This window comes from Perca flavescens, chromosome 14 (genome assembly GCF_004354835.1).
Source record: "Perca flavescens isolate YP-PL-M2 chromosome 14, PFLA_1.0, whole genome shotgun sequence".
Lineage (NCBI taxonomy): Eukaryota > Metazoa > Chordata > Actinopteri > Perciformes > Percidae > Perca > Perca flavescens.
In genome coordinates, this window is record NC_041344.1 from 6898424 (window position 1) to 6962731 (window position 64308).

Sequence of the window (64308 nt, forward strand, 5' to 3'; positions counted from 1 at the left end):
AATGTAAAAATGCCAGACGACTCCTGGATAACAAAAGAGGCCCGGGACTAAGCAATGCATAGACCACCAACAGGTCTTGGTCTGGTTTGTTTAGAATTCATGCTCAAAAGAAACGCTTTAAGAGTATTGTGATTTTGAGTAATGAACACTAGTTGTTTTTAACAAAAATATTTAGATTCTACAACATCTCCTTAGTCTGAATACTGCCATCTGCCAATTCATCTGCAAAGATGACTTTCTTCACAATAGAAAGCGCGGTGGACTCATAACGTAGGCTGATGCGGTATCCGAGGAATCCTTAAATTACAGCAGTAATGAAAAGGAAAGAAAAACAAGAAAAACACACCTGCTGTTACTTAAAGTGATGGTTCGGAGTAATTTCACCCTAGGGTCCTTTGCACCATGACCTTGAGCCAAACACCCCCCCAAGAAGCTTTTTTCAGCTGGGTCTAGCATTGGGAGAGTTAGCGTAGCTGCGTTATCAGCTGAATAGCTTAGCGCAGGGGCTAATGGACCCACGTTTGTATCTGGTAAATGACCCCACTAATAATGCCCAAAACGATACCAAACGTCTACAGTAGTACATATAGGTTATGTACTCATAAAACGATGGATCGGAAAGTTTGTAAGTACACCAGAAGTTTATGAACCCTTGCCTGCTGGCTTCTGCTCTCTGTTGTTGTTGCTGCTGCTGCTGCTGCCGGCAGTAAGACGAGTGCTTAGGGACGTCTACAAATTACTACACCGAAAAGAGATACAACAAAAATATTTTTTAATTTAACTTTTTTTTTTAAACTAAGTGATGTAGTATAACTAGCAGGGGACAAGTAATAACTGAGGTAAGTTTGGAGACATTACCTTATTTAATCATTAAATTAATAAATATTTTTGTTGTATCTCTTTTCGGTGTAGTAATTTGTAGACAGTCCTAAGCACTCGTCTAACTGCAGGTAGCAGGAGCAGGAGCTGCAGCAACAGAGAGCAGAAGAGAGCAGGCAAGTGTTCATAAACTTCTGGTGTACTTACAAACTTTCCAATCCATTGTTTTATGAGTGCATAACCTATTTGTACTAGTGAAGAAGTTTGGTATCATTTCGGGCATTATTAGTGGGGTCATTTACGAGATACAAACGTGGGTCCATTAGCCCCTGCGCTAAGCTATTCAGCTGATAACGCCAGCAGTGTTCAAAAATGAATGGCATCCAACAAAGTTAAAGATCCGTTAAAAATATTTGTGTGGCATTGTAACTGAATTAAGACAGACATACATTCACAACAATAACAATCTAATGAACTGCAAAACAACGATAAAAATGTCAGCTTTGTAGCTTTGGGAAAGATCTATTCATTTTTCAGAAAGCAGCGCGAGGCAGCGTTCTGTCAAACCGGCCTCAAACGCTGCAGAGTTTCATTCCAGTTACACCAGTAGGCCTTTAACAATGACATTTTTTTTACGTAATCGCCGTTTCTTTGTTTGTCTCTACGTCTCCCCCCCCCCCCGATTGCCTGCGAGCTTCTCCAGTACTATATGGTAATTCCTCTACTATGTGACAGTAAGTCTCGTGGTTATGACACAATCGTTAGCCCATTTTTACAAAAACGTCTGCTACGGAGCCATAACGTGAGTTACAAGGTAATGGAGCCTTTTATACATTGTCATGTTTTTTTAGAAATAAACAATGGACAAATAGAGTCTTTAAACACTTCAGATGTAAAGTTATTCGCTCTCAACGTGACACCAAAATGAATGGCAGTCAATGGAAAGCTAACGGCAGGTGATGGCTTGTTAGCCTCAGAATCTCCCCATAGGAGGTACGCTTTCCTGATGCTCGCTTACCCCCTTGGTTGTTCCATTATCTGGGTCACATGACAGTGATATTACCAAAGGTGTATCTGGGATTCATTCAAAACTTCATTTGCTTGAAAAAATAATCCATCAATAAATATTTAGAAATTTGACTTAAAGAGACAATGACATTGTTAATCGCAATCATTTCCCGAGACGATTAATTGTATGGTATAATTAGGAAAAAAGGTAATAAATTGCAATACATTGCAGAATATTGCAATATGTTCAAAATCACAATAATATCGTATCGTGACATAAGTCCCGTGATGATATCGTATCGCGAGGCCGCTGGTGATTCCCACCCCTGCTAACGGTATGCAATTCTAAAGGAACCACCTTTGAAGTCCGTTTGCTACAGTTTTGTTGGTGTGTCAGTGGGAAAAACAAATGTCCAAAAAATAAATAATGTACTCGACTGAGAACCCCCCCCCCAAAAAAAAAACCACAGTAGTGTTCAAAACAGACTGAACGCACTATGTAAGACTGTTTGGACCTTTATATACAAACATTTGTGTTAAATGGTCTCAGAAAACCACAAGAAACTATGACCAACATTTGCACCAGGACGTTCAGTGCATAATCCTTTCCACATTTTATATACAGTAAATATGTGGAAAGGATTATGCACTGAACACTTGGCAGTCCTGGATGTGACCCTGGGCTCAAATCCCCCAAACAGCGAACACCCTCCCTGCTGAAGTGTCCCGTTACATGACTTTATACCTGAAGGACCCCACAAAACATCAAAGCAAATGAATGTTAGATAGTGAGTAGAAATAAAGAGCCTAAATGACAGTTGCATCAGTTTTTAATTGATGTGTGTTAGGTAACTGCTGACGTGAGGGAAGTTATACCTGTAACTATAACCTACATTTTATTTCTTAACGGGACATAAAACAGAGGGAAGTCCTTTTCATTACTTCTCATTGAGCTTGTTCTATGATAAACAAATAAAAAGAAATGGGGGACCTAAACAATTACACAAGTAGTGTATCACTAGGGAAACATTATCTATACAATTAAGAGGCCAGGACTCTATGACTGATTGAGCTTCCCTGTGTGTATTAGGATAGTTGTGGCAGCGCTTTGTGGCCCTACACCTCATTAAGAAACTTCAAAAAATGTTTTGCATGCATTTAAAAAACATTATGGAGAATTTCTTTTAAAGAAAAACTACCTTAAACCAACGCTATCTGTAGCATTCGTATCAGCGATCACAGTAAAGTAGGGCTGCAACTAACGATTATTTTCATAATTAAGCTGTTGATTTATTTCTCGATTAGTTGTTTGGTCCCTAAAATGTCAGAAAATGGTGCAAATGCAAATGTGGATCAGTATTTCCCAAAGCCCAGGATGACGTCCTCAAATGTCTTGTTTTGTCCACAACTCAAAGATATTCAGTTTCCTGTCCCAGAGGAGAGTAGAAACTAGAACACTTTCACATTTAAGAAGCTGGAATAATTTTTTTACTTTTGTCTTAAAAAATTACTCAAACCGACTAATAAATTATCAAAATAGTTGGAGATTAATTTGAGAGTTGACAACTAATCGATTAATCTTTGCAGCTCTACAGTAAAGCTTGTTAAGAGTCTAAATCAACCGATCAGGTTCAGAGGTTATTAAACAACTTTCTCTGTGAGGGAAGAGGAAACGTGTTGCTGACTCTTATCCAACATGAGAGAAAGAAACGCACAACTTGTCACATCACAGCTCCATGGTGCACAGCAGGTATCTCAACCTATTAAGTCCATTTTCAAGTTCCAAAAATCTCATGATGAAAACAATTACAGAGCTGTCAAGTTGTCAGGTGAAATGAATTATGGACATACTGCAGAGGAGCTCCAAATGGAATTCTAGTGCCAGAATAATATATATATACTGTATAGTAGTGTATTTACTTTTTTAAATTTCATGTGTTCTTAGAAAATGTCCTGTGACCCTGACTGCATTTATATAAGGACACTCTACTGTTTAACTAATGCACAGATTTACATTGTATTTCATAATACTGACAATTACTTACAAGATGAGTACATGATTGATATCGGAATATCCTGTTTTTTTAGTCTTTTCTTCTTCTTAAATTCAGTGCTTACTTGCGTTCAATTTGTTGTGGTTTGTTTAGGACTGTTGTAATTGTTCATTATATAAATTGCTGTATTTTATGTTTTTTTTTTAATCCTATTTACTTGTTTCATACTGACACTAGCTGGGGGAACAATATTTCATTTTGTGTATGTACCGAAGTACACATGATAATGACAATAAAGTAAATCGTGAATCTTGAATCTCTTGTTCCTTAGGTGGGATTCCTTCTATAAACAAAGGGGTTTTCTTAATCTCACCTGCACAATCTTTATTCTATTACTTTATTTTCTTGTGTTACGGTTGTCTTGATTTTATTGCGCAAAATAAACAAATTAAAGTTAAATTGTGTTTAAAGACAAAGTTACATGTTTCTTATTCATTAAAAAAATCTTATTTGGAAATAACTCATTTTCCACACACACACACACACACACACACACACACGTCATTAGTTAGTCTGAACTGATTCTGCATCAGTGTTTGCAAAAAGCATGCTCAGATTTGTGCATAGTTCAAAATGACATCTCAGCTGAATATCCTTCAACCCGCACGGTTAATGTAGGTAAGTTAGTATCAAGCAGCTTGGGAGGAGAGATAATTAAGCTAACCGTTAGTTTGACAATTTGGAGGAGCGTGTTTGCATGTTGTTTCCATCTTACCGACTGATCCCCAGGTCTGGAGCTCCCTGCTGGACCGCAGCTGTTTAGGGGAGGGGGGCGGCGGAAATGTCTGCTCTCTCCGCCGACTTCAGGTCGACAGCCTGAAACAGACGTACCGATGACAGAGCAGGTTAGACGGATATAAATTACTGTTATCCCTCACTCACCAGCGTCTGCTAGCATCCATCAATCACTCAGCTAGCTTAACGTTACGTTAACCAACTGCCGAAATGCTGCACTAACGAAATCACATGATGTCTGCCTCATGTAAAACAGTGGCACATTACAGTGTGTTTTAAATGAAGTTATAATGTGTGTAACAGCGGTAAAAAAACCTGATACATATAACTGAACTGACATAAAGGATGTAGCTAGCTAACGTTAGCGTTATCCCGGTTGCATAGCATAGCGCTAGCATTGCTAGCAGCTTGGCTGCGTTTAGCTTGGTAGCTAGCAAATTAGCCAACATACCACTGCTGGAAACGGCTTTTGTTTGTCTTTGTTGTTGTTGTTTTACCTTGTAGCCCAATGTGGATAGGTGCAAAGAGAAGCTCAGAAACATGGGAGCAAAAGTGTGAAAACATCGAGCGGGGAGTGCGCCGTGAGAGCGGGGTCCCTACTGCCCGTCAGCGGGGCCTTTTTCTTCATCCATGGAAAAACACTGTGAAAGGCCTGGCTCTCCATCGGCCCGGGAGGGCTGCTTTTCACTCGCTAAAAAAAAAGTATTTCCGTTGGCCCGGCCCGATATGTCCATTGTCTGCCGCCAAATTCCTACCGGCTCCACCGGCTTTACTGCTCGACTTCACCCAAACGGCGCCTTTGTTTTGTTTCCGTCGTGTTTTTCCTTCTTTTCTCCTCGGTTTGCTGTTTTCCGCCCCGTGTCAGATTTAGGTGCCCCCCCTCTGTATACGACGGCTCCTCCGATGCTGCTAGCGTTAAAATGGTAGTTTCCTGTCTGCATAATGGTTCCGGGTAGAGCCGAGCACAGGTTGGTCTGTCCGGCGGCGACCACTCACCGCTGCTGCTCCACGCACATCCACCTCTTCCCCTCCGTTTGCCAAATATGGATTCAAAATATGGAGTCAATCCAGCAGCATGATGCTCATGAATAAATAAACCGTGTGTGTGTGTTTGTTTGTGTGTACGTGCGCGTACATGCATGCATGTTTTCACGCCATTAAAAATATATCACCGTGCATTCTGACATTGTGTCATTAAGCCCCTGTGTGTGAAGTGTGTGTTTACGTAGGCCTATGTGTGTGTGTGAAATTTTAATGAGTCAATTAAGGATCATTACGGCGCATGCTGCATAACATTACAAGGGGTGTGTGTGTGTGTGTGTGTGTGTGTGTGTGTGTGTGTGTGTGTGTGTGTGTGTGTGTGTGTGTGTGTGCGTGTGCTGCTGTGTACCTACTGCCTAATTTGCATTCAATTAAAGTTATCATTAGTAGGCCTACAGTATTTCTGCCTGTGGCTGATGTGTGGGTGTTTGAATGTGTGCAACTGGCTTTGTGTGTGTGTGTGTGTGTGTGTGTGGTAGAGCCATCAAATAGTCGGCAAAAAAAAACTGACAAAATTCCCAGGTTTTCTGGCTGCACTTCTGCATGTGTGTGCCCCATGCATGCTGCTATTTTGCACTTGCACCTGTTCCAAGTAATACACCTGTGAAAATATTAAACACTGGATCCTATATTCTGTATCAAAACACAGAATGGTCAAAGTCCTAATAAAAGCTTGAGATGACTATTAAAAGGATCCAACGGCAACAAACTACCGAAAAAGCGGTTGGAGTGTGGTTGTGTGTGGATGCCTTTCACTCCCATTCTCACACTAATACAGAAAGGCAGCTTAAAGGGCAGTGAGGTGGTAAGTAGACAGCAGTGAATCTGAGCCCGCCTTAATAATGTGGGTCCTGTCATTTTTCTCATTAATGAATTTAATCATTTGTGCTAAATTGGGGGGTGGGGGGAGGAGTGGTTGGGTGGAGAGGTGTTATTTCCCTGTGCGGGGCCTCAAATTGCTCCCTCGGGTGTAGAAACACAGGGGCTGATTTTTAGACTAAATAGCTATGAAATAATAGCTAACTGCAGCCCTGAAAGCAATGCTGTTACATTGTGAATAGGGCTGCTTTCCTTATCAATTCACCTAGCTGAACAATACATTGTTCTTCTAAAACACGTGTCAAAACTCAAGGCCCGCAGGCCAAATCTGGCCCCTTGCAGATTTTGATCGGCCCGCATATCAAGTTAGGTTCACAATAAATGTTGGCCCGCCTAGTTTTTGTAGCTTTTTCAATGTTTTGTCGCTTTTTCTCAAGTTTTTCCCACTTTTTCCGACGTTTTTGGGGCTTTATCTGGCGGGTTTTTTTTTTTGGACATTTTTTGTTGCTTTTTTCTTTGATGGCTAAGTTACTTCTTTGGGGCTTTATGTGGACAAAGCTGTAAGTGAGAAGGCTATACGAAACGCGCAATAATCCAGTAAAAGATCCTTGACTTTTTTCGATGAAATAAAAGCATGTGAATAAACTAACATGACCGGCCCTTGATGCGATTATTAGTTTACAGTGTGGCCCTTAGTGAAATTGAGTTTGACACCTCTGTTCTAAAATGTAAAAAAAAAAAAGTCTTAAAAATACTTGTTTGTCCGATCAACAGTCCAAATCCCAAAGCTATTCAGTTTACTATTATATAAAATGGAAAAAGCATCACATCCTCACATCTGTCGACTAACGATAAATCAACTCCTTTGTTTTAGTTCCAACTAATAAACGGTGACACTGTAAAATAAAAACACAAATCTCAGTCAAATCTCATCACAAAAGACAGAAACAAGGCTAAGTGGGATTTTTTTTTATTGTTATTATCAATTAAACAGTATGGTTTCTACAAACGCAAGAACTGATCACCGATAACAAAAGGTGTGCACATTCTGTGAGACCTTTGTTTGGATATTCTTGGAAATAGACATATAAGGGGATGTAATAAATAAATGTATCATACAATTTGAGGTATGCAGAGTAGCTTTGAGAATACAAATATGCCCATGCCTCCCCCCTCCCAGTGGTTAACACACACACGCACACACACGCGCGCACACACACGCACACACACGCACACAGTTTTATCAGGGAAGCAATTAAACTGAACATGGATTACAACATATCTGTATCAGACCTTAGGAGGTATGAGAGATGAGACATTAAAAATGCAACTGAATTTCCACGCGTCATTTACATTTCCCTCCTTTTTTTTTTTAGTTGTTGCCTCGTTCCCTTTTAAAAGTTAATGAGATGTTTTCATGGTAAAAACCCACGGCGCCTTTATCAGTTCCAAGTGACAATACATTCTCCTCCACGACACACGTCAGCCACAAACTGCTGGCGCTGAAAGAAACACAGCAGTGCGACTCTTAAAAGGTCCCATGGCATGAAAATTATGAAAAATTAAATATGAGGTTTTTTTAACATTAATATGAGTTCCCCCAGCCTGCCTATGGTCCCCCAGTGGCTAGAAATGGTGATAGGTGTAAACCGAGCCCTGGGTATCCTGCTCTGCCTTTGAGAAAATGAAAGCTCAGATGGACCAATCTGGAATCTTCTCCTTATGAGGTCATAGAGGATTTGGCCCACCAATGAGGAGAGAGAGAGACATCATGGCTTTCAAAGTGGCAGTAACTGGTCAAGGCCACACCCCCACCCTCCACCTTGCCCCCCCCCTCTCCTCCTCAGTAGCTACAGACACAGAAATGGCACATACTAAGGAAAGCTCATTGTGGGACTGGCTCTAGTGGCTGTAATTCTGCACCAAGGCTGAATTTCGGGAAAGAGACTTCAGATACAGTATTAGGGGACAACTAAGGTCTATATAAAAGAGACTTCAGATACAGTATTAGGGGACCACTAAGGTCTATATAAAAGAGACTTCAGATACAGTATTAGGGGACCACTAAGGGGGACCACTATGGTCTATATAAAAGAGACTTCAGATACAGTATTAGAGGACCACTAAGGTCTATATAAAAGAGACTTCAGATACAGTATTAGGGGACCACTAAGGTCTATATAAAAGAGACTTCAGATACAGTATTAGGGTCCACTAAGGTCTATATAAAAGAGACTTCAGATACAGTATTAGGGGACCACTGAGGTCTATATAAAAGCATCCAAAGAGCACCATGTCATGGGACCTTTAAGACGCCGTTGATACTGTATATACTTTTTGTGCCCTCAAAGTTCTGGTAAAATGAGCACAAATGAGCAAGGTTGTTCATGGGAAAAAAACAAAACGAATCGCCTTTTTGAAGATGAACATATTTAGCAGCGACACAAACTCGTCAGCCGAGCGATTTGTGACGTCGCGAACGACGCACTCCGCTGTTTCACTTCTATTCAAATACCAAAAAACTTGACACAATATAAGCCTTCAATAATCTAAATTTTCACGTTTGAAAAGTCCTCGCTTTGGTGAAAGTAGCTCGACAAGAGAAGCTGCGATTGGTCAAAGTCCCCCCCCCCTTTTTAAAAAAAATTTATATATTTTTTTAAATGAAACGACGACAGGCCTTTTCAATTTCATCACAAGTTGATATGAACGCGTAACGACCGCGTCTCGGGTCTTTAAATCGTCTCCATGAGCTGAAGACACGGCCCGAAGTTTGGTCAAAAAAATGAGGTTCAGCATTCCTAAGAAGAAGAAGAAGAAGAAGAAGAAGAAAAAGACACTGAGAGAGGTACACACACGGGCACACTAAAATTAAAACAGACGCATGTACATTTACACACACACACACGCCGTGACATCATAAGTCAGCACTATGACATCATCAACACTGGCTCGTGACATCGTCATGCGGTTTCGTCTTTTCTCTTTGATTGCATCAGCTCGTTTCGTTCGAGAATACAAATGTTAGTTTTCTTTTCTTTTCATTTTTTTTTTTTTTTTTTTAATTCCACTAGAAAGTTTGAATATTGAAAAATCAGGGGGGGGGGGGGGTGGGGAAGTATACATTAAAATTCACAGAGATTAAAAAAATAAATACATGTTTAAAGAAAATAAAGAAAAGAAATAAGAGCGTCCATCGTCTGATGATCGAGGAGGAGGAGGTGGGGGGGATGATCATGAACCGTTATGATGAGCACATGTATCGTAGGAAACAGATTAGAAATGGCCGGCAGGAAGCTTGGCTCAGCAATCAATCGTTTCGTCTGTCTTTAGGCTGAAAACCCTGTGAGTCCATCAAACCCCATAAAAAGGGGAAGGTCCAGCCCCAGCCACCGGAAAGGTCCATCTCACAGCCCAAAAAGAAAAGTAAACACGGTCGTGTTGCGCAAGAGTTCCTTTTGCTTTGCAGAATCTCCGTCCACGTTCATATCGTCTCTCTACACGAGAACAAAAGAATACAAACGTATGCACAAGCATGCCTCCCGACACTGAGGAAATGAAGAAAATGAGAAGCAGACGCTGTACAGAGCACGGACACACAAAGATAATTCGGTATAGCCCTTGGTGTGAAGTGTCCATTGTCCCCCCCCTCCCCCAAACCCTTTATACGAGGTGAGCAGCTCAACTTGCAGGTAGCGTGTGGAAGTCGTAGAAGCACGGGAGGCTTTGTTGAATGCCGGTCAGAGGCACAAAGAAACCCTCGACTCGTCTACAAACTCACAATGGAAACAGTGTTTGAGGGACGTTTTGGTCAAAACCTTTTCTTTTTTTCTTTTACTAATTATTACGCCAAGGGTCACAGCACAATGTTTCATCGATGATATACACCCACTAGAGTTCACTGTACAAAAGTTATAGCTGGAAAAAAAAAAAAATATCACACCGCTTGAGTGGATTTGACTTTTGAAAGGCCTGGTCACTCCAGAAACGTGGCACGTCGGACGTTAAGTCACCGCTGTCGCTGGGCTAGCTGGTGGACTGCTGTCGCTAACGGGCTAACTGCTAGCAAGCGAGCTAGCGCTAGCTGGACGCAGCAGCTCCCTGGCGCTGCTTTCTGTTTCCGTTGTCTCCGCGCTGGCCTTCGGCTCACAGGATTTTTTTTTTTTTACATCCTTTCAGTCACTGAAGTGGGTTTTTATTGAAGAGGAATTTCTGAACCAGCGAGCTTTGTTTTTTGTGGCTGACTGACAGGGGCGTTAGCTCGCTTGCAAACGGGACAATACGTTGAATCCATTAGTAGCAGCAATTTCAATTTGGATGGATTTTGGCAGACAAATTGTTTGCCGTTAAAATTGCTGGTGTGACTGGGCCTTTATGACAGCAGCTTGTGTCCATGTAGGTCTTAATTGTTTTTCAAGAGTAAATCAAGCCATGAAGGCAATCAAGTGACAGCTAATTGTACTTGTTTCGATTCTTTTTTGCAGACAATGTTTTGACTTGGATGATAGTCCAATCACAACTAGAGAGAGGTCACGTTTCCCCAGCCTTTTAAAGTTACAAACTGGCTGGCTAAAGGATAAATACGTTACACAAAGTCTTACAGGGCTCAGTAATGGTAAGACTATTGTTATTAATATCAGGTTAATTCCATACAAAAGCAACTCGCAACACTTCATCAGAAATACAAAGACAAGCGAACCCCGTCTGCCTCGGCGCGCTCTCTCTTCCACAGCGGATTCGAAGACAGACGAAGGTCTGTCGGCGCTCTCGAGGACTCGGAGGACAGTGCAATACAACTCAAGGACAATTCAACAAATTTGACTCGGTGGGTATCCTTCAATAAAAGTCACGGCGAATACCCCGCAGCCTTTGAGCTGCATTCATGATATTTTTTGCTCTTTTTAAGTGGACATTTCTGTCTTCCCTTTTTCGAAGAATGGCTGAATATTCTCTTTTTAAAAACGCACAAATGTGACGAGGAGGAAATCAACTGGCTATACTCGCTTTTTTTTGTTTTATGGAGGGGGGAGGGAGGGTGGAGGGGGGGGGGTCTGTTTGTGCAGCCCTGTGAGGCAGCCAGCTGAGATCAAACCTCTTTTTTCTTTTTCGCGGCCCAATCTCTCCACTTCATCTTCCCACTAAATGCCTCTTGAGCTTCTTCACAGCTTCAGCCTTCACTTCTCTGCTCCGCGCTCTTCATCTTCCTCTCGCTTTCCCCTCCCCCGCCCTCTCACACTGTCACCTCGTTCTTACTCCCAGTCCGCAGTCCCTGCACTCCTCCGCCCCCGGGGATGAAGTGCAGCTGTTCGATGGTGTTCTGCCTCTTGCTGGCGAAAGCCATCCGCCGGGCGTTGGGGTGGCCCACTCCGCCGCCGCCTCCGCCGTGGCCCCCGTGGGGGTCCCAGCCGCCGTGCATGCCCATCCCAGGCATGCCGGCGGAGCTGCGGTCGCGGTCGTGGCCTGGCGTCGGGTGGGAGTTCATCTTGATCATGTGGTGGCGCTCCAGCGACGGCGTGGCGCAGATGTTCTGCTGCGACTGGGTCTTCTGTTGGTGGCTGAGCCGGCCCATAGTGGGCACCATCCCGCTTCCTCCCGCTCGGTCGCCTCCCCCCCTCCTCCTCCTCCTCCTCCTCCTCCTCCCATCAGGCCCATCATCAGCCGGTCCTCCAGACGGTCGGGGGAGACCAGGAGCCTCTCGTGGGACCTGGAACCAAAGACTTGTTTATTCTATTTGCTATTAAATAATCAACGCAATACAATATTCATAACATATAATAATCATGAAAAGCCCCCGAATAACCGCTTCATATTTTGCCTTTATGGCTCTTGTAATAATTCAATATTATCATTTAACCCTTGTTGTGTTGACTTCGGGTCCGTTTTCAATTTTTGTTTTATATCAGAAAATATGGGACGCAGAAATAAGCGCTGAAAATGTGTAGAAGAAAAATTTAACAATTTATAACGTTGGAAAAAGCAAAAAATCTAACTGTGAAAAAAAGGCATGTAATATGAAGGGATGGCATTATTATATTTAGAGATGGTCCGATACCATTTTTTTGCTTCCCGATACCGATACCTGAACTTGCGTATCGGCCAATACCGAGTACTGATCCGATACCAGTGGGTCATATATTGTTTAATGTTTTAACAGCTGTATACTACTGTCCCTGTATGGATGAGATATGATCGATATCGTGGTTGTACGGCCGGGCTCAGGTTAAACTTTTGGTGATACGTGAACGCCACAGAACTTCCTTTTATCAGTCTGTTTGCTATTCAGTCGAACGGTGGCGATTGACTTTGAATAGCCCCCACCCTCACACGGAACAAAGTCAACCACCACTGTTCTGCTAATCTACCTCATGTCTATTTCAATCCTACAATTACAATATGGTTATTAATATACCACCATTGCACTGATCTGCCTTGCACTGTAGCCTACTCATATTTAAATCCTAAAATCTCAGACTGTTGACCGATATTGCACTATTCCTTCCCTCTCTTTTTGTATATTTTTTTTGTAAAATTGTAAATTCCATTGTATTGTTATACTGTACACTAACTAACTAACTAACTAACTAACTATATTTTTTATATTCTTATCGTCCTCTCGGTTTTCATTCTTAATATGTTAATATTGGAACATCTCTGATTATATTAGAAACTCACTTATCACTTCACAAAATACCGTTTTTAAATTTGGAATTTCAAACAAATTGTATCTTGTAGTTGTTCAAGTTGTACACATTAAAAAGACCTCTGTCTGATGTCATGTAAAGTATAACAGGAGCGCACAGTTTTCATATTGTGATAGATAACAATATGGCGAAAAATATTTTTTGGCTATATATTCATTCTTATTAATCTCATATTGTTTTTAACCCTCGTCTTGCCCTCGGGTCAAATCTGACCCATTTTCTAAAGTTTTTAATAACAGAAATATGGGTTTCTTTCAACCAAATTGCCCAAAAAAGGATGCGTGGATGTAAGTCCATACAAAATTTTAACAAATGAATGATTATTTCCATTGAATTGTGGGTATTTTTATTACATTTTTATAGCATTTGAAAATATCATTTAAATGGGTTTCAAAACCTGAGACTAAACTTTGACTTTGTGTGATCCACTAAACCTCCTCTGATCTTTACTATTCGTCCAAGTAGCCTAATCCAGAAGTTCTGCTTCTTTTAACTGAAGAAACTTGGTATAATGTCATATAAAATAGGTTTATTGACCATGAATTTTTTCAATTTTGACCCTGAAAGACAACGGGAAGACAACACAAGGGTTCAATTATTGTTTAAAATACAGCACACTATTAACACTTTAATCAAAGTAATCAAGTGATTGTCTCTTTTGCAGTGAGTGTGTTTTCGGTGTAGTGCTTATGTTGATCTGATGTGTAACAACAACTTTATATCTTTTAATGTTTGTGTTTTTTTGTTGTTGTTGTTCATTCTCATAGTAGCAGGTTAGCCACTGACCAACCTGGGACTTGTAGTTTCTATTTATTTTAAAATGTATATGTAACACTGAATGGAACCTGATGATTTTAAACGCACCAAAGAAGGCTTTGTGCCGATGTGGGCCTCATTAAAAAAAAGTGCAATGTCCTCCTTAACTTGGGAACCTGAGATGTGCTACCTTTTTCTTCCCTTTTTGGAACACGCCCATCGCATTTTGGTTTTAGCACTCCGCCGACAATCTTTATTGTTGAAGCTCAGCTTCCCTTTTTCGACTAAGTGAGCAGACCTTGAGTTGAGAATCAGCTTTCGTCTTTTCTCTCGTTCCCTTTCTCTTTCTCGTCCATCTCGTCTCTTACCTGCGGAGCGTCTGCGAGTTGGAGCCCCTGCTGGTGCTCATCATGGCTTTGTAGTACTGGTGCTGCTGGTTCTTGGACAGGCGGGACAGCGTGTTGCCCTCCCCGAGCGCCAGCAGCTGGTCCTGGGAGCGGACGCGGCGCGGCGGCCGGTCGAAGGAGTACTGCGACTGGGCGGGCAGCGGGTACGGGTTCGGCGTGGAGGCGGGGATGTGGAGGCGGGGCCGCGAGCCGTGGAGGGGCAGCGTGCCCCGGGACCCCAGCGTGTAGTCTCCTCCCCAGGGCAAGTAGTGCTGCGAGGAGTGGAAGGAGGGCGGAGCGTTGTTGGAGCGACGCTTGGAGTTGTAGTAGCTGGAGTACTCGTCGAGCTCTTTCTCTGGTTCAGCAAAAGAGAGGAAGACACGTGCGACATGTAAACAGGGCTGCAACTGAAGAGGATTTCCCGAAATGTTATAAACTAAGTACACGCTGCCGGTCTACCGGGTATGCATTAGAGCAGTGTTACAGTTACTTTGTTACTTTGTTATTCAAACTCAGACACCATCATTTATTCCTGATGGCACAACTTACACTTCAGATATCCATACCTGTTTAACAAGAGGAGCCAGTAAGGGGCAGATGACTTTGCCAAAATCTAATAACTTGAAAAAAACTTTCATTTATACAGCAAGTTCTACGTGGAATAAAATTCCAAGTAACATTCGTTTTATTACAGAAAAGGTATATATTAAAAAGAAAGTCAAATCTTTCCTTCATTTAAATTATTTATCATGACGATTTTTTTGATTTTCGTCTATTTTAATGTGATCTACCTTAATGTTAGCCATGTAATATATTGTAATGTATAACTTTGTTTTCAAGATATTTCTTTATTGTGTTTGTTATTGTTTTCATTTTATTTTAATTGTCATTTTTCTTCTTGTTATTTAGTTTTGTAAGCAGATATTGTTGTGTTTATTTTCTTATTTTTTGCTTTCTTTTCAGTATATGTTATGAAATGTTTTAATATTGTCTGATTAAATATTGTTTTGGACCCCAGGAAGACTAGCTGGTCTAATGGGGATCCTTAGAATAAATACAAATACAGTGTTTCTCAAATGGGGGTACGTGTACCCCTAGGGGTACTTTGGAGGACTGCAGGGGGTACGTGAGATATTTAACAAAATGTAGTTACAATAGTTACGAGGCTGTTGTCCAGAACATTTTTCCTCTTTATGTAGAATTCTTTTTTTTCCTACCAGAAATGTGACATTTGTGTCGTCTTCTTTGGACCTATTCTTGCCTTCCTTCCTATACTGTCTTTCTACTTTTTACAAGTTTCTCGTTTCTTTCTTCTTATGTCACCGTTTTGAAGTTTTTGATACTATTTTGACCTATTCTTTACTTCCTTCCTTCCTTCCTTCTTTCTACTGTCTTTTTCCAAGTTTTTGTCTTTTTACAGTTTTTGTCTCTTTTTCTCATTAGCATTTAAATGTTTGTTTTTTTTCAGTTCCAAGGCTGTTGTTTAGTAAATCTATTGCTGACAGCGCTGTACTGTTCCTCTTTATATACACTTTTTATTTCTACCGAAAATTATTAGTGCTGGTCAGGGGGTACTTGGCATAAAGAAACAATTCAAAAGGGGTACGTTACTGAAAAAAGTTTGAGAACCACTGCATTAGAGAACACTCGGTTTGACGTCTATAAAATGTAAAAAAGTGAAATGTGCCCATGACAATTTCCCAGAGTGCAAACCGGTGTCTTTAAAGGCTTTTTTTCTTTTTCTTTCTTTTTTCCAACTTAGAGTCCAAATCCTAAATATATTTAATTTACAACGATACTAAACATAAACTGTAAAGGTAAACAGCTACAGTTCTATGACAACTGGGTTAAGCTCTGCTGATGAAGATCATGCAATGTGATGGAAAGCTATGAATGGACCTTGTAGTTAGATTCAGATGTCCAACATCAAGACTGAACGACAGAAAGAACAGAAACACACAGAAATGAAAAAAAAAAAAAAAAAAAAAGAAACTGGCAGATAGAGACAAAAGACAGGTGAAAAGAGAAATCAGATGATGTCAAGGAGGTCGAATGAAAATATGCCACTTGTTTGGCAGGAAAGGGAGGTGAAATACTCGGGACAGAGAAGAGGAGCAAGAGGTGAAAGAGGCAGAGAACGAAAGGTGAAACGGAGGTGATCGTGTCAGAGAGGGACAGGAAGTAAAGACGGAAATAAGAGGAATATATAATGGAAAAATAGAGGTACACTGTGTATCGCACGAGGCATAAAAGAGAAGCCCGAGAGCAAAAGACAAACGATAGACCGTATACAGGTTAAGACGTTTAAAACCGAGTGATGAGATTTTAAATGACATGAAAATAGAGGCATACACAAAGTAAAAAGACAAGAAAAAAGAGGTGGAGGGAACAGCTAGCGAGGTGCTTTCTGCTCCATAGCCTGAGAACGCTTTAATCTTCAAAACGTATTTCCACGGAAGCAGCTCCCCAAGAGCCAATTTAAACCTGACCTTTTAACCAGCCACCTCTCTACCTCTTCCTCCCCTCTCGCCTTGTCTTTTCTTTTTCTTCCACTCCTTTCTCCTCTCCTTCTGTTTGTTCCTTTGTCTCTTCCGCTCCCTTTTCTTTCCTCTTTCCTTTCCCCTCTCTCCCTCTCACTCTCAAGGTTCCCTCTGGTTGGTTTTTTTTTAACAACTATCTTTTCTCGCTGTTTGTCTCATGTTCTCTCTCTCTCTCTCTCTCTCTCTCTCTCTCTCTCTCTCTCTCTCTCTCTCTCTCTCTCTCTCTCTCTCTCTCTCTCTCTCTCTCTCTCTCTCTCTCTCTCTCTCTCTCTCTCTCTCCCTCTGTGTTTACTCCACTCCTGTAGGGCCACATTATCTGGAGGTTTCTCCCCCGGCTGCAGTTGGCAGACAAAGAAGCCTTTATCAGAGTCCTTTCTGCAGCGCCGTACGGGGAGCCACATCAAAAGGTCCAGCTTTCATACAATGGCTGGGCTGAGAGGCTGCCGTCCCCGTCTTTGTGTCACAATCACAACATTTTAGTTTGAAGAGGCGTTTCAGCTAAACGCACATTCAGGGTGGTTTTTTTTTCTGAAAACGCACACCTTTAATAATTTAGACAAAAAAGAAAAGAAATGCTTTGCTCTTAGTGCAACTGTGATTCAGCCTGGGTCTGAATTACAGTTTTCTGTTGAAGCCGTTTTTTCGTTGGTTTGGAACCAAGGTTATAATAGTTTAGAATTTTCAATTAGTTTTTTTTAAAATTTCATTTTAGTTTTGACTTTTCTATTTCATTTGTGTTAGTTTTCAGAGTGTGTTTTGCTAGTTTGAGTTTAGTTTCAGCATGTTGTTTTTTTCAGGAAGGTTTAGTTTTACTTTGTTAGTTTGTTAGTGCCAGGTATAATGCCTCAGACGTATATAGCTACGTATACATGCTAAATACATTGTTGGAGAATTAGCCATGAAAGTAAATATTGAATTTTTGCGCTACCTTAATCTCCTGGAATGTGAAGTCTCTTCAATTTCTGTGGTTTGCTGTCAGGAGAGTTGACAGAAATTCATGCGGTCTCCTTTTTTCAGCAGTGATATATTATAGCTAAAAAAAAATAAATAAAAAATAGAACCGAAATGATTTACGTTCATTTTTATTTTATTTGTTATTTTTAAACTGGACATATAGTTTACTGTGAGTCACACCTGTGCTGCTGGGCAACCAAAATTATTATTAATAGCCAATCAAAAAACAAGACTACGAAGCCAAATATTTAAACAATTCATATTTGAAAATGTGAAGTATAGTCGCCAATTTCAGCTATAAAAAATGAGAATAAAGGGAATGCAGCCTTTTTGACGGTGGTGCATTTCACCTGATTAAGTGCTGTCTTAGCTTTTTCTTTTGTTACTTCATGAAAGGAGGAGCAATCAAAACGATTAAAAATAAAATACAAAATAATAGTCGTTTTATGTGGGCTATTCCGAAATGTGTTATTTTAGAAAAATGGGAAATTAGAAAAGAAAACTAGCTTGAAAAGTTTAACTTAGTTTTAGTTTACCTACCTGCTTATTTTTCATTTAGTATAATAACCCTGTTTGGAACAAACAGAAAAAAAGGAAGAACTATAGGAGTAAATAGTGACTATTTAGGCTCCTTGTGGACTTGTTGAACTGGGGATTTGAGCAACTGGACTTTCTAGCCCCAATGACAGAGCAGAAGGAGAGAACTGGGCCACCTGCAGAAACACTCAATCAGGAGATTCAAGACCAATATCCAGTAACAGTCCAGTCAGCACTCTCCGAATCGTAGATTAACTCTGCGAAACCCAGAAAAGAAGCAAATTCTAATTTGCAGAGAAAAATCCAGTGTGCAATCAGAAATTACTATGCTGTACATATGAAGATATTTTAGAAACTGGTCGCCTATTACACACATGCGGCAACAAAGCTGCCTATGAATTAATTAGTTTAATCCCGGGAGGTGGTGGATTAAACAATGTGAAGGAGAGACATGGCAGAAACGAGGAGGTGAATGAAGGGATGAGCATCTGTTTCCATCTCCTGCGAGGCGAAAAAGCGTAAACCATGACGTAGTCCGAGATGATCTAAACCATAAAAAGCTGCAGGAAGGCTGTGATTAATGCGACAGAGCGGCTCTTTCTTAACGAGACGACGGAGGGAAGTGGGATGACCTCTGAAGGGCTGATGATGTGTGTTGAGAAGAAGCCCTTTTTTTTTTTTTTTTTTTTTTTTTCGATCTCTGCACAAGCGTCGTCTCTTCAAGTGTTTTCTCCTTTTGATTGAATGGAAATAATAAGAGAGACTCATCTGGACTTTCACCTCATTATTGCTTCCACGTCCACATATAGCCACACACACACACACACACACACACACACACACACACACACACACACACACACACACACACACACACACACACACACACACACACACACACACACACACACACACACACACACACACACACACACACACACACACAGAGTACCGATGTAGTAACCATCATCCATCACTCAGCCTGCAGAGGCAACTCCCCTCCCCCTGCAGTCCCCAGCAATCGCAGGGCGAGAGAGGTAAAGACAGACAGACAGACAGACAGACAGACAGACAGAGAGAGAGAGAGAGAGAGAGAGAGAGAGAGAGAGATTGCCGGCCACTGCCTCTCAAACATCTTTTTCTTCCCCGTCGAAGGCAGCCAGGCCCCTGCAGACCAGCAGCCAACGCCCCTCCCCCTATCTCCATATCTCCCTCCAATCCTTTCTTTCACCGCCTCTCCCTTCATTCTTCTCCTTCTGCTCAGCCGACCTCTCTGCATCTCTATCTTCACGGATATCTCTCTTTTTTTTTTCTTCTTTTCGTTTCTTCCTGCTGTATCCTTATTCGGCCAATCAGCTCTTTCACTGCCTCCCTGATCCTTTTCTTCTGGTCAACCAGCCTCTTTCTCCACATTTATACTCTGCCATGTTTCCTCACTTTCACCCTTTTTTTTATTTCCCCAATCCCCCTTTCATCTGCCCACAGAAAGGTGGAGTTAGAGAGGAAGAATGGAGTTCTTCCTCTCTAACTCCACTTTTCTGTCCCTTCTTCCTTCATTCAATCTGTCTCATGTGGAAGTGCAACACTAAATCCCCGGACAACACGCCTCAAAACATCTCTTTTTCTTTAATTATCTAATACTTACAGTCACATTATAATGGATTCCAACAGGGAAGTAACTTTTTCTGGAGTGTAATCCAGTCCCTCCAGAAAAACGCGATTATGCGATGGCATAATTCAAGGCATAATCAGTCAAAGTCTGCATATTTATGCGGGGGCCGCATTTTTTTTCAAATACACTGCACTTTTGCCGCATAAATTGCAGACTTCCGCGCAAAAAATTGCATAAAAAAGAAATTGTGCCGAATAATCAAGGATTCTTGCCCGCAAGAATCACAAAAAAACTCTTTTTTTCTGGAAGGACTGGTAATCCATTTTTCTGCAATCATATGTTTAGTATGTTCCAAGTTTTTGTCTCATTTTAAGTAAACACATCAGCTTCTTGCTCCACGAGAAGAAGTGTATTTACTTTTTCTTTTGGCATGGTGGGGATTGTTTATCTACACCCAGTGCTGAGAAGTTTGTTACACTGCAAGAGTGTAATGCTCCAACGTGACGCGGGCAACATAATCAAATGAAGCCTGTATATCATTTATAACGTTTGAGATTCGAGTAATTCCAGGGGAAAACACCTCTCCGTTGACTTGTATTGCGTGAAGGTGCCTCACCGTCCATTCCGTCTGCTAGCAAACAACAGAAACATGCCTAAAAGCTGCCGCGTGGTGGGATGCACTACCAACAATGTAAAGAACCCATAACTTAAGTTTTTTACAAGCTGTCGAACCGAAAATCCGAGCTTTATTGAAGACAGAAGTGGATACAGACGTAAGGAATCAGCAGAATGGGAAGACCGTGGGATCCTGACACAACGATATGCCAAACAGTACATTTGCAGCAAGCATTTTATTAAGTGAAATATCCAAATGTCAGCATTAAACTAATTATATTTCTGTAAATTAGGCTAACACATGTAACGGTGGGTTAGTGTCGGGATCCCGCAGTCCTCCCATTCTTCACGTCTGACTCCACCTTTGTCTTCATAAAGGCTCAGCTTTTCGGTTCGGCAGCTTATAAAAAGTTAAGTTATGGGTTCTTATGGGTACATTGTTGGTAGTGAATATCACCACACGTTTATAACGTTTATAGTTTTTAGCCACTGTGGCACAAGAACACTACACTTCCAATATGGCTACTAGCTGGTGTGGGTTCACCTGGAAGCCTTCAGTGGTCCTAAATAATCAATGAATCCCACTTGCTCCTCCCCTCTCCATCCTGCTCTCAAGTTGCTCGATGGTGTGTTAAGCCCCCAACTTCTCCTTCCAGGCAGCGCTGCGAGCGTTGACTTCAAGGCACCTAACCCTAACCCTTTAACCCAAACCTAACCCCAACCATAGCCATTGCCTAATCGACTTCAAGGCAGCGCTGCAACCGTTGACTTCAAGGCACCTAACCCTAACCTTAACCCTAACCCTAACCATTGCCTAATGCTAGTGCCTTCCAGGCAGCGCTGCCTGAGGAGACGTTGGGGGCTTAAAACACAGATAAACTCTCAAGTTTCCCCTCTTTCCTTTCTCCCTCGCCTGTATTTCCACTCTTTCTCCCCCCCCCTCCCCACATCCCTTTGTCTCCCCCGCGGGGCTCACCCAGCCTCTTCAGGGAGCTGTAGCGGTTGATCTCAGGTTTCATGGCCGACTCGTAGGAAGGTGGCAGCTGGGCCAGGTTGTGGAAGGAGTGGGAGAAGTTTGGGTGGCTGCTGTTGTGTCTCATGCTCCCGCCGAGGATGCTGCTGCCGCCACCGCCGCCACCGGGACCTTTACCGCTGCCTGACAGCAGGGGGGCTCCAGAGGAGAGCTGGGAGGTGTTGTTCATACGGGCTCCACGCTCTGGATGGAGGGAAAGGAGGAAAAAAAAGAAAGGGGTGGACGAGGTAGGAGAGGGAGATGGAGACGCAAGTGAGGAAGAGATTGGAGATTACAAATGAGGAAGGAAAACAAACCGGAGCACAGAAAGTAAAATAAAGGGAGAAGGGGTTCAAGAAATAGAAAAAAAGAGTAGTAGAAAGAGAGAGATGGAGCATGAAAAATAAAAAGGAAAGGAAGGGGAACAGAAGAGATGAGGATGGGAGGGAACAAGTTAGAGAACAGAAGGAAATACAGAGAAATAGAAAGCGAGGGGAAAAGAGAAAACAAATAGAAAGATAGGAAAAGAAATGGACAAATAGAAAGAAGAAGAAAAAGAAGCAGAAGAAGACAGAACAAGAGAAGATTCAGTACAAGCTGGTTAATGATCACCAAACACAGGAAGTGTCTCCGAGCTCCATGGCGACCATCTATAAATACAACTCTGTACTGTTCATCTGAGGCTCCGATACAAACATATAACAGCCACATGTAAAGACATAGAAATACACTGATAGCATCAGGGAGGGGGAGGAGGGGGGAGGAATCTACATACACACACATTCACATTTATGCAAAGTGCAAAAGCAGCACATCGATCAATACACATAAATATGATTTGTCTTATGTAAGATTAGCAGTGTGCAGGAGGGGCTGTTTTGCAACATGTACAGTACAGTATTGCCCATTACATCATACAGTATACGAGTACATTCATATTTTTCCAAACAGCAAACAAAGGACACTTAGTGACCCAACATGTTGGTGCACTCAGCGGTGACCTCACATGTGTGGGTTCTGTACATTGAAACGGGGACAATGAGCCGAAAGGTACATCTGAAAATCGACAAACACATGCTGCCCGTTGCTGGGCCATCTTCAACCACTGACGAGATTTACACAAAGAGAACAGGAGAAACTGTATTAACTGCTGGGTGACAGCAAAAAAAAAAAAAAAAAAAAAAAAGAAAGAAGGTAAAAACGTGAGAATATAAAGCAGCAGTAAAAGATTACGTAACTGTGGAAAATTGTTCATTTGCTGTCGTTTCCGGTCTTTGAGACGCAATCGATGTCGAGTCCATTCAGGATGGTAATGGTTATTATGAGCTGCGATCTCGTTAAGATTACTGCTGGACATATACCGGTCATTGACCATTGACAGTAATGGCCAATAATGTCTCTGTTAAGCGTCACCCAGGGACCCACACACAGCCCATTGACTTCTGTGCTGTGCATGTTACACACGCATACGGTGGGGGTGGGACGGGGGGAAAACAATGCTAGCTGCTTTATATGGTTTATAAAGCACGAGGAAGGCTGCAGAGAATTAAAGCATCAAATATTTGAGCTAAATGTTCTGTTTTTTTTCGGGGTGTCACGCTTACAGAATTAGCCCGGTCATTTCTATGAGTACACGGTAATTGTTTTGTTCTTTGGAACACCTACGATGGCTGGCAGAGAGGTTTGGTAATGGTGTCACGGAAAGATGAACTTTGTTCAATGTGTTGCACAGTCTCTGACTCAGAGAGCTGAAGTGTTGGGCTCTTGTGTCGTCCCAGGAGGCCGTTCACGTTATCTAACGCAGGAAGAGTGGGGACGGCACTGGAGAAAAAGAAAAAAAACGAAGGACGAACCACAGATTCAAGTCTTTAAATCTCAATGGAATGGCGAATGAGTGAACTAGAATGGCGCCGATTATGCGTGTACACGGAAGACTTAAAAAGATCAAAGATTTTTAGACAACCTCCGTTTTGCCCGATTACGGTCTAGCACCGAAACATCGCCGTTAAATTTATCTTTGCAAGTTAGACAGTGTGCTGGAGTTTCTTTGCAACTTTTGACCTACTCGTCCCTCTCCTACACACCCGTCTCATGTAGGCGTGCAAAGTATTCTTCTGTTCTGAAACAACCTCTTTGCCCATTCATTTTATCCATTGGACCCTATTAAAAGCAAACCCTTCAGTGTAAACTGCACAATAAGTAGTTTTTTAAACACAGAAAAGACACTAGGAACAAATCTAATTAGCAATAATGTATACAAGTCACAAATACTTAATTATTAGTTTGTTTTTGTGTGATACAGGTTATTAAACTTGACTTGTTGGTTAAGATTAGCAACTGAACAATTGACAATATTACTGCACATAAAAATCTGAATTTCAACTGAATTTTTATTGTAATCTGTAATCCAACATTGTTTTATTCATTACTGTTGCCTTCTTGTGTAATCCATCCCCTGGGGGACACATGTAGGTGGTTCGGCACTGAAACAAATTAAAGTTCAGCAAAATCACTCATCGGCGCTTGTTCCCTTCATCCTCATGATATTTCCACACACCTTATTCGGTGTTCTGTGGCAGCCATGTCAGATGCAGCCAATTAGCCTTTACGTATGATGACTTTTTTTTTTATTTCCGGAGCACAACTGCAGCAACAGATAAATCCCTCGCGCTAGCATTGCTTTTCTTTGTTTTCCTTGTTTTCTTGGTGTAAAGACTGGGAAAACAGAATCAGGTAAAGCGCAGTGAGCTCGCTTAAAGGGTACCAACCTGGACCCTATGTTCCTATGTTTTTTGTGTCTAAGTGACTGATGGGAACAACGGTGTTTGACATTGGTCCAGTATTAAGTGAGATCGCTGCAGTCGGCAGCGGCAAACCAAGCTACAATGTAAGTTAACAGGACAATTGTGCAGCTTGTATTTAATTTAACAAAAGTGCTTGTTTTGCCGCTGACAGACTCAGATAAATATTGTAAAAATTGAAAACGTTATGGAAAGGATTTCTAAAGAGAGTCGACCTTTCTGTTAAAGAGTAAGATCCTTTTTTAAACTTAGAAACATCCGCAAAATTGCGTTCGGTAAAGCCACCAGACTCCATGTAAATAAACAGTAATTTCGTAAAATACACTTCACTCAAGTCAACAGAAAAAAATTATATATATTTTATATAATATATATTTTTATATATTATAAAAAGCTGTTCTGGGTCGTCTTTCCACTTTTCCAACCATCACAACTCTAGTTTTGGCTGAAATAAATACATAGTTTACTGATTTACATGTGAAAATATGTTGGCTCTATACACGCTAAAAGTATGTTTTTTTTAAATAGATTCTGGTGGGTTCAGCGCTAACGACTTCAGAGCTGTTTCTGGTTAAACAGAAAAGGTCTTAAATAGGTTTTAAAAAGGTCTATCTCTGTAGGGATCCTTTCCATAATGTCGTCAGACACTTTCAGTGGCAAAATAAAGCACTTTTAGTGGACCAAATTGACGATGGACATTTGCCCCGTAGGGTTACATTGCAGCCCGGTCTGTGGTTGCTGTTCCTATCAGTCACTTACACACAAAAACATAGGAAAATACGGTCCAGGTTGAAAAAAACGGTAGTTACCCTTTAAGCCAAGACTTCTGGCACTATGTAGTGTAAGCACAGTTGCACATCACTGCTACACAGAAAGGAGAAGAGGAAGAAGAAGCACATTTGGAAGCAGGCTTGTGGTGGTAAGTGGGTGGTGGTGGTGGTGGTGGGGAAGACGGGCTTGCATTAAGCAGAGGGCAGGCCAGACAACTTTTAGCTCACACTCTTATGAAAGATGTGTCACGTTCAACACAACATTGTTCATATGTTTAAAAAAACAAAACAAATGTGTGTTGAAATGACACAGCCGTTTTAAGAGCGCAGGACGACAGGCCGTCATACCGGCAACAAGACAGACAGACAGTGTGGTAGTGAGGCCGTGGATCCGGCCGGGCGGCTCGCCGCCGCCTGTGCTGGACCGTGCTGCTGACCACGGGGCTTACCGATGGTAGCAGAGTGTTTGGGGCTGGAGGCAGACCCCTGCTGGTTAAAATGGTGGTGCATGTTCCCAGCTGCAAAGAGAGCAGAGCCGACAAACTGATGGACAACCACTCCAGAGACACACAGCCATGTGTTGAGTAAGCATATGTGTCAGTAGAAAGAGAGAGAGAGAGAGAGATAGAGAGAGAGAGGGGACAGAGAGGGACAGAAAGATAGAGACAGGGTAGAGACATACGGTCCCTCCAGGAATTGGCTTTTTTTTTTTTTTTGTTGTTGTTAGTTTTACTTTAGTGACACACATTTCCACAATGCGCACGGCTGCCGCGGGGCTGGGCGGCCCAGGCCCCTCACTATCGGGGTGGGTATAGGTGAGCGGGTGCGAGCGGCTGGGTCCTTGGGGTTGGTGTTGTTACGTGATGTGCTGTTTTGTGATGTTTTTTTATGTCAAAAAAATTAATAAAATAAAAATGCTTATAATGTGGTCACGACTCTGTGAAATGTTGATGTAATATATTAGTATACATTGTAACTGCTGCATGATTGTGTAACTCACACTATGTAGTTCTTTTGATTATCTTTTTAGAAAGGCCTGACCAGGGACTGGGGTTGCAAACTAGCTTTTTTGGCTCAAAACCTTTTATGCAACACATCTACACGTAGTGTTACAATATGGCTTTGACTTCGATAATTATGTATGTAATTATGTGCGCTGCATTGTCCCTGACAAATAAACTAATACATAAAATAAACAAACTTTGCTGATTTACATTGAGCAACGTTATCAAAACAATTCTTTTTTATGTCTTCAGTAACTCCAGAGTAGGGGGAGATGAAAGTAAATAAACCCTTTTATTCTCTATTAGAAGTTTAAAATATTCAGTTTTCATTTAGTCTGCTTGTTGTTTGCATATTATAAAGATAACACAAACGCAACTTACTATCCAGTTTTACGACCAATGATTGTGTGCAGGAAGGCAGGTCTTTGACGTGACAAAAATAAGTAATATACAAACATTCTAGCTTTTTCGGATATCTTTATTTGTACTAAAGTACAACATTTTTCTTGAGTTGAAATTGTTATTGTTAAAACCCTAAAGGTTCTGCAAAAAAGAAAATCATGAAACAATTTAGCAAAATCCTGGACAGACTGACAGAGAAGAGCTTGTTCTGTGAGAGGTGAAAGACAGTGGCAGCAGAGAGAGACAGAGCAGTAAAGAGAGTGTGTGTGTGTGTGTGTGTGTGTGTGTGTGTGTGTGTGTGTATGTTATTTTTGTGTGAATTGTTACAATACAGGAAAAACAAACACGTTCACCAACACTGATATTCAACTCTCATTTTTGTCTCATCATCAGAAACAACAGAAAGCTGTCGGGAGTTGGCAGCCTGAGGTGCATACCGACGAGAACATTAAATAAAGCATACATTACTTGATTAAGCTGGGAAAATATGTGAAACAAACACTGTGAAAAAGATCCATCTGTGATAGCAACTGTTAAAAAAACAACAACAGCCCATACGTTAGACAATGTAAAGATGACTTCCAGTGCATTTCAGCATTTGAATACTAAAAGAAAATGTTTTTTTATGGCCAAGACACAACCTAAGAAACACGACAAACGTCACTGTTAAGGTTTAAAGTTCAGCGACTGTGCCATGTTGAGCATTTAGTAGATTAACAACATTTTTTAGGTGAACATTACGACTAGCTGAACATCCAGGTGTGTAGTCCTTTTGCATTCATTGTTCATGCACACGAATACTGAAGGGATTTCTGTTGGCACAATTCATCAAATGTGTGGTTACATTTAGAGTTATTCCCTGCCAAACACACAATAATAGTCAGGTGAATCCACATTATAAGCAATCAAAAGGATTATTAGACAAAGTTTCTGCAAATGGAGGAACTAATGTGGCTTAATTTCAAACCAAAGGCTAAGGCCTCTTTCACACTGGCTGTGTGGCGTGAGCGTGGCGTTTCTGGCGCTTTCTGTGTCTTTACACACCAGAAACGTGTCTGACGCGGCGCTGCTGCTGCTGCTAGCCTTGTCTGGACACATGCATGTTTCCCATTGACAAAATGAAATAACAGCGTTTTCATCAACCCTATATACTGATCTGATTACAGCAAAGACAACGCCGGCAGTATTGACGGCAAAATAGGCTCCAGAATATTTCGTTCTGTATTGACAGGGGCAATATTTGAAAATCAATAATTATTTATTATTAGATTTTGCAATTACATTCATATCGGGGCGGACCCTAGCTCACCCAGTAAGAGCGTTACTCAGCCCCATTTTGGCTGAGTCCTGCAGCGGCGCGGGTTTGAATCCCACCTGCTGCCCTTTGCTGCGTCTCATCCCCCATCTCTCTCCCCCTTTCATATCTATCCACTTTCAAATAAAGGGAAAAGCCCCCAAAAAATTATCTTAAAAATCTGCATTTATGTCAAAACCTATAGCCTTTCAAAACATCAAAATGTCATTTATTAAATGTATTTGTGTCAAAATGACATATAAACATCTTTTCCTATTCTATTTTGAATGGAAACGCTTCCGGCATGCTTGCATGTCGCATGAAAAATAGGCGTCGGTCCTATTTCTAGTCACGCAGGCAGTGTGCAAGCTGTAACCTGTTAACATGGGAGCCGAAATAAACGCCACGCAGCTGACACGCTCAGTGTGAAAGAGGACTAAGGCGTACTAAGATAGTATGTATCCTTTAACTACGCTAAATAGCAGCGTCTACAACAACTCAGTTGCAACAAATGTATTCCAGCTTCAGTGTGACGTGTTTTGCTGATTATGACGTTATGAACCAAAGCAATTACCATCCACGTCAATGGGGACATGACACTGTTAATTTCTCCTGAACATTATGGTGAAAGTGGTGTAATTGAGAGGGCGCATTCTCCTCTAAATTCTGCTCTTTTAACATGAAGAACTTACTGCGGTTGTCTTTGCTCTGCAGGACGGGGGTGTAGTGGTTTTTGGATGTTCGTCCGTCTGAGGCGGTGGTGGTCAACGCTGCGGTGTTGTTCCTCTCTCCCTGCTGCACCGGGCTCGACTGGTGACGCAAGATATCCACCAGTGATCTGACACAGCAGACGGCGGCGGGAGGGATGAGGGAAAGGGGAGGATAAAGAGAAAGACAAAAAGGTTAGGAAGAGACAGAAAGGCAGAGACGAGGAGAAGATAGAATACGGAGGAAACATTAATATATTCACCAAACTCCAAAACTCTGTAGTTGAAGCTGTGAACTGCAGTGGAAGAAGTATTCAAATCATTTACTTAAAGGTCCCATGACATGGAGCTCTTTGGATGCTTTTATATAGACCTTAGTGGTCCCCTAATACTGTATCTGAAGTCTCTTTTATATAGACCTTAGTGGTCCCCTAATACTGTATCTGAAGTCTCTTTTATATAGACCTTAGTGGTCCCCTAATACTGTATCTGAAGTCTCTTTTATATAGACCTTAGTGGTCCCCCCTAATACTGTATCTGAAGTCTCTTTTATATAGACCTTAGTGGTCCCCTAATACTGTATCTGAAGTCTCTTTTATATAGACCTTAGTGGTCCCCCTAATACTGTATCTGAAGTCTCTTTTATATAGACCTTAGTGGTCCCCTAATACTGTATCTGAAGTCTCTTTTATATAGACCTTAGTGGTCCCCTAATACTGTATCTGAAGTCTCTTTTTTAGACCTTAAATTCACTGCCTTGGTCTCTTTTGCAGAATTACAGCCAGTCCCACAATGAGCTTTCCTTAGGATGTGCCATTTCTGTGTCTGTAGCTACTGAGGAGGAGAGAGGGGGGGGCAGGGGGGTGTGGCCTTGACCAACTTCCACTTTGCTCGTTTGAAAGCCATGATGTCTCTCTCTCATGGGTGGGCCAAATTCTCTGGGTGGGCAAAGCAGAGAAAGAGGAGGTAACCTTGCTCCTTATGACTTCATAAAGGGAAGATTCCAGATCGGTCCATCTGAGCTTTCATTTTCTCAAAGGCAGAGCAGGATACCCAGGGCTCGGTTTACACCTATCACCATTTCTAGGGAACTGAAGTCGCTATCTATGCTCTTGTCGAATCCACCAGACTCTTTTATTTGGGTTATTGTGTGACTTTGGTGAATCCGGACTAAAAACTTTAAAACACCAAAGTCACACAATTAACACAAACTAACCGATCAAGGCGGCAGTACATCAGCGGCTCCCTTTGTCCTGCGAGGTAAAATAACATGTTTTCGTCAAAGGAGTCCGGCCAACTTTGAAGAGAGCGACGCAACGGCTTCAGCTCCCCGTCGTATAGGGCTGTCTGTCAGCAAGGTAAAGTAAGGTAAAATATTCTAAATAGAGCGTTCACTAAACTGATATAGATTTTTGTTAGGTGTCTAAAATTGTTTATCTGCTGCCCCCTGTCCATAGCCGTACATTACTTTGGTTCCCTGTCAGACTATGGATAAAACCTCATACAACCCCAACAAATCCGAACTATCCCTTTAAGTAAAAGTACTGATGCCAAACTATAGAAATACAAAATTACAGGTAAAAGTCCTGCCTTCACAACACATCCGTATTCATCTCTCTAATATGTCCAACACAGTTCATGCTGGCGTTATATACCACCCCTATCTGTATACTCACTGCTAAATATTTCATGAGCATTACAGCTCTATCTGCAATCATCCAGTCACATTATTAGAGAGACATTACGCAACATTTGTGTAATGGAGACCTGTGATTGAGAGCCTAACAGACAAACAGAGCAGGCATTGGAACAGCTTCCATGTCTGAAAGTCGCTTCCTGTCTGATATTGACTCTTCTCCAGTCTCACCTTGGTGCGCTCATGTTCTCTGTTCCGTCTAAATCCTCCCCACCAGGAGGACCTCTCCACCCTGCCCGTCCTGTTTGTCTCACCTGGGCATGTTGATGTCCCTGTTGCGGGGTCGCCGCGCCACCTTGCTGAAGGCGATCCTGACGCCCACAGCCACCACCAGCGTGAAGGAAATCACACCCCCGATCACATAGGCCGTGCTGTACGGAGAGGGAGAAGACAGTCAAAAAAAAAAACTCATTTTTTTAGTACAACACTTTAGTTATGTATGCTTCTATTATATTATTCCTTTATATACCTTTGTCATTTCACACACACACACACACACACACACACACACACACACACACACACACACACACACACACACACACACACACACACGACAAATAAAAGTGGGTTGTCGAAAAAGCACAACAAAGCAAAAACAATTTTTGGAAGATATAATGTATCATCATGTAATCACATGTAATTTGTCCCATCTTGTACTATATTAGGATGCATATACATTACAAGAACAAATACTACTACAACTTTATGATTGTACAATGTATTACTCCTACTACTTCTATTAACAATCTCTGCTAATCTAAAAATTGTGTTTATTCCAAATTAAAAAGAGGCACTGTGGTATGTATATTCCTGAAATTCCCCCAAATAATACAAAAACATGATCATTTTATGTAGTTAATGCAGCAATAAAGTTTTTTTTTCTTTATTTTAAATAAAAAGAGATCAGGAAGTGCGTTTATGAAACACTACGTATTTGTTTCTGCTTACAAGATAATAGATATTGTACTTTTCCTTAAAATGGCTTTAAATAATGCGAACAGTGACAAACAAGTCCGGACTCTGACCTGCTGTTCTGCTGCTGGAGCGTCTCAAAGTCCGGGTCGGGCTTGTTGTCTGCGTTTACGGTGACGGGGACCTGTGGGTCGGCCCAGACGGGGGAGTTGTAGTTGTTGCAGGCTTCCTGGTCCAGCCGGCTCCTCTGGTGCTCGCAGCAGAACCGGTAGTGGCAGGTACCGCAGCAGTAGATGTAGCTGCCCTTGGAGCAGTTGAACGTGGTGTCAAACTGCCCCATCACGTCGTAGTAACCCCTGTGGAAACAAAGTGGGCAAGTTTAACCAACAAAAAAAAAGTTAAAGTCTCCGCCACTTGTACCATTTAGGATTCTGTCTAAAACCTGGTCTGTCATGACTAGTCTGGATTGAAAACAGTTCATCTCCAGGATAATCGCTGGAACATCCGTGTGGCGCCGTTGTCTAGCGCCGTTCTCTTCGGGAAACAACAACAACAACAACAACAACAACAACAACAACCTTCTAACTGGGACGTTTTGGGACCGACTGGCGGGGATTTGCTAAGGACAAAACACACACGTAATTAGATATTAGTAATATGTTCCGATACGGATACCAGTATCGGAAAAGCCTCTGATACTACCTAAAATGCTGGCATCGGTATCGGAAAGTCCTGGAGTTTATGCACCGATCCAATACCACGTAATTTAGCCCCAAAAAGAATCTACTTTAAAGTAATTTATTTATGTTCTTTTTCTGTTATGACTCACTGTCAAACTGGATGATAAAAGAAAGTTCTCTGGCGATAATGTTTCACGAAAAGTTTAACCTGAGCCAGGCCGTACAACAACGATATCGATCATATCCCATCCATACAAGGACAGTAGTATACAGCTGTTAAAACATAATACAATATATGACACACTGGTATCGGATCAGTACTCGGTATCGGCCGATACGCAAGTTCAGGTATCAGAATCGGTATCGGGAAGCTATACGGTATCGGACCATCTCTACATGCAATAAACTGGTAGGAGCAAATTAGGTTTAACCATGTATCCAGCTAATTTAAATAACTCACATTAGTGTATTGTGTGAACAGTTAACTTCATTTAATATTGTATGTGGCGTTTTCTTTTACGGGGTGCAAATGTTCCACCAAAACAAGTTCCTCACTGAGACTATTTTGCAGAGTCACCGTCTCTGCGACCGGAGCTTAGCGCCCCGCCCAAGACGATTGGGATTGGTTTAAGAAATGCAAACATCCCAGTAGCGAGACCTTATACTCCACAGCGGTGTGGAGATAGGTCTGGCAATACCTAATGACTAACATGGTAAAACATGACACTTAGGCCCAAGCCTTATTGATCCAATGTCTAACAACATGTTAGTGTTTCCGGAGGCAGTTTTCCAATGAGCTAATGCACATTTTCTCATGGTCATATTTGATCCAAGCCCATTACTATCTATCTGACTTTAAAGCAGCACAGATGTGCCTCCACAAGGCTATAAAGCACTTTACAGGACGATGAGAGGCCTCGTTCTGGAGAGGAATGAACTCCTTTTTATGAAAGATGGTCACCCATGCTAACGCTACCAGACTTTAGCAGTGGAGGCCGACATTTTGCAATCGTTTCCAATGAGATTTAAGCTTTTTGCTCACTGCTTATGCACTCTAGTTGGTCTTGTGTTTTTTTGGAGGAGCCCTCTGAGCACCTCAGGTTGAAAAAGATTAACATCACCATCATCAATCCTTCAAAATATGTCGTGTTTAACATTTTCTGTAAACAAAATGACATACAGTGCTGCTCATGAGTTTAGGAACCCATGCTAAAGTTGACTAAAAAGAGGAATAAAAAACTCATCTTTTGGAAATTGATCATACTGCCTTAATTAAAAAAAATCCACCCTTTAAGGACACCAATTTTCTTTATGAATGAATAATGTATCGTAAATAAATAAATGTTATTCTTTAAAATACAGGGGGTATAAGTAAGTACACCCCTATGTTAAATTCCCATAGAGCCAGGCAGTTTTTTATTTTTAAAGGCCAATTATTTCATGGATCCAGGTTACTATGCATCCTGATAAAGTTCCTTTGGCCTTTGGAATTAAAATAGCCCCACATCATCACATACCCTTCACCATACCTAGAGATTGGCATGGGGTACTTTCCATAAAATCATCTCTCAATGCAAATCAAACCAGCTATTAGGCTAACTGAAATAAAACCATGCCAATCTCTAGGTATGGTGAACTTTAGCATGGGTTCCTAAACGTATGAGCAGCACTGTAACTGTAAACTCACGTAACACAATGACGTCTCCATAAAAAGAGTTGTATATATCGCCTCCTGAAGTGATTTCTGGGAGTCATTTAAGGCATGTAACATTCATGTCCGAAACCGAAAGGGCTAATAGCTGTTGTGACTGAGCTATGATGTAATCTTACAGACTGAGACGACAGCAACATTAAAAGAAACGTCAAGATTTAGACGAACACAAGTGAGGAGCTTTATATAATTTTCTGGTATTACTGATGGTGCTGCTTCGCCTGAGGGGGGAGCGGGGGTTACTCACCAGCACGCAACTGATTTAGAGCTGATTACATGTTGCCTAGCAACAGCAAGACGCCTCTCAGTGCAAAAATATAAGCTCCAGCGAGATCGAGATCAGAGCTGCTGCAGGAGGAAAAGATTCATGATGCGCCTCATTTCAATTTTTTCTATGGCATCCAGTGTGATGTGTTCATCACACTGGATGGAAGTACATTTGGGCTGTAAAGGAGACGTGGCCCCTCTGCTGGGAGCCATAGCGGACTTTATACAGCACACCAAAGGCTCATCCATTTTGGGCTTTACAGGTTTTAACCACCAGTTTTTCTTAAGGGAGCAGATTGGATTTGAACTGTTTTTTTTTTCTCTTGGATTTTTGTCCCCTTGCACCTAAAAGTTGTCGCCATTTCTGCTGCGAGAGGACACTGATCCTCGACAGTTTACATTACACCAGTTACTCTTGAGTCCCTCTAAAGAGGTTGTTTGATTGATTTATGTGTTTAAAATTGGATTTTTAATACTCAAATAAACAGATCCACAAGCAGGGTTGGGCATCAAGAACCGATTCCTACTTGGAATCGGTTCAAAAATTACGATTCCAGTGGAATCGTTTCTTTATTGGAATTGTTTGGAATCTGATCATGGTTTCCAAATTTAACATGCGCAAGTTTTGGTTTTCATAGCATCCAGGCGCTTGTTGTGTTGCAGCCATGGAGCACAGTAAGCGGCGCTCTAGCATGGCTTTGTTTTACGTTGAAAAAGCCCAGGAAAACTGCAATTAGAGCTGGGCAATATACAGATATTCTATCAATATCGTGATACGAGACTAGATATCGTCTTAGATTTTGGATATCGTAATATCGTGATATGGCATCAGTGTTGTCTTTTCCTGGTTTTAAAGGCTGCATTACAGTAAAGTGATGTCATTTTCTGAACTTACCAAGACTGTTATAGCTTAGTCATTATATCCACATTACTGATGATTATTCATCAAAAATCTCATTGTGTAAATATTGTGTGAAAGCACCAATAGTCAACACTACAATATCGTTGCAGTAGCGATATCGAGGTATTTGGTCAAAAATATTGTGATATTTGATTTTCTCCATATCGCCCAGCCCTAACCAGTACCCACCATTGAATCAAAATAAAACTTTCCTCTTATTTGTAAAATAAGCATGTGACCCGTTTCAACTCCACCCCTCAAAGAATGGGAATCGAGAATCGATAAGAACCGGAATCAGAAGGAAGAATCGGAATCAGAATCAGAATGGTTAAAATCCAAACGATGCCCAACCCTAACCCCCAAAACGCAAGAGCGCAGCAAGTAGCTGGAGCTGTACCTGCACACGTCCACGTCCACCAGCTGTCTGGGAGGCGGAGCCACCTGGGCCGCGCCGAGCGGAGGCTTCAGGGCGTCGGCCGTCATGTTCCTCGGCAACATGGTCTGAGGGAGGGGCTTCGGAGGGAGCTCGGCCACAACTGGCGGGTCATCTCCGTCCTCCACCTCGGCCGCTTTCGGCGCCACTTTGGGCCCGGCGGGCAGCGGGGGCAGCGGCGGCTTGTAGCCCGTCAGGAGGAACAAGGCGGTGCTCTTCTTGCCACTGCCGGCGGCGGCGGTCGGAGTCCTGACGTCGCCGTCGACGCCGCGCCTCTCCGTGGCGACGGTTAACGTGGAGACGGCGAGGCAGGAGCAAAGCAGGAGAGCGAGGGACGAGCAAAACATCGCTCTTAGAGTTGTAGGTTTCATCGTTTGATCACAAAGTTCTTGAGGTGTTAAAAAATCCACCAAAAAAAATCCCCAAAAAAAAAATATATATATATATATCACATAAACAGCTCCAAATGTGAATTGTCAGCGTCTTTTTTGAATTATAAAAACCTCTTGTATGAAAAGTGCGATGAACTAGTCCCTTTCTTGTTCTGTACACACTGCACAGGAGCAAAGGGCTTCTCTCAGAGTTCAGCGGATTCACTTAGTTGGAGCAATGGATGGTGAATGTGTTTGGCATGTCACTCCTTCAGCTTAATGTAAACATTTCTCTTGGTATACAAATCCTTCCCTTAAGCAGCTTTTGTAAACATTGAGGTCTTTCAGGGTTTGTTTTTTTTAGGCCCTGTACGAACTGGCTGTGGAATGGCTGTTGTTCTGAAATGAAAACTTTTAACAGATTATAAATATACAATAATGTAGTTGTTTTATGGCAGCAGGTGTCGGATATTTAATTTTGGCCTTGTCGGTTGACAGTTTTACAGTCTCTAGGCCAAAATTCGAAATCTTCAAAATAGGCAGTACAGTAGTAGTTTTATTTTTTTTCTATACTTTTCTGTAAATAAAATGAGACTCCTTTTAATATAACAACCGCTCCACAAAAAGAGTCTTACATATCTCCAAGTGAAGAGTTTTCTTGGAGGAGTTTATGGCACGAAAAGTTACGATTCATGTAAGAAAAACTGCGATGAAAAAAAAAAAAAAAAACGGTAGTCTGTAAACATTTAGCGTTGTATGTAAACTTTATGTTTCACGTTGGATGAGCTCTAACAGATGTGAGCTGTTTTCGTGTTTGAGTTTGGCACTTCTGTTGTCCTGTTTTATGTAAAATCATACATGGAAAAAAAATAATGTTTTCTTATCAAATCCAAATATTGGGAGCCCTGCGTGTCTGGTGTCTGTAAACAACAGTGCTGGCAGCTTCAGAGATCTCAGCTTTGTTCGGCGAGCGAGTGAACAAGCTGGGACTTAAATGTGGATTTGCTCGCAATTTGCCAATAAACAAACTCTTCCTTTCAAAAAGGTTCAGAGGAAGAGAATCCGAAAAAAGGTCAATATGCTTGAAATTTGGGTTTGAATCATAGTGGAATGAATTTAGAAGTTGCAGACAGTGAGTTTTGACAAATAAAGCTGCTAACTGAACATCGAGCGGGATCAAATCTTTAAGAAAACAAATCCAGCAGCTACTAGAGAATACAATAAATGAGCAAGTCAAGGCATTCACAAAAGAGTGATCAATAGCAAGAAACTGGCGACCAAACGGGGAGGATCTATGTGCGTTCGATACCCTTGTGTGAGTGTCTTTGCTCTGAATTTAGCTTGGCCCAACAGAAGAGAACGAAGGAGGGCTTGGGCCCGGTTCTAGCAGGGCAGAGAGGTTCTGCCCACAGAACAGACATGAAAATGTCCGGATTCATCCGTCAAGACAGAGGAACACGGGGTGGGGGGGTGGGGGTCACAGATTCGGTACGATCTAGGTTAAGACACGGGTAGAAGGGAAAAAAAACAACACCTTAGGAAGCCGTTCTGTCATCTAAAACGTAGGAAATCTCCCAGTTCTATTCACCAGCAGTGTCTTCGCTGACTCCCTGAATGTGCGCCGATGTGTTTTCGAAGATCACTTTGTTGAAGAAATCCTAAACATCGTGAGGCGTTTGTAAATGAGAACAACAACAACAACAACAACAAAAAAAAGAAGGTATTTTGTATGGCTGGTGTTCAGTATGGCTTCAGGTTATGTTCATACGAAACCTCCGCAGGAAATAGAAATACAGTGAAAGGTTTTAAATTGCATGGTTGTTTGTTTTTAAAGTAGAATATAAGGAAGAATGCAAAAAAAATAAAACATCGAAGAGGTCACTGGGATTAGATAAAAGGCGGCTTTTGGGTTGTTGTAGCGACCACGTGTAGGAAGAAACAGAGCCTTTGAGATAGCAGCGGCGGCGGCGGCGGCGGCAGCGGCGGCGGCAGCAGCGGTGGCAGCAGCGGTGGCGGCGGCGCTAGTGGAGTCTATATTTATCAGGTTAGACGTGGCTCGTGTCGCCCGCCAGTCAACGCTGTCCCGCCGGGAAGCCGTGAAATGTTCAGGACAGAGGTATCGTTATCGACAGAGTTATCGACGCCTACCACGCGCCTCCTTCTGCGACACACGACTACAAGCTGGAGGAATCCGGTTATAAAGCACTTGGAAACCAATAATGCACTGATCGTCGCCTCGCAGTTTTCGGCCTTAAGAGCAGCAGCTATGCAAACACACACCGTCGACCGAAGACAATTGGATATAAAGTTTGTGGAAATATCTCTCCAGTGGGCTGTGACGAAACGTGTGGAGATTAAACAGGATTTTAATGGGATGCAGGATGTTGCAATCGTGCATGTGGGCTGAGATCAATAATGCTGTACTCTAGGTAATAAAACCAGGTTTTTCAAGGCTAAACGACAGATCAGATAAATCAGCTCTTCTTATGCTGATTTGGTGACGGTTAGTTTCATTGATCTTTTTTTTTGCTTCTTCTCTTGACACAGTTTTGGCACCTGGTTTTGGTCTCGCTTAGAACAAAAGAGCAGACGAGAACGGAAGAGGGCTGTAGCCTCGGATCCCGACGACAACGAGAAAGTAAAAAACGGTGGAAAAGGAGCCGGGGTGGGGGTTAGTTAGTGGGGTGCCTCGGCTTTCAGAGCAGCTGAGAAAACCCCCCAGAAAACCTCCATGTGGTGCAGGGACGGTCCTGTTGAGATCCAAAGTGGCATCCACCTTTTTCTCTCACGAGTTCACATTCACTTGTTCACCAGTTTCCACACTGAAAGAGAAGAACACAACATGCAGAAGGGTGAATTTAGTCTCAAAGATGTAAAAAGTTTATCAAGAAAAATCGGCATATTCTGTTTGTATGTATATATTATGGCAATCACTGGTATTTTTAAAAAAAAATTTAAATTTTTTAAAATTTATTTATTTTTTAAATTTTTTTTTTTGCAAACGTTTCCCAAGAGTTCAATATTTCTGTAATACGATCATATTGCACTGTCAAAACTTTTTATGAAAACAGCGTTTGAACTCTGGGCTGATGTCTGATATGTTGGAGCACTAGGTGACCTTCTAATCCCATTCAGGAAAATGTACATTTGGCCAATGATCATTTTCTACAAAACTACAAAACTGGAATTCTTTGCCCACTACAGTCAAAGATATACGTACATATTCCACCTTTACAACGCACCTTAAAACATGGCAGTCCGATAACTATTATTGCACCCGTTAATCTGTCAGATGTGATGTGTGTTCGATGTGACGTAGTTATTGTTGCTGCTCCATCTCTGCTGCCTGTCTCCATGTTATGTCTTGCATGTGCTTTCAATGTGGCCTCTTTAATGCCATTGCCGTTATCTGTGCTTGCTTGTTTGTGTGCCACTTCTTTGTATGTTTTAACCCTTTAAGCTTAGGCCTGCTGTTATTATAGATGTAATGTTACTCATTTTAATATGTTAATCATTGTATTTTAGGATGCCTATTGTCAGCTGGCCGGGGACTACAGGTAGAAATTAGCCGTAGAGGCTAAAGCTGCTCCTTTTACTGTATAGTTAATTAAAGGGGACTGTCCACGACATTATAAACTAATAAACTGAACTAAATGTATGTCAGTCCTTCCAGAAAAAGAGTTTTTTTGTGATTGTTGCGGGCAAAAATCCTTGATTATGCGGCACGTTTTCTTAAAAAATGCGATGGAATATGCGGGATATTTATGCAATTTTATGCGATGAAATTGCAGGAACATGCAAAAACTGCGGTTTGATGAAAAAGAGAAAAGAAAGCGATTCCCCCAACACCTGCTTTTCGATGTTCACGTCGCGTAATTACATCACTTCATAACGTTCCCATGGCAACAGGGGAAAATGGCTGCTCTTGTGTGAAGTAAACGCAATATTTTTCAACTTTCTGCTAAGATATATGTGACTTTTTTCCAACGAAAATGCGGGGATTATGAAATCATGCAAGTCCCGCATATTTTGCATAGAAATTGGCAATGTATGTGGCGAAAGTGCAGCGTAATTGAAAAAAATGTGGCCCCCGCATCAATATGCGAACTTTGGCTGATTATGCATTGAATTATGCGATCGCATAATCGCGTTTTTCTGGAGGGACTGGTATGGTATGTTAACGGTAACATGTTTTATAGGGATCATCAGTATTTCAGTATCTTTTGATGTTGTTGTACTACTAACCTAAGCTAAACTACCAGAGAATAAAACACAGACAATGATATTATACTGTAACCAGCCTTTTATATGACTATTTCTAATCAATGGCAACAAATTGCATTACCTATTTATGTTCAAAACATGAATGACTACAATTCACAGGTTATTTCTCACGATTAAAGCATCGTCCTTGTATGTGAAAGCTAAATTTGGTTTTCATCTGTAATAATATATCAAACATTTAATCGATAATCAAGCGTGCTTTATTCCAAAAACTGAGATGACTTAAGGTTAAAAAAAAAAAAAAAAAAAGATGACTCTAACTTAAAGACATATTTTAAGCTATACTGAATCAAAAACCAAAACAAAGGATGCACTCTTGTACCTCAAAATGGCAGCATGGGACAACTGTTTGGAAACGTTTAACTACAACTCCCAGAAGTCCTACAATGTGATGTCAATAAGCTGCACAACTGCTCATTCACGTTTACAGACATTTAGATGGCTCACTTCCTGTGTCGAGAAGTACACACACACACACACACACACACACACACACACAAGAATATGAAGGAAATCCTACAGGAAGTCTGTGATTTAAGCTGGGAGGTCGGGGGCAATTTGATATAGTTCTCTTGCCTTGAGCAGCTTTTGGTACAGTTTCTTTAATGCTTGATTAAACCTGAAATTCTGCTTTAGCTGAGCGATGTAACACACACGCACGCGCACACACACACACACACACACACACACACACACACACACACACACACACACACACACACACACACACACACACACACACACACACACACACACACACACACACACACACACACACACACACACACACACACACACACACACACACACAGCTGACAGAGGAAACGGGAGCAGCCGTGATCTGACTTTGATAAAAAGCGAGCAGGCGACATGACAGCTGCCATACGGTCTCATCTGACAGTCGGACAGAGGGACCACAGACTCTCACAACCCCGAATATTTATGTTCTTCCCCTTTTTTTCCACCCTGTCATTTTGGAACATAAATCAAACAAAAATCTATTTCATTACAAGCTTGGTGAAGCAACATCACTAACAACCAACTCTCAGTCATTGCAATTCAACAAACACTGTCGAGGAGCTATGGAACATTAATTTCCGGTTTCTCCGATTGTTTTCTTTGTGTTCAGGGAACATCCTCCGTCACAGTGGCCAACATGATGAAATCCTGACATCTAGGTCTAACAATGACCTGCAATGATCTAGCTGGTTCTTTCCAAAGCTAAAAAAAAAAAAAAAAAAAAAGGTGTTTTCTCCTCTAAACCAGGAACGTGGTCAGTGCGAGCGGCGGAAACAAATATATGAGAACAGGATGTTCTGATTCCAGGGTTAAAGGAGTTGACCGGAACGATTTCCTGAATCACGGTAACCTAAATAGCCTGGTCCCCCTCTGGTGCCCTGACAGCCCGGCTTCACGTCAGCAGCGTGTCTCGACCCTCTGAGGCTTTTCCGACACGCTTCCTCGCATTGTCGTAATTAAGAAGCCCCCGCTGACAAACAGCTGAACCTCCACCGGCTTGCGAGGCAATGACTGCATGTCATTCAATGCAAATAAATAAAGATAACACACATTGTGGAATGTGTGCACACAAAATGGGCTACACAAACACATGCACACACTTGTGTCAGTGCACGTTGTGAACATGAGCTGGGTCAGAAAATGTGAGACTTTAATGTTACTCGCATCACAAACTGAACAGACAATTTAAAAACACACATAGCTCATACAAATTCAACATGATTAGTACAACAAAATGCTTTTTTGAAATGAACATATTTTTTGCATTATGAGTGCATTCCTCTAACTTAATCTGATCTGTCTCTTATTAAAACAGGAAGTGAAGGGCCAAGTCTGTGACCGTTTCACTGGCTGGTTTTTATACTGGCACACAGTGAGGTATCACTAAAGGCTACGCTGTGCTCCAGGAAGTCCAAAGTAATGGGATTTTCATTTAATTATGACTGTTATTTAAAGGTCATATGACATGGTGCTTTTTGGATGCTTTTATATAGGTCTTAGTGGTTCCCTAATACTGTATCTGAAGTCTCTTTTATATAGACCTTAGTGGTCCCCTAATACTGTATCTGAAGTCTCTTTTATATAGGCCTTAGTGGTCCCCTAATACTGTATCTGAAGTCTCTTTTATATAGACCTTAGTGGTCCCCTAATACTGTATCTGAAGTCTCTTTTATATAAACCTTAGTGGTCCTCTAATACTGTATCTGAAGTCTCTTTTATATAGACCTTAGTGGTCCCCTAATACTGTATCTGAAGTCTCTTTTATATAGACCTTAATGGTCCCCTAATACTGTATCTGAAGTCTCTTTTATATAGACCTTAGTGGTCCCCTAATACTGTATCTGAAGTCTCTTTTATATAAACCTTAGTGGTCCTCTAATACTGTATCTGAAGTCTCTTTTATATAGGCCTTAGTGGTCCCCTAATACTGTATCTGAAGTCTCTTTTATATAGACCTTAGTGGTCCCCTAATACTGTATCTGAAGTCTCTTTCCCGAAATTCAGCCTTGGTGCAGAATTACAGCCACTAGAGCCAGTCCCACAATGAGCTTTCCTTAGGATGTGCCATTTCTGTGTCTGTAGCTTTAAATGCTATTGAGGAGGAGAGAGAGGGGGGGGGGCAAGGTGGAGGTTGGGGGTGTGGCTGTCACTGCCCGATGTTAGTCGAGCGCAGATGTGAGACACTTTGCGACAAGTAGCCTACAAGATGCTAATGGCTTTTTGAGCTAACGTTAGCAATCTAACGATCACAGATAGCTAAAACGTTTTTGAAATGACTGCTAGCTACAAGTTAGCAATCAAACACAACAAAGGCTGTCACATGAATGGCGTTTTGAGCTGAATAGTCCTTCCAGTACTTTTATGATTGTTGCGGCAAAAATCCTTGATTATGCGGCATGTTTTCTTAAAAAATGCGATGCAATATGCGGGATATTTGTGCAATTTTATGCGATGAAATTGCGGAAACTTGCAAAAACTGCGGTTTGATGAAAAAGAGAAAAAAAAGTGATGAAGAAATGACGCTGCAATGCTGTAAGTGCGCCCAAAGATTGCGAGGCATTTCGTTTTTAGAAACGAGAACCACTTACAACTCACAATACGTTTGTTGATTGGGAATACCGTGAACCGCGGGAGTCACTACCGAAACCTAACCCACCCAGCAGTGAGAGACAAACGGATCCGCTCGGCAACAACATCAGCACAGCAAAGCAGAGGAGCTGCTCTCGCTCCCTCGGGCCATTCGCTGCAGCTGTGCACACACACACACACACACACACACACACACACACACACACACACACACACACACACACAGTCTTATAACCTTAGACAACATAGCGAACCAAACGGGAGCGCGACGGGATTCGTGAGTCTCTCGGGATTTTGCAGGACAGGATTTTTTTTTTTTTTTTGGGGGGCGGTCGGGATGTGAGGGGATGTGATTATTTTCATGGGCTTGGGATGGGAGCGACAATTGATTCCCATGTCACCCTCTAGTTAACACCTATCGCCATTTCTAGCCACTGGGGGACCATAGGCAGGCTGGGGGAACTCACATTAATGTTAAAAAACCTCATAAAGTGAAATTTCCACCTTAAATGGATATTCCATCCTGTGCATGTGGGTCAAACCCATAGTCCAATGGTCAAACCAAATATAATACAACACAACGTCGCTGTCAGGGGAAAACCTTCATGTTCAAAACTGTTGGAAAATGAATGAAAACTGGAAAACATTTTGAGCCCTTTCAGAAAGAAAGAAAGAAGCCTTGTCACTTTTTAAATATTTTAAACGCGCAGACAGACGTAAAGGGTGACTAATAGCTTTGATTTATGAAAGAAAGAAAATGTGGAAATACAAGCTCAACGACGACGACGATAAAAACACTACCGTTTATACCTAAAACATTTACATCACATTTACATACATTTCCAGCTGAGAGTTAGATGAAAAGAGCACATTATTAATTCTAAAGGGGAACTTAGCTGTTCCAGCAGCAAAGCCCACACACTTAACAGAATTAAGACTGCCATTAGTGCCTAGCAGCCACTTCAGTAATTCAGCTGTCCAACTTCTCTCCATCCATATGACTGCATAGTTTCTGGTTTACCAACATGGCATCATGGCTTTGCGTAAACATACACGCCACTTTCCTAAAGCCAAATGGCGTGTTATCTGTACGCTTTTTGAGCTCTCCACATGTTATATCTACGCTGTATACTGTGGTTGTAAACATACACACCACGGTGAAAGTCCTGTGTTTTACCCATCCACCAGCCCAACCGACCTCCCTCCCTCCGCGGACTTACGTCCTTTCATACTATTCGCTAGGGCGAAAATTCACACATAATGTAGGTCAATGGACGCCAAACGGCGTTGATAAACACGCTAAAAAGCGATTATGCGTCTTGATAACACGCAAAAACGGCATACGAATTGGCATGTCATACATACGCCACTTCATGAGATCAGTCTGGGTTTACATGCCCTGTGTGTCTGTGTCTACATAGTCTATATCCACGACGTTCCACTTCCGGGATTGCTCCGTTGACGAGGGAAAATCCGCCAGATTTCGCGCATTTAGGCCGGATATCCGTTGCCTTGGGCCTTCTTTGTGTTGGCATTTCTGAGGACTATGGTTACAGGGATACGCCACCTTTGGTTGAAATAGGGCTTATCACGGTCTCCCCTAGCTGTAGATAGGTGGGCCAACGCATTTTTTGTGCATGCATCGTTTTAGTCCGGTGCAACACCGGCAGCGCAGCCGCTAGTTAGCTTAGCATAGTGAATGGAATCCTATGTTGCCGGTTAGCATGTTGTGAGTAAAAGTGAGCCAACAAAAAAGACAAAAAAACAACCTAATTACTTGTACTGAGACAAAAAATGCGTTGGCCCACCTATCTACAGCCAGGGTAGACCGTGATAAGAACTATTTCAACAAACGGTGGCGTATTCCTTTAACTGCTCCTCAGATCTCTGCAGGGCAAATCCAGACAGCTAGCTAGACTATTTCAATTCAATTTTATTTACAGTATCAAATCCTAACTAGAGTTATCTCAAGACACTTTACAGATAGAGTAGGTCTAGACCACACAATTCCAGTAATTCCCTATCTGCCCAATCTGAGTTTTCTGTCGCATGACTAAAACAACTTAAACGTACACGTTCCAACAAAAAAAGTTCCTTCCGAGGCTATTTTGCAAGCGGCACCGCAGCTTTTCCCGGCAATTAGCACCGCCCGAGATGATTGAGATTGGTTTAAAGAAATGCCAATAAACCAGAGCACGTTTTCCTCCCATCCCCTCTATTGCTACGTGGAGTAGCCCGACCCTCATCCAGCGCGCTTTGGAGACTAGTGTCTACATAAACCCTTTCTGGTCTCAGTCCGTCTCCCCGCTGAGCCCGGCCATTTGTCTCGCTGTGTGTGCTTCACACATGTATGGATTTGTCTTGCTGCCCATACGCCTGCTGCTCTGCCTCGCTGCCAACAGTATCTGCAGGAATACCGTGGTATACTACAGTATGTGCACTATATACTGTAGATGTACCCCATTTCTGTAGCATACAGTATGTGCACTATATAGATGTACCCCATTTCTGTAGTATACAGTATGTGTTATGCAGAGGTGGAAAGTAACTAAGTAAAAATACTCAAGTTCTGTACTTTAGTACAATTGTGATGCACTAGTTCCATGTTATGCTACTTTATACTTCTCCACAATTCAGAGGGAAATATTGCGGGTTTTTTTACTCAATTTTATTATAGATTAAAATAAAACAGATGCCCTAAACTATAGTAAAGTAATGATTGCAACTTTTTTCACACAATTTCCAAGTGCCCAAAAAAATGACTTCATTCAATTAATCATTAAAATTGTTGCAGATTAGTTTTCTTTCAATCAATTTTTGCAGATAGGTGGTGATGATTTATGGGACACACTCTGCATCGGTTCTGATCTACAGTCATTTATACAAACTAAAGACGGTCATCCCAAAGAAAATCTATTTCAAAATGCGTGTTATTTTAGGCACCGTGTGTTACAAAACCTAAATGGATGAGTAATGCTTCCCTGAGTGATTCAAACATTCGGAGCCATGATGCCAGTCTGTCGACTCGCTGCCATGTTGTGCTTGGTTTACAAGGAACCTGACGACCTATAGCTCATGTGCACATATGGAGCAGAAAGCCCAGAGTTACAGAGTGACTGAACGCTCGCTGTAGTACAACAAACACGTGCACTTTGTGCAGAGACCGTCGATTCATCAACTCAGACAGATGCAATGTAAATGTGGCCACCTTACATCTCTACATGTGGAGTTTATGTAAAGGCTAGGTGACATTTTCCGATTTTCTTTTTTAATATGCAAGTAGGGCTGCTCGATTATAGGAAAAAGAAAAAATCACAATCACAATTATTTTGGTCAATATTGAAGTCAGATTATTTAACATGATTACTCGTTGACTTTTGGAAGGATGTTAGATGTAGTGAATTCAAGAAAACGTGAAACAGTTAAACAAATCAACAGTGAAAACACACGTCAAAAGTGAAATTTCCCTTCATACCTTTCCCGTTTAACTTCGGGAAAATCGCGATGAAAATTCAATTGCACAGCCCTATATGGGGATGATGTCACAGGTTATCATTTAGCTAACCGATTACTATTTCAGTAATGTATCAAGAAAAAGATTCATAGTTTTCAGCTCCTTAAATACAACTATTTGTTACTTTTCTCATTTGGACTTTGCACAGTTGGTCAGACGACCCAAGAGCACTTTTCACTATTATCTGATCTGTTACATACCAAACTATTCCTAAATCAAAAATAAGAGTGACAGGTTAATCAATAATAAAAACAATCGTTAGTTGCGGCCCCTAAAAGAATTAAATTGATTTTATACATGATTATGCATGCATGTGCCATTTTCATGTATTGATATTGTACAAATATTATTAGTATTGATTTCAATCATATAGCCAGCTCATGTGCCTCCATGCTTACAGAATACTGTACATGCGGTGTTTATGTCTCACTGCTACATGCCTGCCTGACTTTCCCTCTCAGGGACACATGAAGCCCCCCTTTCCCCCCCGACAGGCAGTGAGTGAGTTAGTGCAGCAGACCCCCCTCCAATAACACATGCACACCATCTCTCCTCACTCCATCCCTCCATCCATTCACTCCCTCCCTCTCTGGCAGTGCGTGGGCTGAACTGAAGCATCTCTCTCAGAATAGCAATGCAGCATTGAAAAGAGAGAGAAAGCAAAAAATAAAATAAAATAAAAACATGCAAGGGAAGAGAGAAAAAACAACAACAATATTTGTTTATTTATTTTATTTTTTTAAATGTTATGCGTGTCCTGTGCGTTTTTCTGTAATATAAAACGCAAAGAAAGTCAGTCAATGCTGCTGGCTGGCTTCAATATATCAAGATCTGTCATCTCCATTTGCATGTTTTTATATGATTCTCCTCTTCCCCACATTTCTCTCTCTAACCCATCATCTCTCTCTCTCTCTCCTTTAACCCCATTCTCAACCCTTCTCTCCTTCCTCTCATCTCTATTCACACCCACCCTGCTGCTCTGAAGCATGCTGGGAAATGTGCCAGTGCATGAAGGCATGCAGCAGCAGCAGCAGCAGCAGCAGCAGCAGTATGGCTCTGTACTGTAATATGGACGGGGGTAAAGCTGCTGTGATCTCCGTCCATAAAGGTCAATGCACTGCCCTTGGTCCTGACACAGTGGTGGTGGTGGTAAAATAAAAACTGGTTTGAAAATAAAAATCCATTAATGCAGCCTAGTTTTCAGATGATAGTGTGGAGTGAGGAGAATTTTAGAAGGCCCAAGCTCCCATTAACTCTCATCAGAACGACACCACATGATCTCATAATGCTTTTCAGCCACAGAGGAGTAATCTGGTGTTTGGTGGGTTGAAGCATCACTGTGGAGTTTAAAGCAGTTTAAAGCTTTAGTTCGTCACTTTGTGATATTAATGAACGTCTGTTACATTCAAGCCGTTGCCAAATGAGTTGCTACAAAGCTAATTAAGACTATCAGCTCCACACAACTCTCTCTGGATTTCTCAGTATGGATATGTTCAGAAGATTGTGGAGTCCGGAGACTTTCCCGCGCAGAAACTCGAGTGAAGATAATGACCTCTCCTGAAGAGTCCATCGTGAGTTTTTAATCCTCCGTGTCCTCCTTGGCTACTAGCAACAGCATGGAGGAGGGGTGGGTGGCGGTGCGCTGACAGTTTTGTTGTCACTAGTTAAAATTCCAGGCCTAAAATGCCCAAAAAATTATCTAAAAAAAAAAAAAAAAAAAAACTACTTAAAATTCCTCATGGGGGCGACAGAAAGTACGCAATATAGCTTTAAAGTACAGTAAGAACAAGCAATTATTTAAAAAAAGAAAAACAACTCCAAAAACAAAGTGATCAAATTCAAAAAATATTCTTTGTAAAAGAAACAGAAAAACGGGCCCCTGGTTAGCTCACCTGGTAGAGCGGGGGGCCCATATCTAGAGGTTTACTCATCGACGCAGCAGCTGAAGGTTCAACTCCGACCTGCAGCCCTTTGCTGCATGTCATTCCCTTCTCTCTCCACTTTCAAGTCTAAGCTGTCCTATACAAATAAAAGGCCTAAAATGCCCAAAAAAGAATCTTACAAAAAAGAATAACAGCAAATCCTCACGTTTGAGAAACTGGACGATATCGGTGAATCTTTATTTGATGAATGACTTCAACAAATAATCAGCTGATCGTCCATCACAATATCAAAGACGCCAAAGTGACTCCATCAAATGTCTTGTTTTGTCCGACCAACAGTCCAAAACCAGATAATAAAGTACAGTATATTGTACACATGATATATACACCTTACTGACAGACATATGACCATGTCAACAAAGAAGCTCAAGTTCTCAAAAACTCTTTCGTTGCTTTAAAAAAAAAACAAGTAGCTGGACATATTTGCTAGATGAATTACTCAAAATTAGCAATCCACTTATAAAAATTTTCTCTATTCAACACATCAACTTATCAACTAATGATTTCATAACAGATACAATAAGGAAATACAAATTCAGTTAAGCTAATTTCATTATCACCTGCGGATGTTATAAAAAATGTTCAGGTAAGACAGGACAGACAACTGATAGGAATTCCTGCAGCATCAAGGAAAAGCCGGCTAAATCCTGGGACTGGGAATCTGTAGTGCGACGGTCACCATTATCTACATTTAAACACCACCATTTGAAAGCTGCTTTGAAAGCAGATAACAGCATCGATTTGGAGAGTTTGGGAACACCCGACTAGAAGCTCCGAAGATTATGACTCAGATGCCAAAGTATCCCGGAGACTCGCACGACCTGCACTCCCTCGACAACGGTGAAGATTTAGTTGTTAAGTCATGGTAACCCTTTCCGGTGAAATACAACCATTGACACTTGCTTTTAGGATCTCTGCTACGACTCTGCTCTACTCTGGTCCAACTGGCCTACTTCACATGGTCTCTCCGTGCATAACATCCTGCCCCAATTCCTGAAGACACAGGCCACTGGAAAGGAATCAGCAGACTCACTTTGCAGTATTTAAGGCTGCCTGAGTTTGCCCAAAGCGGCGCAGTTCACACCTCGCCTCACCCCGAGTGGAGGTTTCCGTTGTTATTACACACACAGTCAGCTCCATTGCTATCCCTATATAATCCTACGGATGTCATCTGAAGCTGCTGTAATCCTGTAAAAACACCGACCGATCGCTGCCTCGCGGTCCGCTTGGAAAGAACCAATGAAATGCCTCCCTGCCCCGCTACGCATACCCTACCCCTCCCGTGTACGTGCCTGAGTTTAATGCATGCTGTCGCCGCCGGAGTTTGGCGTTTGGTATGATAATATTAGGTGTATGCTTACCGGTGAATAAGACATGAAGTCAAATTGCGGAGCTTTCTCCGCTCTGCTGTGAAGCAGCGGTGCTCGTGCACGCCTGTGTGTGGCTCGGAGCCCCCCGGGGGGCAGGGGGAGGGGAAAGGCCGAGCCCCGAGGACATGCTCCTAGCTTTTCGACATTTCCAACCCTGCCTTTAACACTTGCTTCATCCTGATGGGCCATTTCTTTTTCTACCCAACAAGCAAAAATAAGCATTTCCTACTAAAACTAATGTTAGATGAGGTCCCCATTTCATTGTGGTTACTAGGGGTGCAAGATATATCGGCTCAATATCGTTATCGCACTATCACGTTGCGCAATGTTACATCTAGGGGTGCCAGATATATCGATTCAATAATCGCAATATATCGAAAGTGTCGCAATAAGTATGCAATATATTGTGGAGTGCTGCGTCCCGTCCGTTGGCTGTGTGGCTTAGTTGTGTTTGATTTAGAGCCCGCTTGAAACGCTATAATGATCATCATTCCGTTGGCCAGTTACCGTGCCACTTGCACACTGGGCCACTATGTGACAAACCCTACGGAGCGTACCACGTGTGTGCATATTTCAACAGTGTAGTGACAGTGTAAGTGCAGATAGAGACAACAAAACGGAGCTAATCAGAGAAGCGAAAAAAAAGATGTGTCCTGTTATCTTTATTTAAATATTTGATACTGTACAACCAGTAAAACATGTCCTGTTCTGTAGACATGGCCCTTATTTATTTATTCATGTTGGACCAGTCCAATATGACAACAAAAGTCAACCTTGTGTTGTAAGAAAACTTGTTTAATTTGTAATGAATCTATTTTGATGCATTTTCCCGTAACGTTTTTAATTTTACATATGTTTAAAAATATCAAAATAAATATTGATATCGCAATATTCATAATAGATATCGCAATATCAAATTTTGTCAATATTGTGCAACCCTAGTGGTTACTTAGTAAATCTCTAACTAAAATGTCTCTGCTTGTGCTAAATATAATAACAGTGCTGGACAAACAGTGGAGTTGAGTGCGTTTCCATAATCCAAAGTATGTTTTACGAAATTAAAAACAGCAGCAGGTAAAACTTATTACTCACAAAACATTATTATTCAGCAGTATTAGCAACCAGACAAAGGCTCACAAATGCCAATACCAAGTACAAACTGGATTTTTAAGATGAAGGAGTCTGGGACAGGTTCGGGTGGCGGCAAGTTCCTCCCAAAATGTGAATTCTTCCTAAAAACCTAACCAAACTGGCACCTATGCTTGGTTGTACAGTGACAAAGCACAAAGTAACACTGCAATAAAATAAAAATTCAGTAAATGAACCAAACAGGGCAAAAAAAAAAAGAAGCAAATTATAACTCACTTATAAAATAAAGTAACTATGAAAAATAAATGTTAAATCAATAAGAACAAGGTGCATCGCTGTCCGTGTGATATGTAAATGTTATTGACAGCATCATGCGCTCTCAGTTTATTACACCATATGCTCTCAATCCTAACTGTGAAGCCGATAGTGACAGTCACTGTGAATGACGACAATTGTGAGATATCACACACATCTATTTGCCGCTAAGTCGGCCTGCGAAAACCACTTTGAATATTTCTCGAAAAGATTATCAACTATTATCATTCTGATCTGGGCGATAATTATTCCCCTGCCATGGAAACAGTGGCGTAATCTTTCCTTAGCAACAGCTTCAGAAGGCGTCAATAAAAACATAATGTTTTGCTGGAATGTATGTGCAGCAGTGGGATGTTGTCCCATCTGTTGAAAGTGGTAAATATGAGAGGAGGGGGGGGAAGGCCTCACAGAGCTGCACCTCCCTCACGCCAAGTGGAAGGTGTCGGTCCAGCGAGGGGCATTTTCAGCTCTCGTCGCACCGGTCGCACACAGCGCCGGGCCTGAGAGCGCTGACTAACCGCTTGGTAAATACTCCGGGTTGGAACAGAGGGCCCTTGGTGACGCTGGCAAGCAGAATCAACAAGCCATCTCTGTAACAACAAGCAGTCCTGCCAAGAGTCTTCCCAGGAAAAGAAAAAGAAGTAGTGGAAAGATAACCAGATAAAGTCATTGCTAGGGTTGCACGATATTGACAAAATGTGATATTGCGATATCGATTATGAATATTGCGATATCGATATTTATTTCGATATTTTTAAAGATGTGTAAAATTACAAAAGTTACGGGAAAAGGTCTCAAAATAGATTCGTAACGAATACACCACAAGGTTTACTTCAACTGACGGTCATATTGGACTGGTCCAACATGAATAAATAATATATAATAAATAAGGACCATGTCTACAGAACAGGACATGTTCTACTGGTTGGACAGTATAAAGGACATGTTTTTAAACTAGCAACAAGGGCACTGTTGTGTCACAAGCTAATTTAAAAACAAATATGTTAATGCCAAATATCCATAGAGTTTCCCCTATATTTATTCTGCAGCAATGCACCGCTGTGAGTCCATGAACAAGGCAACTGTCTGTGGTTAATTAACACCTGTAACAGCAGGACAGTCGAGTGTGAGAATATTTGGTTTAAACAGACCAGTGATGTTGTTTTTAATACATCAAGGCATTCATACTTTCTTTCTCTTGTCTGCTCATTTCTGATTTGTTTGTCCAATGACTAAGGCCTGTATGACCAATTACACCTGGACGGTAAGCTGATTGGTTGGCTTATTTAAGAATGGTTTGACATAGAGCTGGACAATATATCAATATTATATCGATATCGTGATATGAGACTAGATATGGTCTTAGATTTTGGATATCGTAATATGACATAAGTGTTGTCTTTTCCTGGTTTTAAAGGCTGCATTACAGTAAAGTGATGCACTTTTCTGAACTTACCAGGCTGTTGTAACTGTTCTATTATTTCCCTTTACCCACTCACTGTCATTATATCCACATTACTGATGATTATTTATCAAAACTCTCGTTGTGTAAATATTTTGTGAAAGCACCAATAGTCGTTACAATATCGTTGCGGTATTGATATCGAGGTATTTGGTCAAAAATAGCGAGATATTTGATTTTCTCCATATCGCCCAGCCCTAGTTTGACAAATATTTTGCCTTTAACAAATATCGCGCCCCCCTGCGATCGCACTAGTTCATATTGCGATTTCGATAAAATTGCGATTAACTGTGCGGCCCTATATTGGAGTCTTAAGCCTGGAACCAAGCCAACCAGCTACAAGATAAATCGTGACCATAAAACATTTGATTCAGTCAAAAGATCATAGCCTTCAATGATGAAAGATGTTTTTCTTCAAACAAGGTTGACTTCATACGGGCTTGTGGCTTCTACAGGGGCATAAACCATCCTTTCACAATCTCATAGTTAGTGCTAAGTCTAACCCTTTTGTCAAACCCACTACCAGCTAATCGTGAGTTTTTCTTATTCGCAGGAAATTATAGGAGCCATTGGCACAGGAGCAATGTGCCAGATTCAAACGATAGAAATCCACATATTCTGAAACTGTGAGAGATTTGTTGAAAGCTTGGTTTTTTTCCCCATTCAGTAGTGAGGTCGTCCAAAAAATAAAAACAAACCAACAGAGTCACTTAAATCCCAGGCAGTGAAAATAAATGTTGTACTTCGTCTTTGCATAAGGCATGTGGATTGACCCCGTCTATATAGCTTTAAGTCCAGTCATGCAGGCTCTGAATGTGCTCCACTGTAATTGTCTACATTCCCATCTGACACGGAGACAGCCAGCACCGAGCCCAACCAGGTCAGCCATATGTCATCAACAAAAAGCGTCTGCTACAAATGGGTCATTTAAAAAAATGAGAAAAAAAAAAAGCATTTACTTTTTTGCAGAATAACGAATGTTGCTCATATCGTGTCACTTTGCGAAAGCGGGTGAGCAAACGGCTTTGGCACTTCTTTTTTAGCAAGCATCGTCTAGAAGACACACAGGTGTTGGATGAGGCCTTTTTTCACATCAAACACACACAATGAATGTCTCTCTCACATCAACGATGCAGTGGGGGAGGGGAGTTCCAGGAAGAGGAGTCACTGTACAGCACACGTACAATTGTGTTTGTTCCTGAAGGTTCTTTGTGAGTGCCGAGAATACCGTCAGACCATTTGTACCCACGTCGCCGGTGATGACGTGAACGCCTCAGACTCTCCACAAGCCGGCGGTAACCCCCCCCCCAGTCAAGGCCGTTTGTCCACGTATGCGGCCCATTTCTAGCTCGCTCTCAGGGGTGCGGTAAAAGCCTGACAACCACCGATCAGATTAATCACAGCTGACTCACGAAACAACCCTGACGGATGGTGAAGCTGCGGCCGATCCACCTCCTCCGCCACATCGGGAATGCGCACAGCGGCGCCCGGCGTCGTCGTCACCCATCATGCAACGAGGTATAACATCAAAGAACAGACTACACCGCTGACTTTAAACACCAGAGTGTTGAGTACTTTGCTGAGATTTTAAAAACGAGCAACCCACCCCTCTGATACTCTGAGACTCTTATATCATCCACCTGTGATGTGCAATGCCTTTGTCATCAACTTAGTGTATACTTTTTTCCCTTTCTTCCCCCCGTCTGCTTCCACTTCAGTCAGTGATTCCCTGTGTTCCCAGAATGCCTTTCAACAGCCCCCAGAGAGTGGGCGTGAACTTGATTTTACTCAAAAGGTAGGCGTACACAGAAAACACAAACAGCTTGAAAGCGTGATCATTCAGCTGTAGGGTTATACGTATCTATAGTCGCAACGATGCCCCTCACTCAAACACAGCATGTCCTGTGGCTGCACTGCAGTCTGGTCTATCGAGGCTACTGTGGGTGTACAGAGCTCTCTCTCTCTCTCTCTCTCTCTCTCTCTCTCTCTCTCTCTCTCTCTCTCTCTCTCTCTCTCTCTCTCTTCCTCTTCTGTAAAGGATGTTTACCCTCATGTTCATGTTAAACGTTGGTGTTGGTGTTGAAAGAGCTGCTCTCAGAAGACGCTTCTGCTCTTCGATTTTGAGGAACTGACGTAGAAGTCGTACATTTCGAGTCGATTTATTCGATTGATCGGAGGAAATCAATCTACAGCAGTCCTGACAACCGATTAAGTCACTTATCAAGAGAAAGTGCAACGTTTTAATTGGTTTCATTTGCTGCTTTACCCTTTTGTATGTATCTGTTCATTGAAAATCGATGGGATTTTTGACTGTTGGTCGAACAAAACAAGCAATTTAAGGTTTAAGTTTCTTTTCTTTTTTTTACAACATCTTGTAGATGGAACCACTTTTACAGCTTTAAAGTGTTCGGGGCTGGATTTGAATGATAATTAGTCACTTTGCTGCTGCAAGTGAAGTATCACACCAGAATTTTTTTTTGGGATGTAGCCAATTGTAGCTGTAGTGTGTTCATTATGGAGGACAGGAAGCACTTCTCCAACGTACCCTGACTTCAGCATCCCGGTGAGGCAGGTGTAGGTGTGCAGCTCTAAAAATCCTGGTTAAAAACACATCCTCACACACACACACACACACACACACACACACACACACACACACACACACACACACACACACACAAGGCCCTGCAACCGTAATGCAAGGTGATATCATCCACAAACACGCACCTACACAGACACCTACACACGTGCATGCACACACACACACACACACACACACACACACACACACACACACACACACACACACACACACACACACACACACACACACACGCAACAGCAAGTTAGGTAAGGCTAGCCTGAGCACCTGTGAGCCCATGAGGCAGCAGTGCAGAAGGGGATCATTTAGTTTGCAGTGTTTCTCTGCATTAGCGTGACACATTAGCATGCATGAGGCAGTTATGCTCACATTGGAGCCAGTCTGTCTTTTTCTGCATGACTCTAATGACACACACACACACACACACACACACACACACACACACACACTGTTTTAAGCTGCATGTATGGATACAGCTGCTGCTGCTGCATTCAGGGCTTTACTGTGAGACACAAAATGGGAGGGTTTTGTTGCATTATGCCGAGGCATTAATGTATTGTAGGCTACGTATATGCCAACAGCATCATGATAAAAAACCTGTTCGCCTGTGTAACACACTGCAGCACCACAACACCGACGAAATTAAGGCAGCAAAAAAAAAATACCTGTTTTTCTTTTACGCAGGGGCTCCACAGAGAGGATGCTGATCCTATAGATGCGGCACCCGTCACCATTTTCCCCCTTTTGAAGAAACCGACAAGAAAATAGTGCCTCGTATTAATTTAACTCAAATGCGGTGGAGATAGCAGTTTCCCCCCCCCCTCTCAATAAATCAATGGAGGCTCAACAATAAAGCGCAAACATTGCAGTGCCACACATGCGCTCTAGCAGTGGAAATGTGGCATCATTGACGCTTCTAAGTTAATGTTATCCGTCAGGTATTATAACAATAAAAAAGCACAGGGGTCGACTGAGGATGTCATGAAGTAAATACGACACTCGCCGACAATTTTTCCTCCCACAAATGGCACTATCTTTGAAGTTACGCACGGTTAATAACACATCACTTCAATTCACAATTTGTAACGTTACAGCGCTGAGAAAGGTTGTTTTTACCTGCTTTCTTCTTCGCCGTCTTCGCTATTGTGATTCCTGGATTGTGAGAGAAAATGTGTCACCTACATTTTTCATTGTAATTCCCAGGTCTGGAAGAGGAAAATTGATTAGCCGCAGTGAAGCCCCGTTCGTCGTTCCCCTCCAGTAAAAAAAATAACATTAAAACAAAAGCGTATAAAACCGGTGAGAGGACGCCTTTAAAAAAAAAAAAAAAAAAAAAAAGTATCTTTCGAGTGTTGTCACGTTATTTCAGTTTTTATCGTTGCGGTGAATGTCCGTGATGCTCAAACGCTCCACGTACGGCGTCGATGTTGCTCCCTCTGTCTCTCCGTCACAAAATGCTCTCACACAGGTCCGCTGCGCTCCGTGGCCAAGTCATAGATTGGACAATATGGCACTAGCCCACGTTTGCATTCTTCAAGAACTGGAAACGATTAACCAATCATGGAGCGGGTGAGAATCGAGTCGTCAGTTCTGATTGGCTGAGTCGCGTTCGAAACCTTTGGTAAACTGATACACGCGCACCTGTGACTGCTAATGCAAATATTAATGCGCAGATCAAAACTATTAGTCATCCTTGTTAGCTAATTAGCTACTTAAATTGCACATCTTTTTTTATTATTATTTTTTTTTATACATTTGACTTACATAGGCTATATTTGCATTATTATTAACAAGACCCAACCCTATGCTTTTAACTTGCTACCTAGGCTGTTTGGTTGTTTAACTAGCTAATATGCTAATTGTGTTTGCTTTGGCTGGTCGTTGTCGTTTTTTAATTTTAGTTTTTCAGAAACTGCCTTAAAAAACAATTGTCCTCATTCAGGATTCAACATCGGAGTTAACATTACATGGATTCTTGTCATATTGACATTAGGAGAAGTTGACTACTAGCTAGTAACTAATAGGCTAGCTACAGTTTGTAGCTACAGCTCAGCAAGGCAAGATGATTACAGTTATTTTTGACAATTTGCTTCAATAGCCCTACTATTCTTAACATTTTTATTGTAGTAAACAAAAAACATTGGGACTTGTGAGGCAGGCCTACATGAGATAAATGCATTTCCACAGATAAGGCCAGAATTCTTTGGAACTACTTTCTACCAAAGAGTCTCTATGAAAAGTGAGTTATGTGGATTAAAGCGCACACTGTTTTCTGGAAAGACACGATGCTGTTCAAATTTCTAAATGTACGTTTTAAAGCTGTAAAAACCAGTCAGGTGACTGGATGAACCATCTATCTATCAGGTCCGTCTTTATTTTCGCTGCCATCACTCACATCGTGGCTGCCAGTGGCCCCTGACCGGACTCTAATTAGGTCGGGTTACTGTTGTTCAGACACAAACCAGGCCCCCACATACAGCGCACAGCCCCTCTGTTGATTTTGTCCTCTGGCCACTCAAGGAATTGCAACAAATAATCCCTCTGCGACCAACCTGTGACGTCACAACAATGCAAAGTCTATAGGCCGAGCAGTAACTCGCGGGGCGGGGCCAGCGAGACAAACACTACCGCGCATATTCAGTGGTCACATATTACGGAAGTAAACTCGGAAGCTCTTTTTGGCGGCTGCGCCACTGAGCACCTCTCATAGGAAGGAACATGGGTTCCGCCATTAACACTGCATCCAGGTCTAATAATACATCCATGACACAAAAATATTGCTTGACAGCCTGACAAGATGGATTTTTCGTGTGACATGTGATCCCCGCAATTCTCACGTGATCTCGCGATATCAGGAGAATCCAGCTGCCGTGCAAGGTAAGTGAACCGACCCTTTAAAAGAGAATACAGTGTACAGCGATAAAAGTATGGTACATGCTATAACATATTATTTTCCAGGCCCACAACTCCCCATTGTAATGCGTAATCATCTGTTATGCTACAGTAATTGACTTTCCAAGATTAATGCAGACTAATAAAGGTGTGTAAACTCTCTTCTGTGAATAAATAGGAGATTAATATGAGTTTAGGCGGGGTGTAGAAGCTGTTCAATGTCTGCTTGATGAGCGGGAGGAAAGAAGGGAGGGTCGAGGATGCAGAAGCGCCAAGTGATAATGCGGTGTCATCAGTTACCTTGACAACCGCAGCCTTTACATCTAAAGTGTTAATTATGATGTTTGGGTTTTTTTGCCAGGAAATTAGCAGAGGCTTGTTCCCTGTTCTTGGCCCAGCCTCTGTGGCTCAGGCCTTTTGCCTCCATCACTTACTGCTGCCTTCAACAACAAGAGAGATAATAGAATATGCAGAGATCTACAGCGCTCTGCCTCAAGCCCTGGCTTATATTACTTGGCAACGAATAGGTCCGGATGCAAAAGCTACAGGCAGCACCATCTTAACTCTGCAAAAGCAACATTACATTACAGCGTGAGAGATAGAAATGCATGTTGTGTTCACATTTTAGCAGCAGCAGCGCGCCTGTCGGTTTTATAATATGCACACGAGCATGTCAGTGGAAAATAACATGGTGACATAGGTGACCTCACAGGTCAGCAGGCAGTAAATAAAGCATAAAATAAAGAGTCAGTTCATGTCGACGCCTGTCAGTGTTTCAGCCTCTTCAATGACACGTGGGTTGGAATGCTTCGGAGTGAATGGGATTTTAATGGTCCTCTATATGATTTTGTCCCTTAATATAACATATAAGGTTGACAAAATATGACAAAGGTTCCTATCTTTTCTTTGAGCATTTTATTTATTCATGTTTATGCAAATAAATTATTCATGTAAAGGCTTAATGTGTCCCTGAGTTTCTCTTGCAGTTGAATTGGTCTAACCAGGGATGTAGCAAGGAGTTTAAAATACTGTGTACATGTGAAAAAATTAGGACACCCATGCTTAATTTGACTAAAAGAGAAATAAAAAAATCATCTTTTGGAAATTGATCTTAATGCCTTAATTAAAAAAAATAGGAAAAATCCACTCTCTAAGGATATCAAAATTTTTCAACTTTATCAGGATGCATAGTATCCTGGATCCATAAAATAACTGGCCTTTAAAAATAAACATCTGCCTGCCTCTATGGGAATTTAACATAGGGGTGTACTTACTTATGCCCCCTGTATTTTAAGGAAGAACATTTATTTATTCATGATACATTATTCATTCACAAAGATTTTTTTTTTAATTAAGGCATTACGATCAATTTGCAAAAGATGATTTTTGTATTCCTCTTTTTAGTCAACTTTAGCATGGGTGTCCTAATTTTTTCACATGACTGTAAAATATAAGTTGATACAATCTGTCATTATTTGATTATTTCCACACATTATTTTATCACAAAAAGTTGAATCATTCTATTATTATTCCTAGTAGCAAGTTGCAAAAACCTCCACAACCCCCCAAAATACCGAGGACATGACATCAGTGTCCTCAGCGGTTGCTGCTCTGCCCTGAGTGCCTGTTAACCTGCCCAAAAAATGTCATCATGGTGGGAACATTTTGTATCCTGTGGTCTCTGTTTTAGAGGTTTTTGACCCTAAATACTTAGTATTTCTGGCATGAAAATCATAGGATTTAAATAAGGTATACTATGAACCTTCTGAACTATTGTACTACTGAACAAACGACAGTACGTGCACATGTATAAAGATGCATTTTCAGCCTGAAAAGTGAATGAACTCGGTGGTTACAGGTTGAATTTCCACTGCATCGCGTACTATGCAAGTATATCACGTCTGCTGTTTGGTATCAAATTTCTCCAGTTGGACTCTTCAGATTATCCTTCATTTCCATGCAGATGAATATTTTATTCCAAGTCTGTAGATTTCAGTGGAAAGAGCGGCGCTGACCCGAGTTTAGCAGAAACACTGTGGAGGAAACCGCAGATGCAGAAGCTACACGTTGGTCTCCGCAGAAATAGCCAGAGGAGTTGGCACACATCCACCCAACGTTTGCCAGCTGTTCCCTCACCAAAGACAGCTCTGGTAATCCTTCAATATATCTCACAGTATTATACACATAGCTCACACACAGCTTACGGAAAGAATAGATGACAGATTATAGTAGGACATTAACATTGATTTCACTGTAAAGTCAGAAGGTCCCTGCAGGTGTAGTAGTATTGCAGGGATTCAGCTTCAGCTCGCCTGCAGTGGATTTTCATAACAAGAGCTTCAAGTATCAATAGATCAATACCTTCACTAAACTTGCAATCAATGCACAGCTGGAGATCAATTCTATGCATCACACTGAATTAAACGTGTGTGTGTGTGTGTGTGTGTGTGTGTGTGTGTGTGTGTGTGTGTGTGTGTGTGTGTGTGTGTGTGTGTGTTCAGACCTCTCCAAAGGGTGCACACAGGGAGATTTAAAGTCATTTAAAAGAAACCATTTCGGCAGATTTGGTTTTCAGTTGTCAGCATTAATCATTCATGATTATTTTTGAATAATTAATGAGGGTGACTATATTTTCATTGCTGCATTGTATGGAAACAAAGCAGTCACCAAACCACATAGTGACTGGAAACCTTAAACTTAAAAAAATGATTAGAAATCTTTAAAGGTCAGCCGAGATCACTGAGTGTTTGGGTTCGCTTACTTCCAGAGGGAATAAAACATGGCAGCTGTCGGAGAGAAATGAACCAAATTAAAGCTGATTCATGAAATCCATTCATTCACCAATAAATGTTAAAAAAAAAGGCACTCAGATTACAGAAAACAAACATTTTTGATTCTAAAAGAGAGGCTTTTCAAACCTTTAGTTATAAATACCTGTGCTATCAACCTGTAGGCTATCACCAAATGGCGTAGGAATAAGGTCAGTGTGACGCTTATCAGTTACATTTTCTAAGCACAAATGGACATTTGGAGAAACAGAAAAATGGGTTCAAATATCCAATATGGATTCTTTAACCTGTTTTTCCAATTTTTTGTTTTTTTTATTCAGAGGATCAGAAATTGAGAATATTACAAAACTGCAACTGAGCTCCAATTATTCAACACTGCAATGGTATTCTCTTCCTCTACTTTGCGGAATATGCAGGTCATTGTTTTTGGCTTTGTAAATTATAGAGTATGGTCTAGACCTACTCTATCTGTAAAGTGTCTCGAGATAACTCTTGTTATGATTTGATACTATAAATAAAATTGAATTGAAATTGAATTAACTGCATATGGGCCAAAATGAAAAACTGATAGACTTTGGGGGTCAGAGGTGCTTGCAACTGATGGTTGGGGGGGAGGGGCGGAGCGTAGCTAGGCGGAACGAGGGAGAGAATACCATGGCAGTATTGAATAATTGGAGCCCAGACGCAATTTTGTAATTTTCAAAATTTCTGATCCTTTGAATAAAAGCAGAAATTGGAAAAACAGGTTAAAGAACCCATATTGGATATTTGAACCCATTTTTCTGTTTCTCCAAATGTCCGTTTGTGCTTAGAAAATTTAACTTATAAGCGTCACACTGACCGAATAACTTGTCATAACGTATTTTTTGCTTTTCCGCGCCATTGAGTCACGTGTCATTTCACACCATTTAGTCTCTACTTCAGGTCTAAGTAAGTTCAGGTTTTCTCTCTTTATTCACTGCAAGTCCAAACTGTTAGAAAACAGCTCAATTCTACAGCACAAGTCTTTCAGTGTGTATATTCAAATTACAGAACTATAGAGCAATTATAGGTCCAGATTTTGGACTTAAATGTGGATGGGGCGTCTGTTATTTTCCTCAAACTGCTGTCTGCCATCCCGTTGAAAAAAACCTCTTCCACTTACCTTCTGTTCAAGTTTCCCTCATTCATGTGTTGAGGGCCGCCTCAAGGAGCCATGAAGCAGCGATGCTGGCAGCAGGGAAATCTATTCAGAGCGCCTTGTTTTATACATTAAAACTACAGTACGTAGTTTCTGCTGCCCACCCCATGAGGAATTCTAAGTAATGACAACAAAACTGTTGGCGCGTCCATATGATACAAGCCTTCCGTGATCGCGCACCTCCCCCCACTTGCTAGTCGCCAAGGAGGACACGGAGGATTAAAAAAACATGACGGACTCTTCAGAAGAGGTCATTATCTTCACTTGAGTTTCTGCGCGGGAAAGTCACCGGACGACACAATCTTCTGAGCATAGCCATACTGAGAAATCCAGATAGAGTTGTGTGGAGCTGATAGTCTTAATTAGCTTTGTAGCAACTCATTTGGCAATGGCTTGAATGTAACGGACGTTCATTAATATCAAAAGGTTACACATTAAAGTGTTAAAATATCGATATTTGGCACCATCATCGATTCTCGTATTGCACAATTTATTGCCGTATCGATATTTTGTCTCACCCCTATATGGAACATACAACAACAGTTTAGTAAAGAATTGCGTTTGAAAAAGATGATTCTTCTGTGGATAAAAATGCAACAACAGAAAACTGGAAAAGAAAGAAAAGGCTCAACAGAGAGAGAGAGAGAGAGAGAGATTTTTTCTTTTTTTCTTTTTCAAGAGCAAAATTAGAGCATGTGGAGGAGGAAGATATGGCCGAGCAGATATGATTCAGAGGGGGCAGCGTGATGTGAGGTAGCCTACTTCTTGAAGAAATGAACCTTTAATGATCCCCTTGGGGATTCAGTCCGCCCGTCGGCAGAGGATGAGGTGTTCTGATGAGACGAGGAAGGGCAAACTCTCAGGTCTCTTGCAGCCGACAACAGGGCGTTAGTGGACACCTGATTTGTTTGCCCTGGCCTTTCTCAACACCCCCCGTCTCTCTCCCCCTCTGTCTCCCCCTCAAGTATCTCCTCTGGACAGGAAATCAGTAAAACTCCCCAGAGAGTTTCTGCACTCAACATGGCTGCTGTCGGTGTATGTGGGAGAGAGAGAGAGAGAGCGCCGTTGTCTGCTAGATTAGTCCAAAGATAAGGGGATGTGATCTGGACTCAATGAGGCTCGTATTAGACTGTAATGAAATCATAATGGAGGTTTTCTGTCTGAACACAAAAACTATGAACTATGACGTGAAAGTTTCTGGCTTATGGCAGTCCCAGACTATATTACTAGAAAGAATAGTTCGACATTATGGGAAATTCGCACATTCGCTTCTTTTGCCGAGAGTTAGACATGTAGGCCTGTTAAGACAGAGCCAAGATGCGATCAGCTTAGCTTAGCATAAAGACTTGTAGTAAGGGCCCGTACACATCTGGGTCTTTTTTGTGTGTGATTAATCCAAAAATCATGAGTACTTTCAAGCAGAAAGCAAATGCATGATGATATAGCGATATTTCTTTTGCCGAACAAAGTTGAGTTTTCTAAACTTTTGCTCCTCAAATATAAAACAACACAAGGCTCCGATCCAAGACGGCAAACTTTATTACTCCTTTTACCCTTGACAAAGGCAATGTATGCCAGATCCATTCCTTTTGGTCTCACATTTCACAATAAAAGCCCAAGACATATACTACATGACTCTAACTCAAATTCAGTCAGAGCATTGTGCTAAAAGGAAACTCAATAATAACTGCTGTTTTTTGGAGAATGAGTGTGCATTAAGACACGGCCTTTAAATAGAAAACAACAGGTGCTGCTATGCTGCCTTGAAAATTGAACCATAGAAAATTAATATGATTCTAAAGTAGGCATGCACCGCTTTAAATTATTCGCTGCTGTCGCTTGGGCAAACAAAGCTAAAGTTAGCTCGATTTGAGCGAGCTTACATTCTGCAGCTCAGTTAAACAGCAACATTTCAAGTGACAGCAACACGAAATGTTGTTGGGACTTTTCCACCACGATAGAAGCAAATTCTGTAGTCAACATAGATTATTATGTAATTTTTTCAGATTTTCTTGGAATACAAATGGTGGACGTGAAAGATACAATGACATTGTCACATAAATACTAGTGTTGGTATTAGCCATATTAGTTTTTAGTTCCCTGATGGGAAACCGAATGAAAAATGGGAAAACCAAGGGAAACCTGTCAAGAGTTTATTCCAGAAAAAAAAGCCATTATTTCAAAACCGCAAAACAATTCAAACAACTTTGCCAGCCAAG

At 41.6% G+C, this 64308-nt stretch overlaps 2 protein-coding genes and 1 long non-coding RNA gene across 3 annotated transcripts in view; all 3 read right to left on the reverse strand.

The window, feature by feature from the left end:
- The window catches only part of LOC114567874 (uncharacterized), a 12692-nt gene extending 6879 nt beyond the window's left edge, over positions 1-5813 (reverse strand). The window contains 2 exon segments of the mRNA XM_028597060.1: positions 4597-4697; positions 5114-5813. The gene's annotated coding sequence lies outside the window, so the exon portion shown is untranslated.
- Positions 5814-11501: 5688 nt separating this feature from the next.
- Positions 11502-36983, reverse strand: shisa7b (shisa family member 7). The gene is made up of 8 exons (XM_028598172.1): positions 35135-36983; positions 31292-31534; positions 30518-30634; positions 28553-28698; positions 21554-21793; positions 14302-14674; positions 12120-12180; positions 11502-12078 (listed from the first exon to the last, which is right to left on the reverse strand). The coding sequence occupies exons 1-8, from the start codon at positions 35539-35541 to the stop codon at positions 11707-11709; spliced, it is 1959 nt and encodes a 652-aa protein (XP_028453973.1). The 5' UTR covers positions 35542-36983; the 3' UTR covers positions 11502-11706.
- A 1246-nt stretch (positions 36984-38229) lies between these two features.
- LOC114568756 (uncharacterized) lies at positions 38230-56555 on the reverse strand. Its single transcript, XR_003694316.1, has 3 exons — positions 56345-56555; positions 55894-55969; positions 38230-38363 (listed from the first exon to the last, which is right to left on the reverse strand). It is a non-coding gene; the product is annotated as an uncharacterized LOC114568756 (long non-coding RNA).
- Between the last annotated feature and the right edge of the window lie 7753 nt (positions 56556-64308).

Bases quoted from the DNA above. Each gene is read 5' to 3' on its own strand.
- shisa7b (XM_028598172.1), bottom strand. From the start codon at position 35,541: ATGAAACCTACAACTCTAAGAGCGATGTTTTGCTCGTCCCTCGCTCTC. The intron at 31,535-35,134 runs GTACAGCTCCAG...TTGTTTCCACAG, and splicing joins GTGGACGTGGACGTGTGCAG to GGGTTACTACGACGTGATGG. The intron at 21,794-28,552 runs GTAAGTTCTTCA...CCCTCCATCCAG, and splicing joins GCAGAGCAAAGACAACCGCA to AGCGTGGAGCCCGTATGAAC.